The 72,089-nt window shown below is 35.9% G+C and overlaps 1 long non-coding RNA gene across 1 annotated transcript; it reads right to left on the reverse strand.

Annotated features, from left to right (window-relative positions):
• Positions 1 to 25,753: 25,753 nt before the first annotated feature.
• On the reverse strand, positions 25,754 to 35,723 carry LOC310880989. The gene is made up of 3 exons (XR_014572034.1): positions 35,596 to 35,723; positions 35,357 to 35,472; positions 25,754 to 26,942 (listed from the first exon to the last, which is right to left on the reverse strand). It is a non-coding gene; the product is annotated as an uncharacterized lncRNA (long non-coding RNA).
• Positions 35,724 to 72,089: the final 36,366 nt, after the last annotated feature.

The raw sequence follows: 72,089 nt of genomic DNA on the forward strand, positions 1-72,089 counted from the left end.
GCTCTCTTTGATGGACTCTGTTTCATGAAAACACCTTCAGATATCTATAGCAGATTAGTATCTAAGTCTGTCCTAGCTCTACCTTTCTTGGAAGTTCCCTTCTTACCCTCACTGTTGGAGCTTATTTCTCTGCTGAACTACAGGATTAAGTTAAGCTACAGACATTAAGTTAAAACAGAATTTATTTCAGATACACTCGTGTTGTATGCTGCAAGTTGTGGCAGCTCAGACATGATTAGAAAGAAATAAAAACTCACAGAGGGCTGCCATCAATAGGATCAATTGAGTCACCATCTCCCACAGCTGGTTTCTGATCCACTCATGTGGGTAACATTGGAGCAATGGAGTAAAAAGTGGAGCAGTGGAGCAGAAGTCAACTGTGTAGTGCATTATGAGCACTTCTTTCTCAGCTATTATAGGTTGAACACACTTATTCTGTTAGAATATGTAGCAATAGTTCAGCGTGATTCACAACTAAATGTATATTTCGTAGCCCTTTGTTTTCTATTTTGTACTCAGAAGTCTCGAGTAATACATTTTTTCTTGAAAAGCATATGTATCTGTAAAAGTTTGGTCTACCTTAATGAAGTCAATAGATGAAATGGGAGAGTCAGCTGTCTCAAGGGAAATAATCTCTGATAGGTGCCTCAGGATAAATGGTGAACGCAGGATCAACAAGCTCTAAATCTGAACTAGAACTGCAGAAGTGCATCGACAGAGACCATCAGCATCTGCTGGTTTTGGAAATACAGCTCTCCAAGAACGGAATTAGCAGTAAACTCAACTTTATATTTGCAGACAAAATCATTAGATAGTTCAAAGATAAAGGAAAATGCAAAGATACTTTCACTAGCTTTTGCCCTATCTATAGATTCAGAAGAGTTAGAAACTATATGCATTGTTACTACGTCTACTAAGCAGAGAAAGGGATAACTATGCTGCCCTCTAACCCGATAAAATGAAAGCAAACAATGCATTCCAATCAAAATACACATGTAATTAAGGTTGTTATTTCAAAATATGTCCCACTGTTTAAACCATGCACTGCAACTTAAACATATATGCCAGAATTTCAAAAAAGAAACACCACCAGCTAATGGTTTTAAAATATATTATACAGTGTCCATTCATAATGATGCAACAAGATTAAACAAATCTAAGCAGAAGATAGAAATTGCTTGTCCCCCCTATCACAGGGACAATGCAGAATGAAAAATAACAGGAAACTTCCTGGAAACACTATTTCTAACAACATAAACATGCAAGCGCATGAAGTCCCTTAAAGCACCCTGGATCTGGGTGAATGCAAGAGAAAAAATAGATATATTTTGTGGTACAGAGATGACTGAAAGTCACTGAATACTAACATCTTAATGCATGTTTTAGCATCTGAACCTTTCAACTGACAGAAACATATATTTTTCCTCCAGATGTTTTATTTTCGAATGGGGAAGGGATGACAACAACAGCCAAACAGATGTGGCTCAAGTTAATAAATATTATTGTTTCAACACAATCACTTCTGTGTGTATATATATATATATATATATATATATCTCCATGCTTTCTGTTACACTGCTTTATGCACTATTACAAGATACGCTTGAATAAAACAATGACCAATACAGTATACGAAGACAGAATGGGGAGTATCTTTTAAATTCGGAACTATGAATTATTACAGGACAAAAACACAGCAAGAAATTCAAAGAAAAAACCTCTAGAGAACCACTGTCATGGAGGTACTTAACCTTGCTAATTAACCACCGTAAATACAGGTACTAATGCCATTTCAAGGGTAGCAGGGACGTTCATCATTCATCAGCTCTATCGCTCCAAGTGCCTGCTTTTGTGACACACGCTAATGTAGCATAACCAAATATGACAAATCACAATACTGCATTTTAGCAAAGATGATGATGAAAAAGCATCTCCATCTAAAAGGCACTTCTAATCTGAAGGACTTTGAGACTTCAAACAGTGAACTATCACTTGACATTCTGGGAGAATGCATACATGTACAGGCACACGTGAGAAGAACCAGTTCCAGACTGCATGCTGGAATTCAAACATTTGCAGTTACACTTATCTTTAGTACCTATCCACACCCTCATATTCCATGAGCAGGTTTACTGTGGGAAATATAAACAAGACAAAGTCATCAAATACCATTGAGATTGTTAGTAACATTAATTTAGGAAAAGGGCCAGACTGTTCCTCACTGCTGGTAAACTCCCAAAGCTTGATGCCTCCTTAAGTCTTTTATTTTTATTATTATTACTTTGGTTGGTTGGCTGTTTTCTGTTTTGTCATTAAATATATTAAATATATTTAATATTAAATATTTTCAGTTTTACTGGTTACAGTGGATGAGTCCCAAGGCTAGTCTGAAGTAGGACATGGTTTGTCCTTTTCCTGTGACCTTTTCATTTCCTAAGTGTGGAGTATGTGGAGGTCCACGTATAATAAAATGGCTGATAGCAAGGAGCAGAGCCATGCGTCTTTCTGGACAAATACTGCATTTCTTTTTTGCTTTTCCAGGAACCTTTGTGCAGAAGTACCACAAAAGACTGTTTAGTAGAAGATGCTTAATAGAAAACAGTACACTCTGTCCTTATAACTTAGAGAATACTTTCATTCCTTTTCCTGTGAAAAACATTGTCATACAAAAAGTAAAATAAAAAGATAGTTTAAGAATTTTGCAGTAGAACTCTTTCTCCTACAGAAATATGAGAATCACAGGCTTAGTCAAATCTAGTGTAAAGGCATACATTTGAACCTTGTGACATATATATTGGATCTTCATGATACTCAAGTAACAGAATATATTGGATAGAACCTGTACTGCAAAAGTGATCAATGCCCCAGAAAGTCTGTTTTCCTCTCTAAGGTTCTTTTAGCACACAATGCCTCCTCCTGAAGCAACATGAAAATAGGTCTCATAGCTCACCAGCTACATCTGGCACATCAGGTCCTGAAGCAGGGGATCAGCAGTAGCATAGCACTAAGTGAAAGCCAGTCTGCACAGCCCAGCAATATTAATTTCTTTAGTGAAGCTAAATACTTGGTGTTGTAACCAGCAATCCCAGTCACTTATCAGTGACCCAAAATACATACTTGTACAGTAAAGGTTGCAGTAACTAGAGAGTAACCTTGTTCAGGTTCGCAAACAAGAACGTAGTAAATTTAAATGCAAATGGGGGTGGAGGGGACACACAAAAAAGCATTAAGCAGTGCTGTAACAGTGTTATCATGACTATAATTTAATAGCAGGCAAAGAGGACAAAATAAGCAGTTAGGCATGGTCTTAGTACTACACACATAAGTAGTTCCACAGAATCTGATAAGATTACTTCCATGAATTAAATAAAGGATAAACCCAGTGTTGGAAAATCAGAACCACAGAGCAGTATCCTGTTTGGTTTAAAATAGAAAAGCACTAGGAGGGGAGCTATCATGTTTTTCCATATGGCCTATATTTTCTTATTAAGGTTATCTCATGCAGAGGAGAAAAGATGCAACTCCAAAAATCTGAATTTTAAACGATTTTAGGGACCTCTTGTTTTCCCCAATTACCTGGTGCTCAGACAGATGATACATCCTAGGAGAATGAGAGATGACCCCAGCCAGTGTTGCTGCAGAAGCCAGATTTAAAGCCATGTATTTACAGAGAGAAACTTTAGACAACTAAAGGGAATCTGATTGCAAATGTTGACTTTAAAGTAAAGGAAATAACACAAGTATATGCAAAAGTTATTGCCAGCTGGTATACATAAATATAACTTATCTTGCAAACAAAATAAATTTTTAAAAGGAATATCAATGTTATATATAGCTAAAATAGTTGTAGAAACTTTTTCAATTGCATAGCTTAGTTAAATATTTTCCCAGAAACATTTTGAAAATGGCCAAGTCCCTAAACATCCTGGTCGTTTAAAAATAAACATAGGACTTGCTTCTAACTCAGATCTCTAACTTCCCTGTCCTTCCATCCTTCAGTTAGAGAAGCCTTCTATGCAACTACCCTGAATTGGTTTTCCTCCAGGAGCTGACTTACTCTAGAGGAGTATTCCTTACTTACAGGTGATATATATATAAATTTAGCTGTAAACCAACATTGGGTTTTCATTGTTTTTCTTCTTTGTTTGCTTTTATGTAGGCCTCTACAATACTCTGTCCTTGCTGCTGGAAAAGGTTGCAGGGAAAATTTTGGGTCACTGATACACTAGCATGAATAAAATTAGAAACATCAGGTGAAAAGCAACCTGACTGAATGTGTACAGTGAACAGAGAAGCCTTTCCTGAGGAAATTGCTCTGTCAGGAGGGGTGCTCTCCACACTGGATTCCCTAGCAGATAGCATTGATGTAGCCAAACTGTTTTAAAATATTCATGGTAACTAGCTTTTAGCATTAAGGTTTTGCTGAATAAAAATGACTCTGAAAAGGTGGCCAACTGTCAAGCAACAAAATAACACTGGCATAATGCTGTTTGGGTAAGCAGTTTCCATTTTCCCTCATACTTCACATTGTTTTTTCTTGTATTTACCCCATGAAGGCTGAAGATGGAGCAAACAGAAATTCAACAGTGATCAAGGAAGTATTGTTGGCCCGTATTCTGTTTCAGTTAAGAAGTCACAATTATAAAAAAAGGATAAAAGTAAATAAAAATCAGTATCTCCATGAATAGGTGCTTAGCATACTTCTATTTCTCCAACTCCTATGTTTTCCAAAATTCTATTTACAGTTTTATCCATTTCCACATCAAGTTTCAGTATTTTCCAGAAATATTTGAGACACCTGACCCCAACATATCCTTGAACTTTATTAACCTGCTGTTGCACCTCTCTTCCAGGTTATTGATGAAAAAACTAATAACACTGATGGTATTTCTGAATCATTTGGTGTCTACTTTCCTGGGTCTATATAGAAGTGGTTTTTTTTACAGCATGTCAGGAAAAACTCCTGGGGAAAAAAAAAGTGTGTGTATATATATATATATATATATATATTTCTGTCTTGGTAGCAATGGCATCATAAATTGGAGGTCTACATCTAGTGGGAGTGGACAGCCACAGCATATGTTTGCTTTGATCATCACTGCTTTGACCTTATTATGCTGTATCTCATTATTAACTTAAAGCACTGTATCATTTAGCACATGGTACATTGTGGTTTGCAGCAGAGAGAGTATTCAGGACTATTTTCTCTTTTTACAGCAGCATATTTGTAATATCCTGAAGGCACAGCAATGAATCATACTCTATTGCAGCAACAGCCTAACATGGACCTGTCAGCAACACGCACAATGGAACTGAATACAGACATTTTGTCTGAAGTCAGCTGCAACAGTCCAGGGAGGATTGGAGGTTTTTATACAGCAAAGCAACCTTTTGGGATGCAGGATGGACAGCATGTGGTTTTACAAGGATAATACACCCCTGATTTTTTCCTATCTAATATTCTGTCTACTGGTGATAACAGGAATTAAGGAAGAGAAAGAAAAAAACAAATGCTGAAACGCAAGGAAAAACTCCCCAAAAGAGACAACCAAAAATTCCCTACCCAGCTCTAAAAATAACACATGCAATGAATACAGGCATTTGTTCATTAACTTCCTTTTCATCCGGTGCAATCTTCTCCCTTTGATATTGTAATTTGGATTAGTTTATCATCACTAATATGTTTTTTTAAGAACAGAAGAAATAGTAAAAAGTATTCTGCTGGTTATCCCTTTATAAATACAGTAAGTCATCAAGGCATCACTGATGCTTTTCAACCATTTTGTTCTTTAACAGAAGATTCCCTACCTGCAGAAAGGTAATTCATTTCCAGGCTCTACCAGTCTTCAGTCTCCTGCTGAAATTTCCATAGAGACAATACACTGTGGTGCTAGATTTTATGATATGAGTCTCTTCCACAAGTAACTATACAGAGAGCACAAACCTATTTCACATATGTCATCAATCAATCGTCAGAGAGCAAAATCTTATGGTTACTGCTTTGCTTGTCTGGTCTGCACATATTGATCTAAGGAGGAAGTTTCTGAATATCATTACTCACTTTCTGAGCCAGTCAGACTTCCATTCAAAACAAACAGAATTTTTCCTGTGAAAAAGCATTGATTAAGAATGCAAAAGATCTACATTCCTCATGTTTGCAAGTTAGCCACACAGTAATTTTTATTTATCTTATCTGTTAGCCGGAGAAATCATTCACACATTTCTATCAGACACAGCATTGCATGATTTGAGTAAACCAACCCTGGCTTTTACAAGAGGATATTGGCAACAGAAGGTTGTTTTTGAGACATTAAACATGTTGCTATTGGTATCAATAAAGACATATCCCCAATATTCTGTTTTAGTCTTATGGGATGCTCAACCATCTGGCAAAACATCAGCTGGTATAAGCCGATGTAGCACAACTGATTCAAGAAAAAAAAAAAATCAGCAGCAGAAGATCCAAAAATGTTTTGGAACAGCACTTTTCTGTCTAGTTATAAAATTTGTTTGCCTATAATTATGAAGGCCATTGGCAGGATAGGATAATACACAGGTACATGTGGACCAGACAAAATGAAGCTGAAGGTCCTGAGGAAGCTGGTTTTGATAGGGCATGTTATTCAGGGAATTTCATGATGACTGGAGAAAGGTAAATATAATCTATCAAACTCTAATAAACTTTGTGAAAATACTATTCAGCCAAGTAAGTATGTTATCTGACAGTCTTCACAGCTTCCAATAAAAGTGGACATTATCAGGAGCAGACATTCTATTTAAATAATAATAGTGCTTAGCATTGTTCGACAGACATATGATGAGGTTAATTATAGGTTGAGCAAGCCAAGCTAAGTCTTACATCTTGCTGCTTTCATATCAATTTACTTTAAAACTATTATTGTAAGAACCCTTACAGGAGTAATAGCATAGAATCAGCAGGTCTCATTGCTTTTGTTGTATCCAAATATATCCAGATGCTGGTACTGAAGCATGAAGATGTTGCAAGTGTTCATGTTTTTGCCCTTTTACAAAGGCATAAACAAGATGAGATCATTCAGAAGAAATGTATTTACTGTACCCAGCTGAAGTGATCACTCACTACCTCGCAGATTGTGGATGTGGGTTTCACAGGCAGCATAGGATCTCCAGCACACTCTGGAAGCAGGCAGCCATCTGACTTCATTAACTGTTGCCATCCAGCAGGGCCAAGGCTGCTGGGCAATTCAAATTTCTTTCACATTATGAAATTTGTGTATTTCTTCCTAAGAGTACTGCAGACAGAACTTAAAAGGTGGGACTATCAATGGATAAACCTTAAAGGAAGCAACTTGTCACAGCCTCACAGGGGAGGCTGAAATTACCTGTAATTTGAAAGGCCTAATCCTGTAACGTAAAGGATATTTGCCTATTTCCTATTACTGGGGACACAGTCTTACCTAGAAAAAAAAACATTCTTGTACAAAAAGCAACTTATAAGATATTCTGTAGGCTTTGGCACAGACATTTTTTAAACATATATTTTTAAAATCCAGATCTTGGAAATTTAAGCTCTTATTTTAAACTTCATATAATCTTTATGTAATCTCAAATATAGGCTGTTTTAAAGTTTCTTATTATTTGAATTGTGCTACTGTCATAAGTAAGTAGGCTTTCATACAGGTAAAATGGAGATGAAAATTTAATATTTCCTTTGTTTAGCAGGAGGTTTTACTTATTCAAAAATAAATCTTTGCTTCAGAATAACCACAGAAAAAAATATATTCACAAAAAGCACTGAATAACTTAGTTCCATAAGAAACCTGAAACCATCCACAGATAACATGTACAGCTGATTTTGTCTATCATAAATCAAGATCCTTTCACAATTTAAACTATCATTTTAATAGGGAGAAAAATTACATTTTGACCTCATATGATTTCTTTTTATATTAACCACTGGTCTACTGCAGTTTCAAACCTGAAAAGTCAGATAGAGAATTGAACAGTACAGGAGTACTTACCAAACTATCTGGGCCTCTTAAATTGTTCTGTTGTGGTCTGCTCACTTGATCTCACCTAGACATTTTCTAATTTTTTTTTTTAAAGCAAATTTTTTATTTATTCCCTAAATTCTTCAAACAGAAAAAATATGAAGCTAATTTTTAAATTTAAATTAGGATCCTAGCTGCATTATCCTGACTGATCAATAAGCCTTTAGAAATCTGGATACTCCATCCTGCCTTAGTAAGTACCATATTTCACAATTGTTATTTGAATATTGTGCTACTTTGTCAAGATTACTATTGTACTATTTGCGATTTTACGAAAACATCTTCTAGTCAGTCTTTACACTACTGTGAACTTCTGAGATCAAAACAAGACCACTGAATCTGCAAAACTAGAACTAGAGTATGTTATCTAATGTCTGTGCTACGTCAGAGCAGAGAGACAGAGAAAGGAGAGGAGAACACCCTAAGCTTTCTCTGACAGGTGCTTTCTCTGCACAAAGAACATAACTGGGCTAGGCAGGGAAATAAAGGCCAGGCCCTGTTCTGTTAGAGCATTGCTCAGGCACAGGGGGCTTCCTTTTCTTCCATACTAAGGTCATCCCAGTACAGAAGAGCTGGATCATAGACCATACCAGTTAGTCAAGATGATATCCATTACTTCCTACCATAACGGAACATTTCACTTTTCACCATGAGGGTCATAACTCTCAGTTAGCACTGACTTGAGACTTCTGCTACAAGTATTTAGAATTACTGCTTGCATATAAAGCATTCTGATACATTAGCAAGGCTCCTTTGGGGTTTCCAACAACACAGAAAGCCCTCTGGTAAACAGCAACAGCTTAGCAGGGCTGCAGATGAAAGAGTTTGCACTGTTTTATTCTTACCTCAAGACTGTGCAGCTAAAGTTTGTGCCCTTATGCAAATCAACATCTTGGCACAGGAAAACAAGAGAGTTCCAAGTACAGACAACTATGCTGCAAGTGGTGCAGAGGCAAGAGAGGACACCTTTAGACTGTGGTCGGGTCCTTCCACAAGCTTCAGGAAGGCTGTCACAGCTCTACCCCTGCAATGATGCATTTGCCTCTCTGATCTCTGTTGCCTTTAGCTATGAAATGCGGAAGAGCAAGACTAACACTTCTCTTGACTGACAGTTTACTTTCAGACTCCATGATATTATCTTCTAGCTGTTTCTTGAAAGCAGTGGTAATTCCCATCGTTATTTCCTGAACTCAAAAGGAATCCTACCCTCCATCTTCTAGGATCCACATGTGAGTTAAATGAGACATTGGAGGTGAAGATGACGAGAGGATACCACCATAAATTTGATTTCTATTCTCTCACCGAGATATCAACCACTGCTATATCAGTTTCAGGGGAGTCCAACATGCAAGAAAATACAATCTGAAATTCAAATGAAAGACACTGGTACGAAAATGATTATATTTTATTGCCACTAGAATTACTAGCATTCTGTTCTGATTTAATTTTTATTTTACTTTGGGAAGCAACTCTTGCAAAATGGGAGTTGAATGTGTGTGTGAACATTTGATTTCTTGCCCTTCCAATATAAGCAAATTGCCTGCATCCCTACCTTTTTGATTTATTTATTTATTTTAAATCAAGAGCATGGCAAGCACCTTCCCAAGAGACACAGTCCTCCTTTATCAAAATGTACAGGGCATTCTTTCCAAGGTTAGTGAATGGAACGTAACCTACAACATCTGCTAATAGCTGGAAACCTACTGTGCCTCTGAATTAGATTCCTATGACAGATGGGTTGTGTCTCCCAGGAGAAAGGCTTTTACAATGGACCATCTATTGTTCCATCTATTTTTTTTTTATATTTTTTTTTAATTTACAAAGCTTATATATATATATCTTCAGATATGTCTCAGGAATTTGTTTCAGGAAAGGAAGAGAAAGATGAGACAGGCACAGAGAGGATGAAAAGCACAGAGACAAAAGAGTGCCCAACTCTTGCACAACTATTTCACTATCTATGTTCACTTTCACAACCTGGCAGGATCCAGCCCTTGTCACAAGACAGGTGCTAGCAAACTGTTCAATCCCCTGGTTTTGTGCACCTCTTTATCCTCTGGTGGGCACAGAACACTTCATCTCTCCACTCAGTTTTCCAGGTTACTTCCAATTTTCAAACCTATTTAGTCAGAAAACTAGGAAAAATTAAAGCAATTTCATTCAAATCATGCCAGAGCTCCTAGGAACCTCAGGCCAGCTGCAGCTCACAGCATAGGCAGCAGAGGATTGTTTTGCTTCGTAAATTTACCTCCATCCTGTAACAGAAAAAACAACATGAAACCCACACAATGTTCCTGAAGTTTGGTATTCAAGTACCCATTCAGATTCAGTCAAAAATGAAAATTAAGTGAGACACAGACACAGCTGGAAAAAAGTAGCTAAAATTAGAAAAGAAATCATAAGGATAGATCACAAGATGACCTACACACACAGGTTAAAAAACAGGAAAAAAAATCCCAAAAAATCATAGGAAAAAATATGATATGTAAGCTATCTTTAATTTTAACCACCAGTTACACTACTTCAAGTCTTCCTGTTTTTCTGACCTTAACCCCCAGTGTCCTGGACTTAATCATCTCTTGTAGAGAGACTCACTCACACCAAAATGTAGCAACCTGATGTTCTACTAAAGATGACATCTCCTAGGTTCATTTTAATTTCCAGCCCCCAAGTTTGTGCCAGCAGATGTGCACCTGCAACTTCTCCTAGTTCAATTATTTTGGGTCTCTATAACAAACAGAAGTTATGATATATAAATTAAATATTTGAGACTAAGGGTTCTAAAGTGGTGTGGGTTTTGTTTGTTTGTTTCAGCTGAAGTAATCATTTCCACACACAGCTGTTTGGCCTCCAAACATGTTAATTAAAACCTTTTGCAAGGATAATAAAATTTGCCATTCAATCTAACATTGGACAATTTTATAGCTGATACCAAATGCTATATGATAAACTTCCAGTTGAGTTTGAAAACATCATTGGCAGTAATGACAACTAAAGAGAGAGCTGATCTAAAAACCTCAGGTAGTAATTTTCTCCTGTACTCATTACTGAAGTAGAAATATTTTTATAAGCTAGTGTAGGATTTTTTTAATATTATTATTTTTTAATCTAATCCCTGTTTAAAAGCTGGCTTATGTGCAGTCCAGCTGAATTTTAGTAAGACCTGACGATTAAACTCTGCATGATCATGCACCTGCTATGGAAAAAAGCTGGAATGATGGAATTCATCATTAATATGCCTATCTTTCAATACACCCTGAAACAAATTAAATTCTTAGTTCATACAGTTTGTGTAGCACATAATATATATAACAGAGCTTTTTAAAACCTGATCATTATATAGCTTAAAAAGACAAACCAGTGAAATAAAAACTTTGCTTTTATAATGTGCTCTGAAGCCTCCTTACTCCTGGCTGCAGTGTATATATTTCAAAGTGCTGCACCCTGCCGATGCCCTGGAGGGAGAGCAACACTTCCCAGAGCAGCTCTCGCCGCCCTCCCTCGGCCCATGCTGAGGGCAGGTTAAGGCTCTAGCAGTGCAGACCCATTGTAACAAGGGCCTTGGGGGGAAAAGCATCTTTTTAACCTCAGCACAAGGTTAATTAAACTTCTTATAGATGTCGCCTTTCCCTATCAATGCAAAGCTAAAAGAAAGATTACAGAGGTCTATAGATTCTTTCAAATGCCTCTGCACCAAACTGATGCTACAGAAGTCTCCTAACACCTGGGCTAGTGCCTCTATTGCAGTTCCAGAAGTGGTTGTCTTCTTCTATTTTCCTTATTTAACACTCTTAGCTGTTTCATACTCAAAGTCTTCATTTCTGGATGTAGCTACTTAGTCATCTAACACAAAAGAAAATTTAGCTTTCAATGTTAAGAAAAAGAGCCTACTTTAATTTTAGTTGGTTGGCTTTTTTGTTGTTTCTTCGTTAACATTTGCAGATGATTTAACATCTAGATAAAATTGCTATCTGTTGTACCAGCAAAATAGTTCACGTGAAAACATACCCGTTAATCATTTCTGTGAATAACTGAACAACTCAATCCTTCAAAGTCACACAAGTAACTTTCCTGCAGCCCAGTTCTTAATGGAAAGAAGTAAGGAGAAATAACCTGCTGATGATTTAGAAAATGAGGTCACAAGGAGATTCATTAGGTGGAGAGAAATCCTCAAGGCCTTGATTCTGTAATTAGATGCATGATATTGGAGCCCTGTGTTTCTAGGGAATCCTACTACTTTCAGTTGACTACCATAGGATACCAACCTAATGTGGATGGTCTGTCCCCTATGAGAAAAAATGATGAACGGGGTATATTTGAACCATTACAAATTGTGAAGTTTTATATCCAGTTCAGATCAAGCCAAGAGACGAATTTCTATATTTTTCTGTCATTAATAAAAAGTCAGGAAACTGTTAATGAACAATAAAAACAAAGACAGCATCCTAACCTCATAGTCTGCACAGCTGGGAGCTCGATCCTATTCATCTGCTATAGGAGGAATCACTTCACTTTCTTCATACTCTTATTTGCCTTCCTAAATTAAACTGTCATTTGCCAAAAGAAAAACAAACCAAAACAAGACCACAACAAACCCTTTATGTTTTTTTCCTGCCTTCTGTATAATACATAATATGAACATTATCACCATTGAAAGCCCAGAGAAGTGTTTGTTCTTTCTAACAGCGGACATAGCAAGTGTTGCATCCTGTCATATGCATGAAACCCATGAAGCTAAGGATCACAAAAGAATTTATGTACACTGTAGTTACTGAAACCTGTCATTTGAATTGTAATGGGAACGGGACAAGGGCCAGCTAATGAAAATACTCATCAGTAATTTATTTATTTTTTCTTATATCTCTCTTTTGCCCACACTGCACCCGTCAGAGTTTCATCTAGAATGAAAATCTCCCTTCTAATTTTTAATTACACACCCTGGAAAGATAAAAGGTGACATTATTCCCATATTTTAAGGATGTAAGACTGAGTCAAAGAGTCTTAAGTGTTTATTTGCTTTGAAATAGTCAGTAGCTTGAGGTACTTGGTCTATCCTTATCAGAAAATTTAGCTTTTTATACTGCCTCTTGGGCAAATACTGATAGAGCTAGGCTCTATAAAGGCATCAGTGTATGTAAGCAAATCTGGTGAAGAAGTAACATGCCTACACTAAAAGGCTTTGGGTCCAAGCAAGGTACTGCAGCAGACACAACACAGTGTTAATACAACTGTTTGTATCTGGACCAGAGATGGTGTGTGTCTGGCTGGGTCTAAGCTCATCTTTGCCTGCAGGTGATGTTCTGATGAACGCTGCAGAGCTTGAATGTTTTGAAAATGGGACTTACAGGAAAGTTTGAAGATCCACATAAGGAGGACTTGTCACAAAAAAAGCTGGCCTAGGATTGCAGAGAAACACCTGCAGAGGAAGGGAAAAAATATCTCCTCCTAACCATGGCATTATTATTGTTATTATCATAGTAATGCGACTATCCTTTTTTTTTCCTTCAACAATCTCCTGCTCCATATGCTACCTACCTTCTATTTTCTGCAATTGAGATTGCAGAATTTAATATGTAAAAAACACCCTAATAAAACAAACAAAACATTACTTAACCTAAATGAGGCAAACCTCCCAGTCTTTAAAACAAACATTGTTTGACACACAACAAGCAACAAATATTAACTATCTGAAAAATGTAATTATGTTATAATTTTAAGGTGCTATAATCAATAGCAGTTTAAAAAAGACAAGAGCTGCAACAACAAAAAACAACCTGGAGCCCACCTAATATATATGTCCTGTATGGAGCAATAGGTTGTTTGCAGGTATTTTCCTCTTAGAAAAAAATACAGCATCTAGGAAACTAATATAAAATGGCAAGAACTTTGCACCTCCACTTTTCACAGAATTGGAAGAAAACCATAAAACCATCAATTTCTGGCTAAGAGAATAAGGTATTATTTTTAATTTAAAAAGGAATTATTCTGGACTTTGATAAATCAGCTTCATAAGAAGGTTTAAATTAAAATAAAGTAAAAAGGAGCCCTCAAATGGCATTTTGTTGAGAGAGAGATTGACACTCAATTTGAAGAGATTAAATTCAGATTAGTATAGGTCCATATGCTAATTATGAAGTTCAGATTAACTATAAAATCCCAAAGCATAATCAAGCTTCTTTATTTCAAAGTCATGTCCTCTAGGTTGCCTTATTCAGGTTTTATAAATTAGTTCACCTTGCTAATTCTAGTAAATGAAAAGAGCTTTGCCCCACTGCACTGAAGGTAACTAAGGGATCAGATAATACTTGTGAGTGAGAATATTAGAAGCTAGCTATTGAGCGGAGCAGAGAAGAAAAGAGCAAAATCACAGAGGAGATCTTGACCCTTCAGTTTCTCATGCATCAAGCAAGAAGGACACCCTATACATAGAGCTATCAGGCAAAACAACAAAAAAAACACATAAGCAGGGCACCCCTTGACATTTGGGCTAGGAATCCTTAGTACTTCCTAAAGTACAGGTGATAAACAGAGTTAATTTCTTCAGAGGGGCTAATTTTTACACTAAAATAATGCCACAGAAATATCAGATATAGAATAAATGTAATTAAATACATACATAAAAGAAAAGCATACCGAACTACAGTAAAACACTTCCTGAAAACACTGAAAACTAAAATTATTATTTTTTTCTTTACAGACTTCAAATGCTTGCCTTGTGCTAATTAACACGGAGTCTTTCTGGGAGTATTGCTTGTTTAAGACAGAAGAGAAACTTTCTGAGTTAATAACACAGGGGTAAAAATGACAACCAAGAGAAGCTGGGCAACATGTGCTGGGTCACTACAGTACAGTAGGTGAATATATAGTACTTACATTACTCAAGGGAATAAAACTAAAGCAGGAGTCCTTGAGAGCAGAATATTTCTACCTAACTGAGATTCTAGAGCAGAGAGTTTAAGCCGCTTATCAGCCACCAGGTAAGCTTCAATCTCTATGGAAGAATAAGGCCCTCTACCCTCTGCTCCAAATGATTACAGGTCATGCACAATCTCAGTTTCTTCCCAAGATTATAATTTACTTAGTCACAAACTGCTATACTTTGCTGCCTTTACTCCATCCATCACAGAAATTACGTATTTTAATTACCTTTTTTTTCCCCCCAGCCACTGCATAATTATTCTCAACAACAACAAAAAAACTGCAATCAACAGCAATTACACTCTGTGACAGCGCATTTCAGAAGCTGTTACTGAAAGCTATCAGATAGACCTCATATAGTTCTGCCACTTCTTGAATTAGAAAAAGATTTTTTCATCTTTCTTTGATCTCTGTCACTAGGCATATTTATAAAATTTTTATTATTATTATTATTATTTTAAATGTGTATATTTTCAGGTTTTACAGTTTATTTCCATAAAAGAGGTATTTCAAAACCCTGACAGGGTTTTGGAGCTACTACCATGAGGCATCACAGCATCAAGCATCTAGCCCATGCTTTCCTTCTCCAAGTCCACAGATCTCCTTCAGAGATTTTGTGTAGTGAAAACTCTTTCCCAGACTGAGTCTATAAATTCTTCACAGACTCTGTCTTCCCTCTGGAGTAACTCATGGCTAATTAATACCTGGTCTCTTTGTCATCTTGTCTGTTCTTCCCTCAAAAAAACCACCTGTTTTGTTAAAGAGGCTGTGTAAGAGCACAGCAAGAGCACAGGGTGGCAAACTCTGTGCCTTACTCATGGCAGTGTTTGGGAGATTCAACCCACATAGATTTGGTCTCAATGACAGTAAATTTTTTGTTGTCGTTGTTGTTTTTAAGACCAAATATTGTAGAAACTGACGGAAATTACTTTTCACACAGAAAATACAGAGTGTAGTGTAAGAAGAACAGCCAGACTCTTTCTGTCAATGCTGCTATAAATTTCATCAGTTTGCAGATGACAACACAAAGTCATCTTTTTGGTAGTTTTATTTAGAAGAGAGCTTAACTATTGTCAGTATTCCTTTACAACTGTAAAATATAAAATTTCAATTGAATTCTTGACAGGATCTTTTTCCCTGATGTCACGGCAAGATTATCAAAGACTACTTGAGATGCTGATACCACTAAAAGCCTCTGAAAGAGAGAGAGGGGAAAATCTCACAGTCTAAAGTAACATTATGATAACACATACTTTTAAATAGCATAAGTGGACTGACTATGAGGATTACATATCATTTGAGAAGGGCTGGGACAGGATTCATCCAGGCTGGCAAGGCTTCATGAAAACTATGGATTCCAGTGCAAGATAAAAATTAACTGAAATCTTCATTAAGATTATAAATGGTCTAGGACTATACCTGCAGACAAGTGAAGGCAAGGCTTGTACTTAGAGAAGGAATGTTTACTGAGTTTTACCAAGTTTATCCACTAACTTTTGCAGTACATCTAGAAAATAAAGGCAGAAGTTCAGCAACTTCAAGTCTTTGTAAAGATATTCAGTACTAACCACAACAAGAAATACCTCTTGTACCTGAGAGGAAAAGAAAATGGGGCTGTCCAAACCTAAAGCAGTTGCAATGCTAACATCAACTCAATACTGCTTTTGGATCAGCGTAATAGAAGATTAGCCTACAACAAGCTTTTCTAGCCTAAACACCTGTATAAGCAGATCTTAAAGGAAGTGAGTACTACTGTCTATTACACAGACAAACGCCTTCTATATCACACTTCTCTTCCTTTCTGCCTCTTGCCTCCTCCTCGACAGTGTAAGTCAAAGAATAAACTGACAGCCCTCAAAAATAGAATAGGAAGCTTTTGTCTGGTCTATTGCAGTGTACTGTACTTTAATCCGGGCATTTGAAGGAATGCACAACTGAGAAAGCAGTGTAGAAAAGGGACTGGAGCCAATGGGCACTGAAGATATATTGACGTAGTCACCAGCAATAATATCTGTGAAATGACAGCCTCACTCTGGCTGTCCTTGGCACTTAAGTAATATTTATTTGAGAGAAACAGCTGTTTGTACCACTGACATGCTGGGGGGGGGAGGGGGGGGGGCAAACTAATTGGGTGATCCAGTCATTAAACTGTCTAATTGTTTTTGACTTTGAAACACTCCTACAGTGAGTATAGAAAATAGTACACTGAAACCTATGCTTCAACATCAGTTTCTAGAAACGCATCTCAGTGTCCTGTATCGTATTACTGAATTGGTCTAAGCTACTCCATTTATTTTCAGAAAGATTTGCATTTTGAATAAGCATTTTCTCCAGAATTTATAGATCAAATAGCTAAAATTTCTTCATAGTCTTAATACTACATCTAAGCACAAGCTTTCATGTTCAAATAACTATTTGAGACCTGGACAAGGCTTGCTATCCAAACCAGATACCAGCTTGAGGCTATCAGCAAAAAAGGTGGTATTAAGATGAGCATACTAAAGATGTTATTAAAGCATATTAGATATTATTAGAGCATATTAAAGATGTTACAGTACCTTCTTTTTTAGCAGAAGGACTTGGCTTTTGCAAATACCATTTACAAAAGAAGTATCTACCAAGACTTAATATGTACCAACCCTACGAACAATATTCCATGTGCTGGGAAAATAACATCTAAATTGAGGAAAAGTTCACATATTCACATTAAAGCAAAATTAGCTATAACCAGAGGTTGATGAAATCATACAATCACTTTCTTTTACAGCTACTCTGAGAGTTAACAAGATTTTATTTCAGAGGAAATAGAGAAATAAATGTATATATGTTACTTTTTTACCTCCTACTGCACATTTGGGTTTGGAAAGACTGAACATTACTTATATTCAGAAGATTTTATTAGGCACTGTTAGAGAGAGCTTGAAACATTAGTAATAAAGTTTATGCCCTTTCTAGCTTCCTGTTCTCTTTTTAAAGTAGAATGATGAGAAGAAAATGTCAGTTGATGACCTATCTCATTTGAGTTAGCCTATACTGAACATTTAGGACTAATCTGAATAACTCCAGCATAACATTTCATTATTTATGTGACAGCAGAAGTCAGAGGCTGAATCAAAATCATAGCATGCTAAGCTCTGTACCGTCAACAGATAAGAACATCTCTACTCAGAGAGTTTACAGTCTAAAATTGGTCTCTAATTTTGTAAACGTCTTTGGATATTTTTAAACAAGGAAATAGTCCAACTGTTTTTAATAGGACTTCTTGGGTACATCTCTACAGCAACGAGGAAGATGGCGCTATCCCAAGTAAGTTACTGCTGTGACAAAAAGCACGTGAGCCCTCCTTACACAACTCAAGCTATTTAACAAGCTTTGCTGTCCAGAGTCCAGGCTACAGTCCACAGAGACGTTTTGTTTTTCTTAGGGTTTTTGAGCTTTCTGATCCTTGACACTCTGCAGGTGCTGTTCATGTGTATTTGTATGATCAAAAATAGTTGCAATTGTTTAGAACGCTTCAGGTGGCAGGCCATGTTTTGCCTCCTCCACTAACAGATGTGGAAGATATCAAGGTGGCAGTCGAAAAAGATTGAGTACATATGGATAAGTGCTGCCCCCTTATTCCTAGGCAATTGCACAGTTTTCCTAGATGACAGTTTATGTACTTCTTTGTGGATGTAACAGATAAATTACTGATGAGGACAGCAGGTATACAATCACGTTGTCACACACGCAGGAATGGTTGAGAACAAGTGTCATGGAGTTCAAGAGAAGAATGTTTCTATATCTCTAGCCTCTGGAAAGGGCACAACAAATTCAGTGGACGATCCATCAAATTAAGGGCAGAATGTTTGAAAAATTCAAGTAATCTTGGAAAGAACAAAGCAGAAGTAGCATAGAACATTTCTCAATAATATTCAAAGTTCTCAGAACGTCATTTTCTGATTATGTATCAGAATAAAGCTGTAGTTCAGGAAAAATCATCGATGGCAGCCTATGACTATAAGAAAACTGAATATATCTAGTTAGATTTGTACTCCGTTATTCCAGTTTTGGAATGGTTATCCTGAAGAACCAAAGATATCAGAGAAAATATATGATATACAATCAAGACTCAGCAGATGCAAATAGTACTCACTATAATTGTTTGTGCCTAATGATTAATTTTGTAACAAATATCTTCAACACATTTGCAGAAGAATCCTTTATTTCCTGTAACTTCTGACATGCAAGTATTTGTAAGCCACTGTTTGTTTGTTTTTTAATTAAAAAAATACAGCATAAACTAAGAGCAAAATTCTCTTATTTGACATATTTCTCATTTTACTCTTAAATTAGAAGTGTTGAATAATAAGTGGCAATAAATATACCACAAAGAACTAAAACCAAAGGTATTATTTTTTCCATTAAAACTACATACTTTCAGAATCTTTCATCTTCTGCTGATGAAAGAAGGGACTATGGATATAACTTAAGGCTCATCACATCCAGTTTAAAATTAATGAATTTAAGAGGTATTAAAATCAGCCTTATTTTTACATACAGTATTATAATCTTAAAAAAAAAAAAAAAGCTTTCCACTTTCACTGGATTAGAACTTTAAGAGGGTGGTTGCTGCACTTCTTGAAATAAATTGTTTTCCTTCAGTGCTTACAGATGCCTGACATGTGGTCAAGGAACCACTCCGAAAAGCTAGTTGCTGATCAGTAAGCAGAGATGTCTCCTTCAAAATCTGAGAAACTTTGATTTGTGTGCAGAGTCAGAAATATTCCAGGCATGACACTGTCAGGTACCTATGAATCATTTCTATTGCCATCAGCTTGCAATTTTTGATAGAGTTATTAACTACAATTAAAAAATCTTAGAGGCAAGCAGCAAAATTTATCTTGTTGGTCAGGATTGTGTAATTATGTAGTATAGATACATGTTCATTTCAACTTTTTTTGTTTGTTTGTACAAAGCTTTCATATCTGTAATAAAAATGGATTGTAAATGTTGAGGTAACTTTCTCATCAGAGAACTGTTCACATTTTCAAATTCAAAATAACAGAGCATATAAGCTTTTTCCTTACCCCCAAAAAATTTCAGCTGAATAGCTGCAGTTATTTGTAACATCTGCCCTTCTATTTTTAATTGTGTCCTAGTGCTCTGAAGCAGTGTCAGATTTGTAGCAAGATGTAAGAATTATGGTCAGCAGAATATATGCAAACAGCTCAGCTAATTTAAATAAATGCTATTTTATTACTAATGGAGCTACAGACAACAAAGGCAAGAGGGTCTGACACATATTTCTCATGTCAGGAGTGCATCAACTTACTGCCCTGAAGCATCTGCAGCCTCCTTTCTCTGTAATCCTCTGCAACTTTTTCCATACCAGTTCCAGGAGCTCAGTAGCTCGTGCTCAAAGTCTGCTTTGTGTAACCTCAGATCATGAAATCATGAGAAAGAGCAATGAAAAACCTCATCTGGGACTCCCATGCCACTACCTTCAATCCAACATCTCTAGAGCTGCCCCTGTCCTCAGACAAGCTGTAGGTGTAGGCAGCCAACTGCCTAGAACTTTGACTTCTTGACATGAATTGCCTCATAATGAGCCTTCTCTGGTGTTCAGTAGAGTTTCAGCTGCACGCCTTGTCACCGAGGACACTGCGTTGCTGCTACCCTTATGTCCTGGTTTACCTCACTTTGCAAAGCCCCTGTTTCTGCTCCTTAATACCTTGTCCACGACAGACATGTAAAAGATTCCCCACTTCCCTTGCCTGTAAGAAATGTCTTCCTAGTGAAGCAACAACTAAAACCCAAAGGAAAATCTGGTCTGTTTTCCTGCTGAAGAATCCTCAACTTTCAACTGACGGATCCAGAAAGGAGGGCATTTGTCTGAATAATATTTTTGGATTAAATTTGGAAGTGCACAAAATTTCATTTCACACACAACAAGCTATAATAATATAAGTAATAATATACTATAACAAGAACATTTGTTGTGACAGCAAACTGTTCTGGACTTCAGCTCAGAGGCTTGAGGCTGCTGAATTAAACAGGCTCCAGAAGGCCTCTAACAACCACTGTGCCACAAGACAGCAGGCAGCAGTTCTCTCTGCTTCATGCTGGATGCTTCACCTGTTTTCAGGCACTTCTGAACAGAGATGTACAAACAGGACAGAAGTAGTAGATAACTGGAGTTTGTGAAGGAAATAAAACCTTCTTAACTTCCAAGAAAAAAGATATTTTTTCGTAAGTACAAATGTACTTGAAGTAATATTCTGACCCTCGTTAAGATCAGCCACACAATTCTTTCAGCTTCAATAGAAACAGGACTTCAACCACAGCGAAATCTATTACAGCTCCTTCAGAACACATGCTTTAATGGAAGTCATTTTTAAAACTATATATTAAGGTCTACTCTCGGTTACATACATCATCTTCTTGATTTTATTGCTCTGACCGTGGCTCCTCAAAGGCAAAGTGAGAACATTTTAAAATGTTATTTCTTGTCAAGAAATTATAAGGTTTTAAAGCAATTTTGAGTGTTATAAGAATTATTTAAAACCCAGCACATTCTGAAGAACATTTTCACTTATGTTTCAGAAGCATTCAAATCTCCTTTTGTGTATTGATGACTGAAACAGGACAAAATTTGTCTAAATTAATGATAGCTGCTGGTGTCTAGGACGGCTCAGTATTGTATTACTTGCATTTACTGAACACAGCACATCTCTTGAAAGAACAGATACAATTTGCTTTGTGTACTGAACTGTTACACTGTATATATGCCACTTTCAAAACAGGATACGAACCTCATTGAGCTTTTAGGGAGCTCTGAGTATTCCTAGCTTCTGCTGGCACAGTGCATCGACCCACCCATTCTCACCATCCTTGGGTTCTGACTCCTCAGTAAGGGTTCTGGTTCAATACATTTCAGTTCAGCTTCTCAACAGAAAAGGCATGGTACACTTGGTCAGATACAATCATTTTACACATCAGAACTAATTGTTTGTCAGGTTATGTGAAAATCATTTCTCTGAATCTATTAAGACATTAGACAGTTTCTTTGAATATGGAAACTCACTTCCAAAATAGAATTTGAAATTAAATGTTATCATTGCACATATGCAAGGGTAGAAGGAAGAAGTTATTTTTTTCCCCTGCTGAGCTGGATGCTTGTGATAAAATTTCAAAAAGGTGATGGCAGAGGACAGAATTAGCAAAGATCTTGTATTATCCCAAGTGGAGTCAATTTAATTAGGAACATATTCAGGCCTCAAAATAGTTAATAGAAAAAACTCTTCACCCAAATATTAACCTGAGATTTCATGAGTCTACCATCTTCCTTTTTAAAAGAGAGAAAATAACTGAACTCTTGCAATCTTGTTGAAATCTAAACTTCATTAAAATGCTGCAGTACAAAATTGATTTGACCCACTGTGTAGCCAAGATACTAAAAAGCAATGCATATAATCACAATGTTCTTCAGAAGACTACATTAGGGTGTTTATTTTTTTCCCCTCTTTGAAGTTGTGAACAAAACTGTTTGAAGAACTATTACTACAAAAACTGGCTGTGTACTTGATATTTCAAAAGCAAATTACATAACAGCAGTCACTCAAAATCTACAGAGCATCAAGACTTGTTAAAAATTATAAGTATGACTAATTTAAAAATGGTATGACTTTTCTTTTAGAAGACAACATACCTAGAATAAAATAACTAAAATATGTAATTAAAGACAAGTTATAAAACATTTTTTGAAGTGACCATGTGTCTTTTGAGCACAAGGCAATCAGAATAAATGATAGGAAAAAGTTTGCCTTATCACTGGGAACATTCTATTGCTACAATATACATGAAACGATTTGTAAGATTGTTAGACAAAACCTTTTAAGACCTGAAGCAAATTTCAGAAAAATTCAGTGGAAGAGTCATATGTAAGAATGCTTTTTCAGGCTAAAGCAGTCTCCTGAGACCTTGTTAAGGCTGAAAAACTAACCCAGGTATTTGCATGAAGTTAGTAACTGCATCCTGTCATATATTTAAGTAATCACACCAATAAGACTTATTGCAGAAATTTGAGATTGCAAAATACAAATTCAACAGAAAAAGCATCTGGCTGATAGCATGGCTTTGGTGAACATGTTTATGTTTGTGCAGCAATTTAAGACTTTTTTTTCCATTGGAATTCATTGGTGATTTGGTAAATCTCAAGTCTAAGAGTATTCAGGTTCTCATCCTAGAAAGCTGTTGAAGCACATTATGTTTTCTTTTCAGAACAGCAGTGGATGAAGCTCAATGAATGGAAAAGAACATTAATTATACAATTCACCTTCATTCAGAGTTCTCCCTGGCTGGAGAAATTGCAGCCAGACATGCTTGAACTTCAAAGAATTTTCACTTTTGCTCTATAGCAGGCTCTGGGACTTTTCAGCTGCACTGGGCCTAGTCCAAGACTTACTGTATCTAAAGTCAATGACAGACTCTTTGAATAGATGGAAGGATTTCAGAATCTTCAATATTCCCCTTCCCCCTAAAAAGTATTTATCTGCTGAACAGCACAAAAATCCCTTCTGAAAAATTCTTACTACTTGTGCTAGGACATATATACCTAACTAGCAATGCAAGTAGCTTTTACAGTTTGTTTGCTTTTCTCCAGAAATGTGACTGCATCTTAAGATGTTTAAATGTGTTTTTTTTTGGGTTTTTTTTTGTTTTTTTTTTTAAATCTGCTGTTTGTGACAGAGCCAATCTATTCCCTTTTCACTATCCATAGTCTGTTTTCTTTACTATAAAATACCTTGCATCAATTTAAAGCTTCTCATGACAAACAAGAATTTACTACAGTGTCTCCTGAAGGACGTTCTCAGATACCAATGACAAAAGAATGGCAGAGCAAAAAGTAACTTTCTTCCAGCTCACAGATAAGTTCTTTATTAAAATAGTTACCCCCTAGCACTACTCATCTCTTCCACTTGTACAGCTCCATCTGCACTCTTGAAGCATCATCTACCCTGATTTACTGCTCAGAGGGAAAGAAACCACATGCACATTTCTAAAGCTAAAATAGCAGTTTTTTTCCCCACCCATAAAGCTTCAGGGTGTGGTGGTGGTGGTGTTCAGTGCTTCATATTGCCTCCCTTTTCCAAATATCTTTACAAACACATACAGAAGGAGAAATGGCATAAAATATCCCCTTTTCACACCATTCTGATCATAAAGAACACATGTAGGGAGAAACATGGTTCAATATACCTGTCTTAGTTGCAAGTATTTCTGAACTAAAAGAATTATTTTACCGGCAGATCCAACAGGCATGAGAGCTTGATTGTATTGTTATGAAAGAAAGAGATAATTGCAAAATACATTATGTTGCATGCCTCAAACACATATTTGAGCACCATATGTATATATTTTCTCAGAAACCCAGCGCTTCCAGAAACTAAGTTCATATTTAAACAGTGAGGTTTGAGTCAAGGTTCTCAGAATCTTCTCATTATCCAGTTACTACACTCTTTAACTTAGGGATGCACTTTGAAAGGAAAATAGGAACCAACAGGGACTTGGGGAACCTTCATCCTTGGAGGTATTCAGAACTGTGGCAGCCTGATCTAACTTTGAAATTTTGACCTGCCTTGGACAGAGAGTAGACCTCCAGAGATTCCCCTTGTATTAAAGTACTTGTTCTGGTTTTGGCAGTTAAACCACAACAGTATTCTGCAGTTCTCTGATACCATGAATGTTATGATATATACTGAGAAATACATCCGTAGTTTGTAAGTACTAACACATTCTGGACTAAATAACCATCTTTTGAATTTGGTGTTAGGTTGAGTAATCGCTCCCAGCCTAGGAATTCAGTGTTGTCCAGCTCCTTTCAATAATTAGCTGGTATCAAGATAGTACTGGAAAATAAGCAATACCAGGTAGTGTAAGCTCTCTCAAGAAACCCTTTAAGAACATTTTTCCTTTATCCCAACCTGAGAAACAGTACAACCAGCCTGGGCTTGTAATGCTGCAGGCAAACTCCTTCTAGTTTATGCTGGATAGATCACTCTCCTAGGCTCTGCAGCCAAGTGGGATTACATGGAAATATTGAAGTCCCCCTTGCCCCTCTTATTCTGGGTGTCTTTTGGTAGTTCCTGTAATTTGTACACATTCCCCTATGCCCCACAACTATAAGTTCAGGTGAAGAACCTCCTTTTGGATTGTTTTATTCTCCTGAGTTATGATTAGAAAAATTCAGAATGGATGGTGTAACAATATTGTGTTCTCACCTTACACCTTAGTGATTTGCATAGCAGATTAACTGCTTCAGCACATTCAGGACTTTTCTGTATTTTCATGTGCTTTGTTCCAGACCACATTCTGTCACATTTTGTACTGCAGACCTTTAACTCACTTTTTCTGAGTTAATGGTTTTAATTGACATGGCTTCAGTCAAGCAATATGTATTATCAGACATAAAACTACATTTTTTCCTTGTTTAATTTCTTGCAACCACTGTTTTCAGACAAAAATGATAAATTTTGCTTTGCGCAGTTCAACAGTGATTCACCTGACAGCACTTTTCACTGGGCCATTTTTCTGCTCAGTATTTTTCTGAGTTTGTTTTACTCTTGGCAGTATGTGTTGTTCAAAAATTACTCAGAACCAAAGAGCTCAGAGGCCTCTTCTGTCAATCTGGTCTTATGCAACACAGCAACCAATTCCAAAAGGCTTATGTACAAAAAGAAAGTTTTTCTTTATTATTTTTTCTTCTTCTTTTAAAAGAACTGTGAGATGTATCACTCGTGTTCATCTTTGTTTGTGGTTACTGTTGGGTCAATTGTCCTAACCCTAATCAGTAGAACAAGTCATTCAGTGTGAAGAAAGCCAAACAGCACTTTTTGGGGGTGGTTAAAATGTTAGTCTCCTCAGTCACGCGTTATCAACTTACCTGAAGCAGTGGTAACAAATAATTGAAAGGACAACAGTTTTGCTCATAAATGCTCAACTGTTCTCAATATTTTTTTTTAAGAAAAACTCAAACCCACACAGGAACAGAAACTGCTGTCAGAATAAGCTGCATCAAATATGTTTTGAAAGGGACCCCAGTTTTTTTGTACTTGTTAAAGTAGCTGTTTGCGCTGCTTTTTATTAGCAAAATGAGTCTTATCTCAAAGATTCACCTTCAGAATAGAGGGGAGTATTTTTAGTCCTAATTCTCAGTCAGTGGCTGTCATTCTCCTGCTTTTATTGTATTGAGAACACATTCAATTTCTTTTTCCATTCTTTTGTCTCACTCCTTGAGAAACACTGACAAGTTGTGTGGGAAGCTAAGCAAGGAAAAAAAAAAAAACAAACTAACAAAACCCAACCACAACACAACACAAGCCAACAAACCAACAAAAAGAAATATGGACAACCCCCCCCACATCCCTGTCCTTTGCTCTTCTCTCTCCTCCTTCCTCCATCTCCCCTCAATCCACAAGATATACAGCCTATATGTCTAGTCTTGCTTAAAATCCTGGTGGCAATGGAAGTAGTCTCCCTTGTTGAAATTCCCTCAGGGAGATGTTAGTCAAGCAAAGCAGTTAAATACAATGTGATCCCATGACTTAATTCAGGCAGAGCCCCTTCGATTGCTTAGCTGAAAGGAATAGAGTTCTGCATGCAAAGAGCAGCCAAATAAGAGCTCCAGTTCATGTAGTAAGGTATCATCTCAGGTTCTGTGGATCGGCAACGGTCAGGGACTCATCAATGGCTAGGACAGAAGTTTGTTTCTATTATTCTTCTGGAGCCTTGGGGAATGGAAAAAAATTCTTTACAAGTGCACTTCTACTAGCTTCGGAGAAGCAACAAAAGCAAGGATAAATCTGACTTATCATCATCAGTTACAATGGGGATTGTGCCATTCTTTTTTGCAGCACTTGAAGTACAGCCTACAACATGCTTTCCATCACCTGAAGAAGCAGATGACGACTCTCTTGACAAAGCACAGTTTCATTTCTCTCCATTAGCCCTGTTCTGAGATGAAAGTGATCAGTCAGAGTAACGGACCATAACCAGAAAGTAAGTAGTTCTAAACACAGAAAACAGACTGACAAGCTAATAAACAAAGTAAATCTATATCCTAAGCCTCTCTCAACCAGGGAGGTATTAAAAAAACAAAAACAACAGCAACAAAAACAACACAACAAACAAACTCTTTGCTTGTCTTGCTATTGAAAGATATGAAATTTTAAAGAGTTTGGTCTACAACAGAAATAGGTATTAGCAACAACATAACTAAAGCAGCAAATCTTTCACAAGGAAGCAGAGGTGAGTAGATTTTAGACCTCTTGCAAGATTCATGCTAGTCACCAGCCCTTTATTGATTGCAATTTTGAGCTCCCATAAGCACAGTGATGGATACATGGGTATTGCATTTGCACAAAAAAAATCCCAAAGCACACACATGAAAAAACAAATCAAACCAAAAAGCCCAACAGCATTTACCAACAGCTACCACACTGTGGCATCCTACGATAACACAGAATTGGGCTCTGTGTATTCAAAAGAAATTAATGCTCAGAAACACAGAAACACTCCTGATAATCTACTGCAAGATAAATGGGTAAACGTTTACCTTCTAACAGCAATAAATCTAAAATGGTACCTAGATACTGGCTAAATTATTGTCTTTTAATTAAGGTAGGACATGTAATCCATAACATTTGTAGTTATCTATGAAGCATGCCAAAGTTCTGAATAAAAAATTCTGGGGGTATTGACAATGAAAAAGATTGTTAGCTAGAAGAAAATGGAAAATATGAATGTTCATGTAAAATTCATTTTGGTTGTGCTAAATGATTCCAATTTTTATGTGGTATAACCGTGTTCATGCTATTGTCCACACTTTTACTCTAAATTAAGAAACAGTATTTTGTTTTGTCTTTGGGAAAGGAGAGCTCATTTCATAACACCTCTTCTGTACACTAACATCAGGATAGATACTTTGTAGTGGATGTTGAACAGTGCTAGAATAAATTGAAAGTCTGAAATTATGCAGAGCTACATTAATAACAGAATATTTCATCATGATTAATGATATTATAATGTATACTCAAGGAGTGAAAAATAATTTGTCTCACATAATGAGTTGCCACCTTGTCATTTCAGGAGACTCAATTTTGCTGTGACCTTCCAATAAACGTGATTCAGCCACAGATTCATTAGCTACATCTATTTTGTATGACCTAGAAAAATACAATGGAAATCTGATTCTGAAGTCTGTCACAAGTCTGTTACAAAACCTTTTTCAATTTCTGGACTGACAGCAATAGTGGAATAAGTATGTATTGGAAGAGGTCACTACTTAAACCTGTAAGAACCACCGAGTTTAGTCTTATGGCGTTTCATTCAGGTGCACCAGACTCACAAGTTGGTCCTGGTACCTGTTTGCCTATTCTGAGCCAGCATGTTTTACAAAATGAATAATTGTACTGGTGTACATTTCTATTTTTAATGGAATATTCCTACTTTATCGGAACTACTTTGATCTGGGACGCTTTCTGAGGAGTTTGACTGTGTCAATCTCCTTCCACTTTGACGGATGCAGCAGGTCTAGAAAAACCACAAACTAAGGCTTTTGTTACAGCTAAAGGCTTGCACACTGGGTAATTTCTTCAAGTGGGGGTTAGTGTTATCTCAAGTGCTATAGATAGTTATCTTAGACCTATGAATTCTTTATCTCAGCTGGAAGAAAATTACCTTCTGTAAAGTTGCTCATCTCAGCTTTCATACTTAATGCAATGTGGATTAAGACAATGAGAGGTGACTACACTTTAGGAGAAGCACAGCTACATCTGACACCAAGTGCTTACAGATGTGACATGACACATTGTATATAACCTGGGAAATAACAGTCTGGCAAGCTGGTTAGCCTGAAAAATACAAGCCTCTTTCCCCGAGGTCTGCTTGACATCACATCATGAATAGCTATTAAATTGCTTTTAGGTTTATTCAGTGCACTCGGCAGGTATAACAACAGAAAGAAAAAGCCTTTTCCAACACATAAAAAATTATATGGCAAATTACACATGATGGTCTTTCTCTCAATGTGTGAATGACTCTGAAACTTACTATTTGATGAAGTACAAGGACACAGAACTACCACAGCCAACTTTGAACCTAAGCTTGGGTTCAAAATAGTACAGCAGTAATATCCATACTAATAAAATATACATGCTTTGTGTTTAATTCACTATCTTCCATACAGTTGCACTGATTTATATCTTAGTCTCCAGCACATGAGAAGTCCCTCAGAGACCCTGATTTCAAGTTATTGACTTGATAAGTTAGAGGCAGAAACAAAACACAACAAACAAAAAAAATCCACCCACATTCAGCAAACCAGAAACAAAACCAATGAACTTTGAGTGTGTAAGATTGACTTTTTTGGACATTTTTCTGTAACATTGAAAAAGCTTCCCTGAGCACTGGAAAAAGTCAACACAACTATAAGCCTACAGCATACGCTACTACATTCATTTTAGTTTGATCTTTCCAACAGGGGTAACCACAGCTATGAAGATGGAGTAGCATGGGAGGCAATCTCACACTAATCATCAGAACAAGTGGTCTCAAATGTTTGCTCTATTTCCCTAAAAGTTATATATCCTTGAATTTAAAGACACTGGGACGGAATAAAAAGGGAAAAAATGCAAGCAAACGAAAACAAACAAACAAAAACCACATAACCACCCCCACCCCCCCAAAAAAAAAATCTTTAGAAAAACACAATATTTCCTCAGAGGTATAAACAAATTTTAAAGGAACTTTCAATCGTCAGTTCACATGCCACATTCTCTTACTCATACTTGGTGAAAAGTTTCTTCAAATGATCTTGCTGATTAAAAACAACAACAAAAAGTGAAATACCACTAAGAATAGATTTGAGTGGCAGGAGATCTCTCTCTGAATTTAAACATTTTGTCCTAACCACTTTGGGCCTTTTGTTTTTGCCAATTAAGAAAATAAATAAATAAAAGGCAACTTAAGCAATCAGATAGTTATTGTTCCAGTTGTTATCCTGACATCTGATTACTGGAACACAGCATTGAAAGTTATAACAATGTTAGAAGTAATGCATAACCATGCAAATAATATGAATGCTCCAAAGCTATCATAAAAAATAGGACTGGTAATCATGAATGCTCAGGTTAACAAAGCAGTCTTAAGTCAAATCTTCTTCCTGATCATGTAGTTAGTCTTGTGTTACATATTTAAGACATTTCCATGTAAGGATTTTTTTTTTTTAAACGTAATCTGTAAGTGCAAATTCTAGTGCATGTATAAAACCTTATGTATAGGCAAAGAAAAAGAGACTTTTCTCCTCTGTGCTCTCCCTCTATGCCAGTGCATTAAAAAAAAAAAAAAAAAAGCATAACCACGGAAAATGAGATTACACGATTACACTAGCTCTTTCAATGTTAAGAAATTCAGGGGTAAAAAAAAAAAAAACAGGTTCAAAATATGATTTCTCTATCAGAAGGATGGATCTGAAAACAATCAAAAATACATTAGGAAGGGTGACATGTTCAGTAAATTGAAGAGAAGACAATTCCTGTAAATCATCATGATGTGGTAGATTAAATTTAAAGCTTCTAAGGATATGGACAATGGACTGCTCTAGCTGGGTTCTTATAGACTGACATCAGTTAGGACTGTATATTTGTTTTTTCCTCTGGCTCTTAGCATATGTCATGTCTTTCTGATAAGTTGTTTTTTCCAGTTGAGGGAAGGGAAATAATCAGATTGCTGATATCAAGAAGAAATATTCTACCATGTTCAGAACTATACTTCTAAAATACTTCAAGTAGCTAAAAAAAATTCTGTTTCATTGACTTCAAATCACTGCAAGCAAATAAAGTTGACCAAATTAGTGAAATCCTAAAGCTCAGATTTCACAGAAATAAACACTGTGGAAAAGGAAGCACATTTGTACTACCTTAAAAAAATAACCTTGCAGTGCTTATTGTCAGAGAAATTTAACTGTATGTAAAGGATTCACTTTGTGAATGAAGTGAAACAACCCCCTGGACAGGTTCTAAGAAGCAGACATCCTCTTTGACTTAAAGTAGACTACGTCACTGGCAGCAGGTATGGAGCACAGGTGCCCCAGCTGACATTGTGTTTCATTTTAGGGAGTGGGAGTTTGGTAAAGCAGAGCCACAGCCTAAATGCTCATATTGTTTTGAATTAAAATCATTCAGTAAGTCAATGGTTACTTTTTTTTTTTTGTAAGAATCTGATCACCATTAAGGAATAAAATGTTCCAATCTGATGAAATTTTCTTATCACAGTCAAAGTAGCACTCACAACAGCAATAGTGTCTTATTTGCAAATATCTCTGCTCAAGCATAGCACTTCTTTTAGGCAGATATGAAAAAAAGACGTACTGATGACACAGGCACTGACTTTCTAAACCATTCATGAACAGGCATACTTTTACCTGAGTGAGATAGAGAATTTAATAGCTTTTCCTCTGTAAATTCCTCTATCCAGGCAATTCAAAATTGCCAAGAGCAGTGGCAGAGGAAATGCCCTAAACAACCTCAGATTATTTATAATCTAGCAGAGAAGACAGGACTATCACTGGGGATGTTTTTTAGGATCCAGAGTATCTAGGGTAAGAGATACTGCAAAGCTGACAAGTTTTGCAGAGGCTTTAAACCTCTACTCAGGCTTTCCCATACCAAGAATTTTGCCCCGCTACCCCTGAATCTTGTTGTGGACATATCCCAGTACCTCCACACTCATCCTCATTTACAACCTATGAGGTAAGAGACGCCAGAGATTACAGAAATGCCACTAACCATACAAGTCCAGGTAGAGTTTTTATTTTACTCAAAAATTTGAAAAGTATGTACATATGTATTAATATATATGTATTAATACTACTACTATTAATACCACCTTTTTCAGTTGATCTAGCAGTCTTTTCTTACTATCCTCAGTGAGATTATGGCTTCATTTGAACTAATTCTGGGTCTGGTGTTCCAGTCCAGTCTGTATATTGCTATGGCCTTGCTCGTGCTATAATGAAAAATGGAATATGAACAAAGAACCCCATTTAATCAACGGCTCAATGAATCCAGTGGTATAGACTAAACTCTATCTGGATCTGAGTTAGAGTTACAAGAAGAAGGGGGTATAACATGGCACTCAGGACTATCAGCCTGTAGAGCACACATACCATTTACTAGTAAAAGCAAGACCAGCAGCCTCAGCATGGTACAAGATGGTAAAGAGACAGAAACCTTAGCATCACACAAGGAAAAATGTATATAATGAGGGTTGAAAAGACATCCAGACCCTTGGTAAGTCATATCATCCTGCAAAGGCAGAAGCCTTTGGAGATTGAGAACACTATGGATTATTTCACTTCCTAGTTCTCTAAGGAAAATCTAAATGATTTAAAATATATATAAAAAATAAATCCTGAAGTGATGTCTGTCTTCATCCACCACCTCCAGTGATCCAAGTGTTACTGGTTGGGCAGCAATATTGAATACAACTGGGATATTTATTCTTAGTCTGTCTGTTGCTAGGCGGATTTAATTTAGCAGTTCAAGATAAATAAACAAAAGCCAAGATAACAGCTCTTCTGAAGCAGCATATTCTTTCTATTTTCTGGAACTGAATAGAACATTTCTGGACAGTGTTATCAGGAATAAAAGGACTGGGTTTAGATCTCACAAGTCAATGAACATCTGCCTCTGCCTCCAGCTGCCTCTTTCTCTGATTCACAACTCTCAGGCCTCAAAGCAAAAGATGTTGTTGCAAGACATTGCCTGCATCACGTAAAGCAAAATAATCTAACTTCCATTACACTAAACCAGCATATAATGACAGAAACATTAAGAGGTGTCCCTGCATAACCCGAAAACAAATTATTCTGTACCATCTAGCCTAATTTGCAAAGTCACCAAAAACTATATTCAGACAAAGATTTGTTTTCATACAGCACAAAGTCTCAGATTGCTATTTTTTTTAGGCAATGCTATACTAATAAAGCGTTCTGGTAGTTATAATCCCATCAATGTTCACTTCAGTGATAAATTATCCCACCTATTAGCTTTCCATCTATTAGTTATAATGTACAGCCTAATTTTATGCAAATCTACAAATCAAATCTGCAAATCAAAGCTAATGGAGAATGATCACTTACTTTTAGGTGTGATCTGAGAGCTTGTGTTTTTTTTGTTTGTTTTTAAATAAAAATATCCTTATGTAAGACGTTAGATAGGACTGATAAATCTATAGAAAGGCTAGTTTATAAATACTTTCAGAAAGAGGTCTTGCAGAGCACCATTGTTTACACACTATCATCCCGACTCCTCTCCTTTCTGCAACCAAAAGCTCACAATGTCTTGGTCTCACATTTCCCTGTTTGTGATCACATAGAAGGGAAAGACTGGGGAGCAAAAAAAACCCAAACTTCAGTGTCTTCTGGCCTCACTAGCGTAGGAAAAGTGGCACGGCTACTTTTTAATGATATTCTAGGAAGGGAGAAGCTTATGTTTCCCTTCCAGTTTTTGGTAAGATGGTCTGTTACTGATTAATAAACTGTTATTATTTATGTTAACTGAATATATCTGTTCATAATACAACACTTCTGCCTACAAACAACCTTTATCTTGTTGGTGGAGACTAGATAAAAATCATGGAGTTCATTATATAATTTCAACAAAGCAAAAAAAAAGGCAGATAATTATTACAGCATACTCATGAACTCAATTTGATATGACAATCTCAGATCCTATGGTTGAAAACAAACAAACAAAAAACCTAACTATTTATAAATGTTACAGAAAGCATTTATTGTTTTTTCTTCCCACACCATAGTGGTGTAGGTTTATTTTTACATGATAACTGCTTCATAACTCAAAATAACTCTTCTATAGTCACTGAAATTAAAGAAACATAAAGTTGGCGCTTTTGTTGTTTTAAGAACAGGTTGTTTTGAATTACTGCCATCAGAGGACAGATTTTAGAAAAAAAATAGGTAGTACAAGACAACAGTAAATTATTCAGTTCCTCTAATTAATCAAGACAATATACTGAAAAAAGAAAGTAGATATTTAAGTCAAAGAGAACTTTCAAAGAAACTTTTCACTTAAATGCCAATTCTGATCAAACACCAGGATAAATAAATAAGTAAATAAAATCAAGACATCTTTGATCCAAAGTGTCCTTGAGCTAAAGGTACATCCTAAAGGAAAAGTCAGAGTGGGTTTCTCAAACCCATTGGCTTACTTTATAGTTGTATCTTAAAGACTTTAAGATTAAAGAGTAAATCTTCCAACAGATTTTTATGTGAGGTTTCTTCAGAGGCATTTTATTCGCTGCAAGTTGACCAGATTCTTCAAAGTGTCTTGGTGGTTTCTGATTTCAAGCAAATAAGAAAGGACTGAAAAAGGTTAGTGCGATCAAGTGAAGTGAGGAAGAGAGTAGTGATGACAAGCTTACCAGTGATCAAGCATAAACATTCCTGATAGCATCAGGGGAAACAAAAGTAACCCCACAACCCACATTCCTGGGCTTCAGTTGACTTACTGCCAAAAAATGGAACAGTACTTATAAACGTTCTACAGATGAAAAAGACAATAGGCCAGTGGTGGTTACTGCTTCTTTTCACAAATAGGAAAGTGAAGCCATGAGGACAAAACTTGTCTGAGATAATCTTTTACACATGGGAATATCTTCCCCATGTCAGCTTTATGTACGAACCAAACTCGAGTTTCGGTCCAGTCACACATTGGCTACTTAATCTATTCTTTCCTACCTACATCTAGACCAAAAAATCAATCTTCTTTCAACTGGAAAATGGTGTATCATCACTAGCTCTTTTCATCAACATACTACCAGATGGACGCTGATGATGAGCATCACCAGGAAAACAGAGAAATTAAGAACCCTGCTGTTGCAATGAAGCCTGAAGTGAAGAGTATAATTTCCAACATCCAAATCACTAATACATTCCAGTCACAGCATGGGAAACAAAAAAATACATACACATTTCAATCTGTGTATACATCCATACTACATTAACAGTGTATTTGATCCCAAGGAGAAGCTACTGCAGAAAACTAGTTTTGTTGGCTGAAAGAGGGCCAGCACATTATTTTGAGGTTTAAGGTACATGATTCATTTTATTACTAAGACATTAAGAACAAAGAAGCAAAATGAGATATAGTTTCCGAAGCACATGGAATAGAGACTTATCTTTCCCATTAGACGCAAAGAAAGATCTAGCTAAAAGAGTCTCTTCCCTCTATTTTATGTTTTTCCAGTTGATTATGTTAGTTCTCTCAGGCTTTTCCTAGTAGTAAAAGGTGGAACAACTACCACACAAAACTGAAGTTAGCAGTCCCTGGGGAATAAAAACTACTCACCTGGAAAAAGGAGAAAATAGGAAGTCACACATTCTAGATGCTCTTTAGAATTGGTTCTTTCTGATACCACAGGGTGATTTAATTTGAGCTGAAGGGCCCACTCAGCAGTTAGTCAGCTATAGAATCAAATACATGAAGTTGATATAAAAGCTATTTTATGTCCTACCCCCAAATTGGATCCTGCACTGAGTACCACTTGGCTAGATCCCATAAAGAACATCAATTGTAACATCACTTACAATTTTCTTTCATTCTGCATAGACTTTAGACAGTAACCTGGAAGATATGTGGATAGAATACAAACATCAGATGACAGCAAGAAAGAAACACAACAGGAGATGAATTAAATAGAGAAGCAAATTCTCAGTTGGTGTAAATCAGTGTTGACAGCTGAAGTAAGATGACCCAAGACTGTTTTACACCACCTGAAGACCTAGCCTACTGATTAGAAAAGTGCTAAAAAACTGACCTCTGCAAAATACTCCATCTTGTGAAGTTCAGAAGAATGGAGGTGTCCTGGTCTGGGTTAAAACTGTGTCAAAATTCCCCTACTAAACAGAAAACGCCCTTATCTATGGAGATGAGAGTCTAGCTTAGATACAGATTTTCAGAAAAAGAGTTTCAACCTAGATAATTCTGTGCTTCAAAACAGCCGTAGGTAACCTTGAAACACCTGGTTTGAGACACATGCTGAAGGCTGCTGGAAGTCTATGAACTACTTAAAATGTCTTTTGGCTAGGCTTTCGCATGTTTCAGATACCAGTCACTCCAATCAGTAAAATGAGTAGGTGGAGCTTCTTATAGTTTCTGCAGTAATTAAGAAACATAATCATGATATACTTTCTAGGTTGCTGTTATAGCCCACATGCAGAAGACGAAACATTTTAGCAAATCAGACCAGCTTCTCTGTTTAAGAGACATGACTGTTTTCTTTCTACATTGTGTATACTGTACTAAATTTTTGCTTCCACTTTTATTCTAGTTTTTCCTCATTATGGCCAGATAAGAGGTTGATCCTTCATTTGTTTGTTTGTTTATTTTGCAGGAAGATACCATTATTTCAGCTGAACACAGAATTACTAGGCTCAGTAGATAATAATGTAAGCTGAACCATAGTTTGAGTTATGCCAGAAAAACAAATTTCATTATTTGATGTACTGTAAATTCAATGCATCTTCATAGCATCTAGCATGCTTTCACCTAGTAAGAAGAAGCTGAAACTTTCTTGGCCTATTGATTCCCAATATTTATTTAGATTCACATTATGAGGATTATATAACACGCGAAGATCATTCCTGTTAAAAAGGCATCCGACTAAAATGTTGCTATAACACCATTGTTTTCTCACGCATCACGTTAATAAAAGCCCTCCTAAGTCTACTTTCAGTGCAGCAAATTCTGAACCCTTAGCTCACTGTTAGTTGAGGAACAAGTCTCACTAACTCCACTCCATCCACGATAAATGTCTATTTTATTTAACTGTTCCTAATCTTTACCTCTGACATTGGGCAACCTTTCAGTTGTTCCTTGATTGCTTCCTCTATTAACCCCTTTCATGCTGTGTAAAACTTAGAAACTTATAAAGAAATTCAATGTTATAGCAATACTTACATTTTAAAACATTTTAAAATAAATTAAAAAATTAATGAGTTAGTACAAAATTTGGATTATATTGCATCATCTCAGGAAAGTTACAGTAAATGTTATTAAAAGTCATTGCTTGTAGAGAATACAAGCTTTTTATTTAGTCCATGTATCATATGATTTAATAGAATTAAATTATATAACCAAGATTTGGGCTAGTATTATTTAATTACTTTAATATAAAAATATAAATGAAAAGCCAAAAAGATTAGGAGACATTTCTACATGAAAGTCATTGATTTGCCCACTGAAAACAGGAAGTCTTTCTGCAGTGCTCCTAAACAAGAATAATACCAAAGTTTTCACGCAAAACATTAATAGACAGATTTCAACAAGTCAAAGTTAAGTAAACAGTACAGAATTTTCTCATATGCTAGTTGCTAATCTTGTATAGGCCAATACAAATCACTCAGATCACTCAAATTGTGGCACTGGAGGGAGTTGGGAGGGGGAATATTGTTTTAATATATTTTAGCAGAAAGTCAAGAAGTCAAGAGCCAAATCTTTGTAAATTCAGCCCTTCAAACCAAAGAATAAACTTCTGGAAAATATCTTTCCAATTTTATATTAAAAAAAAAAGAGTCTACCTTGTGATGAAAACTCAATTATATGCAAAAAGACAGGATAAAGCTTTGTGGCCAAGGTATAACCTTCTGAAGATATGGTTTAGTAATCATACATCCTTAACTGTGTTAGTGTTAGCTTGTACATCTACGGATGTCCATTGCTACTTAATTTTAAAAGGTTTCTAATCTTGTAATGAAACTGTTTTTTTGACCAGCCACAAAACAGAATCTGATTTGAGCATTATAATGTAATTAATCATGGATTTTAGTGTCTCTTTTGAAATAGTTTATTTAGATCTGAGAAATACATTGCATGTCTATGATTGCATTATACAAAAAGAAACTAAACTACATAATTGAAAATGAACCATGTGTATTATTAATCATAAAATGAAACTACCTCGAGTTTAGAGCTTGGATCCAACTAGATTGCACTTTGGCTCCTCTCTGGTAATTTGCAACTATGCAAAGAGAGACTGAAACTGCTACTTGACTTCATTACTGTTAGCCATGTCAACAGTGCTAGGAAAGTGGCTGGGAAAGTTGGATCCACAACATTCAAGGCCCAAAATGGATTTACATTTTGTGGACAGATGACAACATTGCAATGCATCCTGTTCCTTTATCAGCCTTTGTAACCTGCTAAAGTATTGGAAAAAAAAAAAAAAAGAGAGAGACAAACTGCATGACTTTGGGAAATGTGCAGTATACAGTATAGAATATAATTGTTTGGATTTCCGTCTGCAGATTTTACATTTAAACTGCATAACAGATAGCACCATAAATTTAGCAGGGCTAATTCCCCCCTCCCTCCCCTCCCCCCAGCTTTCTTTTTTAACAAAAAACAAAACATGTCTAGATTTACACATATCACACACAAATACACACACACTTTCTTTGTTCTGGTTGCACACAAACACCATGTTTTTGCATCTTTTTTATTCCATTTGCTCCCATAGAGATAGCAGTTGACATAATTGATAAAATAGCATGACTGAAAAATCTTATTTTCTGTACTGAAAATTTCTGACAAAAAAATGGATCAGCACAGCTATTTGAAACAACTTCTATATCCAGATCTACTTCTTGAAATGATCAGATTTCTTTTTTCCCCTTTCAAATTCTTGCTCTTTCCCAATACAAAATTTTCAGGAGACACAGCCTCATAATTTCCATATCTTGGTTCACCTTTGTGGAAATCATAGCTATTCTGGGGTTATTCTTACACTTTCCTTTTTAGGTTTCTAAAGATCATAGTATGTTATAATATTATAATATGTTATAAATATTTTATGTTTTAAACCTACAGAAAATCCTAATATCTACCAGCACTGACAATTACTTCATTGGTCTCTGCAGCTCATAGGAAACTGTCTATATTCCTCTGCTTGGTTTGTAAAATCATTAGGCTAGTTAAGTATATGATTAACAGAGTCTAGCTACTCTGTGTTGATGAGAAATGACTACTTAAGCCCATTATATTTTGAGTTACAGCTGTAAAAATTAGGCTTTTGTGTCTGTGTAAAAGTCAGTTTTCCTGGAATAGCAGAGTTGGCAGAATTAAAAATCCTTCTCGCACCTAACCTCCAAGGCTAGTTGGCAAGCTGGATGGGAAAAAGAGGAATCTCCAGTTTGTTATGGGAGATCTATAGACTGACAAAAGCAATTTTTAGCTCACTATCACCCTTTTGTGCCCTTCAGTGAGAAATAATCATATTAAGGCTCACACAGAGAGGGTAATAAAAATTATCTTCATATTTTTAATTAACTTAAGGTCAAAAGAATGTAAATACACTACATCTTCATTCTATAATCAGCTATACATTGGCAATAGCACTCTTAATGACTTGAGGAGGGTGTTAGCTCATCTGAAGGACCTTTTGGCAGAGGTTCAGCAACAGTTTCAAGAGGAGAACTAATCTGTTGTAAGGTTGAGGAAGGCATCAAAGGGGAAAGACTGTCATTTATTCTTGATGGCACCTTCTTATATTATACTCATACCAACTCCAAAGCCTTCTGTTATATCATACCAGGTATCCCCGAGGTAAACAGGAACTTTCAGGCACATGAACATTTTAACAACCATTTCCTATACTATGGACATCCACATCTTTCATGCTTTAGCCACATCCTCAGTAGTATCTGTAAGGAGTCCCATGATGGAAAAAAGAAGAGCTTCTAGATGAAAATAGTATTGCTGTGGTATTACATTCTTCTAGAAATTAACCAGTATATTATATCCTCCAAAACTGGATCCTTAGCTCTAACAGACAAGGAACATTATTTTTCCTAATGCTCCCCACCCCTTCATCCCTGCCCATACTGAAGTATATTGAGCTGACTTTGGGAATTCTACTATTTAAAACATTAGTTGTGATTAGGTAAAAGATATCTTCTGGGTATGTTTGTAAAGAAAGGAAGGCATGCTCTGGAATATTCCAATCTAAAACACAGTTGTTTTAGATATTCGCAGCACCAAAAATTAGCATTTATGCTAGGAAAGGCATATGCTACTGTAAAAATAATGATGTATAAGTGCCTGCAGCAGTCCAAATTAGCTGAGCTTTGCAAAAGAAGTTTGAATAGTCATCACTGAGTATATTCTAATGAAGAAATGAAGCAGATGGTGTGCTGTTTGTACTTCCTGAATTAGTGGTTACAGAAGTCAGAAAGGTATCAACTGTGTGCCAGAAAAAAAAAATAAAAATCTCTTATTACGTACCGCTGAGTAGGCGTATACAAGACTTGAAAAGGTTGAGATGAAGATGACTGTTAGCCTTTTGTCACAAATATTCCCTTTATTCTGTCTTCTGCTGCATCTTTCTGCGCAACACTGCCTCCAGTAAGACAAAACCGATATTCCTCACCTACTGTTCATATATTTAGAAAAGCTGATGATCTCTACAGAATTCCAAGAGACAGCAGGTAGGTTTTGTTTAACCTACAATATCTAAGCAGCTTTTAAAGGGACAACTTCCTTCCATATGGGCATATCTAGTTTTTCTGTTATCTCCTAAATCTCGTTTTGGATACAGCTACAGCTGCTCTCCCTTAGACTTCCAGTTGCCAAGTTGATGTGGTATCTTTGTGTAGTGCAGAGCCTTAAACAGAAAAAGGGGAAGTCTTTCAGCTGTACATGTGTGAAATGGGGATGAGAAAGTTTGATAGAGGCTGAAGGGAGAGCAAAAGGAGAAAGAAGCTAGCCTTAGCTACCTAGTTGACAAGAATCATTCTCAACACTTCACAAGGTCTGGAAATAAAGATGAACTTAAAACTTGAAGGGTTTTGCAATGACAGTGCAGACAGTTAAACTCTTAGCAGAAAATAGGAAATAAAATAAGAAGTCAAATGCTATTGCACAAGCTGAAGGGAGATTGGGGCATTAGCACCAATTTTTACTGAGCTCAGAACATTCCCCAAGTGTTCATTTCAAGCTACCTCTTTGCTTTCTCTCAATTTAGTCCCTCTATTTTTGTGTTAATTTCTATGTCAAGGAAACAACAATCAAAACACACACACACATAGCCTTCTCCAATATTTAAAGATGGAGTAAAAAGGAAAAGAACAAATTTGTAGCTTTCAAGACAGCAATTATAATATGAAAGTATTTTAGAGTGGTATTCTGAAGAGGGCATTAAGTAGGCAGTCAGTAATAGGAAGTACCTCATAGCTTCCTTCATTCACACACACTGAGTAGATATTAGACATTTTAAAAGGTGCCTCTTTCTGAGTTAAATTCTATGCTGTGACTGTGGTCAAGTGAGTCAGACATCCCAAAGAAAAGCTAAAATGTAGCATTATAACAGCAAAACCCTGCACATGCAGAAATACGTTAGCAGCTTGCATATTGCTTCATATATCATTAAAGATATCAGTGTAGCTCCTAGGATGAGCTTCTGAAGTTTGATTTTTCTTTAATGTCCCAACAAACAGATTATCTAATAAAACTAGAATAAATTAATTACAATAACTCCTACCCAAGCTATCACTGGTAATGAGCTAAACACCAATAACATTCTTTGTCTAGAGAGATGCTTTCTTTGCTTTTAACCAAATGCACACAATTTCATTAGCACAATGGTTTATTCCTGTTCTAACATACTTTTGTTAAAAGCTATTATCTGCCCATCAATATTGTCAGTGAACTGGAAGAGAAATTGTATTGAGGAAGGAGGCAAAGTGGATAGAAGGTTGTTGCTTTTAGGGCAAAGAATGGGAAAGAAACAGCGGACAAATAGCTGCTAATTTTGACATTTTGATAATCATCTTGATCTGGAGGCCAGGTTCATCCTTGAGGGCAGGTAGACTGAGGCCTCTGGAATGTAAATATTTGTGCCCTTACACGAAGTTTGTCTCTGGGAACTGTGAGCTATACAATACAGTATACGAATACTAGTAAGATTCCACCAGTGGGATCTCATTAACACTTGGTCTGACACTTGAGAAACAAAAGGATGCATTCACATTACTGTCAGTTGTCTCTGTACTGTTGGAGAGTTTAAACAACAATGAATTTGTTAAATGGATTTTTTTTCTGCATTTAATTGCTTCAGTTGAGTTCTGTATGGCTATATGAATCGTACCACACTAACATCAAAACTGCTCTAGTTAACCTTTTCATGAAAAGCTAAGATACTAAAATAGGACACCATTGTACATCTTGACAATAGTGAATGGAAAAAAGTTTTTTTTGTTGTTTTTGTTTTGTTCTTTTGTTGTTATTGTTGTTGTTTTCCCCTCATAAGATATCATAGAAATTCTGAATGCATAGCAAACTCACAACAAAGTGCATTTATACTTACACCAAATATCTGGGTATTTCTTGTCTATTGCAAGAACATAAAAGAGTTGGTAAATACATTTTGTTGAAGTGACATGGCATAAGTTCCAAAGAGTTACATGGCAATTTTGAAATGGCAATTCACAAACAAAAATGCTGAAATATTTTCCTTAAGATGAAATAGAAAATGGTTTGTGATTTTTCATATGTATATACTTGTTTTTATATTTGACTTTACAAACTAAAAATAAGTTGTAGTAAAACCACTGCAAACTGTTCTGCTTAGTCTAATGAGTTAGTACACTGTAGAAAAGGATGGAAGCACATAGAGCATCTTTTATGCTTTATATTAAAAAGGGCAAGTGAATTGGAATATGGGGAAATAATGTTGCTACATTAAGAATTAAGTTGCTATAAATAAAAAAAAATATATTTTTAGAAAATATATATTAGGAAAATGGAAGCAATGGGCACTCAAATATCATTTGCTTGATGTAGAGTAGTGTAGAAATTAATAAATTAGAGCCTCAGGGTGACCCCCTGCTTCACTAATGCAAGAAAATAAATCAAGAAGTAAACTAAATGGCTTGAATAATAAAATGTGTTAGTATGAGTGCTCTGAGCCACAGTTCTACCAGAATTGCCTAGTCAAAGAATTCAGCCTCTAAAATAATTAGAATCCACATGTCTTGTCATTGATTTTTTTCCTCTGAATCCACTTACTGAGATTCACAAAAGATCCGAGTAAAATACACAATATGTGAGCATGCCTTCAGCCAGAGCAGTTTCTCTCTGATGATATATGTCTAGGATACTGAATAAGTTCACTCCATAACATGCCTGTCCTGATTTCCCATTATTCACACTATTTTATAGTACCTTCCTTCTAAGCTGCTTTTCCAGCTTTCTTTCCAGGGAACTGAAGAGTAACAACAGGTATAGTACATACATGGCCATAGAGACTGCCAAAGGCATTGAATTAAACTGGCTCAGAAAAATCACTTGACATGCCTGCAAAACAAATACCATTCAATATCAGGATGACACTAAGAGCTCCTGAAGTTGTCATAAAAAGCTTAGAATGGACAGTTGAGTGTGGAAATAGGTACAGAGAGAGTCTTAATACTCAATACAAAGTCTGCATTTTACACATTGAATAGAAGTGCTTCATGAGGAGCTGTTGATATAGTAGAAGACTCCTTTGGAAAGGACCTCAAGAGGGTCCCCTAAAGCATGTCCATGCCTTTCCTAACAGACTTCTAACACCATTTGAAATTACAGTCTGTTAATGCAAGTGAATTACAGTCTCTCTAGGCAAACATTTCCTAATGCTCAATTGCATCAGTGTTGCAAATGTTTTCCCAGTCTAAATTAGAATTCTCTTGTTAAATTTAAGCTTTTTCACCAGCACAAAATCCCAGCTCTCATTTGATGTATTAGATACTTATTAGGACTCTCCCATACAACATGTTCTTGTCCCATTCCATCTGCCTCCCCTTTTCATTCATCTTCTGCTTAAAACCTTACAAATTTGTACATCCTCCAAATATACAGATTACCAAATCGTCTTAGCTTACACCTGTAACAAGCTGCAGTTTGCTAAATCAAAATAAATAAATAAATAAATAAAATAAAGATGTACATGCTGCAACTCTCATGAATGTCTGGACAGCACAGAGTTCTTTGACCTGGAATCATTTTTAAAACCTCTTTCCTAGTGTTTTGTGTGTGTGTGTACACATGCATGCAGAGAGTGAAGTAGTGCAATATTATGAACACGCATTATGTATATATATCTCTTTAGTAGAGCCAAATTCTGCTAAAAACTGAGTATCTTCTATGTGTCACCTACTAGCTTCTGTAGGCCAGCTGAATGGTTACAGCCATATTCTATATATCAGGGATCAAATGTACTACTTCTCTAAACTGAAATAGCCGAACCAGAATGGTTACTTTTTCCCACACAGACAGCATTATAAAGGGAAGTGTGTACATCTGTCACTGCTTTAGTTTCTGCATGAGAAAGAACAGAATAGTTATTTCATGTAGAGTATGATGCATTTTGCCTGCTCAAGCGAAGCTTCAGAATTTCTCTTCTAATCGTCTGCAGTTATAACTAAAACCAGTAACAAATGTATGTAAAATTTCAGTGCATAATGAATCATATAAGAGACTTTGAAAATGTAAATAAGAAATGGTGAAAACACCGCTATTCATGGCCTTCTGCCATGAATCTTCCTGGATGTACAGCCACATCTTTTAAAGAGGAAATTAAAAAAACAAACAAACAAAAAAAAAAACAGTTTTAAGCACATGCTCCACAATATTTTATTGTAGAATATTTGCAGCCACACCGTGCCTTACTTGTGATCCAGCCACAGAAGGAGAGTCATTAAAGTAGCTGAAAACACCCTACGAAAATACACAAATCAGTAAAATGCTTTTCAAGGACTTAAATAGCTACAAGGCAGTTTTGCTTTAATTTCAAATTAAAACCAATTTAAGCTAATCTCATTCCAAAAAGGAAAGTGAATAACTTCCTATGAGCATAGATATTATACATTCTACTGCACAATTCTGGTCAACCAGCAAACCTATATGCATAAGTTCCTTGTTTCACCCTAGGATGTTTTCCTTATTTGCTTTATATTGCTCGCGTAAGCCTGAAGTATTTTAAACTAGAATTAGTCATATGTAATTTGGATGTAGTCAGTATTGTCTTTCACTTCTGTGCTGTGTTTTTGACTCAGAATCATCCTTTACACCTGCCATACATTCCAGAACTTAAACCTGAAGTACCTGCTGGCTAGAGAGTAGATAATTAAGAGGAGTGACGTCAGACTGCCTGGTATGTTCCGGTTATCCTAGATTTGTAACCTATGCAAATATAAAGTGCCTACTGAAGTCACTTGTACATTGAAATCCAGTTGGGAAGGAATCCAAGAATGATAATCCCCAGCTCAGCTAAATTGTGTTTTATTTCTTTGCTTCTTCGGTATTCCCCGAGCTTTATGTGAGTTTACTGTAACTGTTGGTGGGCGAATATATGTCAGTGGCTGAAGATACAACTCTTTCATGCCACTGTGCTGAATATTGATGAAAAAATACTCCTGTTCATCTTCAGGTACTCAATAACAAACAACCAAAAACAAAACAAAACAAAACAAAACAAAAAACCATTTGGGTATCAAACACTTTACCTGGATTTAAGATATCAGGTTTCCCCAGTTACTATTTTATTTTTTTCTCCTCATTGTCTCTTAAGTGTCTATTCATGATAACCTACCCAGCAATTCCCTGGACATAACTGGAACTACATGAAAAGTTGGTTGGCATGAAGCTGGAGTGGGGAAGAAGCTTAATGACTTTGCAGCTAATCTGATGTCAAGGTGTCATGGCTTTATTTTTGGTAGTAAATGAAGAAATGTCAGATTCTTCAGAGAACTCCTTCATTTGTCCTGGCTCATGAGTTTTTGCTTTCAGATTTGGAGGGTTTTGGCATTTGGCAGGGGATTAGAAAGTTCCTAGAGTGAAACTCTTAAATAGCACATCTCTGTTTTTTTCTGCAAGAGCAAGTGTTTGTCAACAGGTTACCAGCACAGAGAAAGTATAAGTATAGGAATTAAATTCCTAAAATCTTCCTAGCAAGCACATCCATGGTGTCTATTATCACACATTTGTATGGCTTTAAAAATTAAAAAATAACACCCTCCCCCCCCCCCCCCCCCCCCATTTTTTAGCAGAACATACCAAATCTCTGGTATTTTAGATGACAGTTAAGGGAGATGAGGTAAAAAAAAAAAAAAAAAAAAAAAAAAAAAAAACAGAAAATAACGTCATAATGGAAAAGAAAATACATGAATTCAAATGGCTTGCTATGCACATAACATGAGGTCTCTTCAAATCAGTAGGAATCCCATTTGATCAGAATCTTTTGATTGCAATATAAAATTGTAGATTTTTTGAAACAGACTGAAGCAACGTGAGGGTATTGTGGTATTTGTGTTAGAATATAAAACATGCTAAGAGAATGGTAGTATGTCTGGATTCACATAAGAACAGGGTCTGTCCTGGAAAACTGTATCAGCAAATGTTATAGTTTTCCTAAGTACCACCTGACAGTCCTTTCCTCTACTAAAAATGAACTTTAAGAAAATGTCAGTCAGATTTAAAATATCCACTCACAATTCTGTTCCCAACAACAGGTAAAAATAGATTATTCATTTCTCCCTACTTCTACTCTGCCTATTACCTGACTCTCATAGTCTTGAGAACAGGACAAACAATATATTTTCTTCCATTCTTGAACCTGAAATGCTTTTTCCTCCCTTCCTCATCTATGAGGATTATGAAACATGGCAGTACAAAACTGACAGAAAATTGACATCCCAGTGATGATTTAAAATGAATTTGACTTTCACTTAATGTGTTCTTTTTACACATTGGACAGTAGAAACAACTAAAACGGAAAATGAAATAAAAGGCAAAGGCCCATAATTGTTTCAATTTATTTTTCGCTTTGCTAAGGAAAAATTGACTTTTCTGGCTACACAGATATCTAAGTGCTCTACATTGAGTAGGTAAAACTAGTCAAGACTCTAACTTCTAACTTCTATCTAACTTAGCTAACTTCTCAACCAAGATAGGTAAGGTACATAAGTAACAGCATTCCCTGTCATAAACATACAGAACCATATCAAGGAAGCACTGGTATTTGGGATCCCATAACCACTCTTTTCACATCTTGGCATTCAAAAGTATGAATTTGAGCTCCTCTGAATTTCTGAAGCCATTCTCTGCACTCACTCCTCCTAAGAAAAACAAAAATTCTGGCACAATTCTAGATCAGACACCATAAAATACCTCCCTAAAAAACTTAATCACCACAAAAATCTACGTATCTCTCCATCAACACTGTTGTGAGAAGCATCTTTATTCAAGCTTGCTCTATGAATTTCAAGCTTGCTCCACAAATCTCATTTTTGAGATGCCTGCTTTCTTAAAAAAAAGTACTATATTTTTTTTCCCTCTTAGAAATGTGTGCATTTGTGCCACTCCCAGCCACATCAGGAACAGGGAGCTCAGCTAGAGGATAAAGAGCAAAAAGAGAAAAACAAGCAATCAAAAAAACGTAGGCTCCAGTAAGAGATTTTAATTTCCCTTTAAGAGGCATCAGGAATTTTAAGCTTGGACTGAAAGCTAATGCAACCACCCAAACAGGAGTCTCATTACCACAAGAATCCTTACATAAATAGTGTTTTGACTATGTAATTTTCTGTAAGGATATAAACTTGATAAATCCATTTGTCCTACAGGTACATTCCAATAGAAGGTCAGGGGAGTGTTTAACAACAGGACATTTAGATAAAATGCTTTCACATCCAAAGCTGGCATAAATCAGCATTGTTCCAGTCACCTTAATGAAGCTAAAAAAATTACTTTATCTGGTATTCCCCCTCCCCTCCCCCTTCATTTTGATATAGTAATACTAGATTTCAATATGCAACTCATCAAAAATTGATTAAAGTTTCTGTTCAATGACTTCTTTTCATAATTTAGATAAGCAGTGTTTTGAAATCCTCTCTGAACCATTCATACAAGCTGAACCCTTGGAAAACCCTTCGACATTTGTAAACCAAAGGTTAATTTGATTATTTTTGTTCATGTGAGTTATTAATATCTTAATATTTTAAAATGTGGCCATTTCACAATAAACACATTAAAAGCTTTACAACTCAAAATAGTTTAGTTAATTTCATTTAATAATGGAAATGAGGCTTTTGGTTCCCAGCAAGTCACAGGCATACTTTTACTCACAAAATACATTAGAAGGATTAGAACATTAAATGTTCCTGAGAACAATTCATTTATAATTTTAGTCAGGAACATTTGTAGTGATCATTTGAAAGAGAATAAGATCAACAGAAAAGAAAAACACTTTTATTCAATTCCAAATAATCAATTTCCTACAATTAAGGTTTTACACTGACATAACACTTGCCTTCTGGATCTCTTCTGAGTCAATTATATTATCTGCTTTTGACAGAAATGAGATTTGACTTAGATATTGAAATTTTATCAACGGAAAGTGCTTAGTGAAAACAAAACACAACTAAGGCTGCTTAAAGCATGTAAGTAGTTTTGCTCTGATTTCTGTGTCTTTATGCTTCTTTCTTTTCTCAGTACAAATTTGTTAGGTTTTCCAATATGCTGTTGTAGCTGTGGCCATTTCCCTCTTCTTCCTCTTTATTTCCAAGCTCAAGGAATATATTCCTTACAAGTGTTATCTGAAGGTTCTCCTAATCTTAGGCTCCTTAGTCCTTACTCAGTTGCAAGTCAATCATGTGGATTGTTCTTCCACTTCTCTGTGGAAGGGGACAATGCTTTTTTCTGTATTTGTTCCAGGTTCTTCAAAAAAAAAAAAAACTACCATGAAACAACAACAACAAAACTACCAGCAACAACAAAAAACACTTCTTTTTATTAATATTGTTTCTTAACAGTAATTTCATACATGAAAAACTGTCAAGTCATGTACTGAAAGTGAAGAACAACCAACCTCAGAACTAGATCAATGTGCAAAAATGTGCCAACTTAAAATCAAGAGAAAGTAATTTTAAGAGGCAGGTAGGAGGAGCTATAAATATAATTTCTTCAGCATTTGCTCTCTATTGGCATCATACAAGTTTCCTAAACCCATACAACTTCAGACACAAAAGTGCATTTCATTCAGAAGCAGTTGTAACAGAACAAACAATTGAAAATGTAATCTGGAAAATACTTCAGCAGTATTGACAGAAAAACTATCTGAATAGTGGGCCAGATAGCTCTCAGGCAGCTAAATAGTATTAATTGTTTGAAAAATGCCAAAGCAGATTCTCTAGGAGTATACATTCTGAAAATGATCTCTAGACTGTCTCCAGCAATGATGCTCTGTGATTAATAACCAAGAAACATTAGGAACGCCATTTAATAGGAACCATTCTTTACAGAGCAGCAATTACAACAGCTGTGATCGAAAAAATATTAGGAGAAATAACTCTTTTGTGCTAGTATTTGCTTCCTATGTTTTAAGTAATTGTCTTGTGTCATTTTTATTTTTTTTGCCTATTGTGTGCTTCCATAATTCAGTCTGCTTCATAGCATTCTCCAAATATTTCTACTAAGCTATGAAATCCTACATTTCAAATATTCTCATTCCTTTTCTTTTATGAAAAGAAGCATTCATACCCTGTCCTAAACTGCATGTTTATCACAAGGCTAAACAGTATATTTAAGGTATAGGTGGTTTTTTAGTTGTTTTTGTTTTTAAGATGTAAGGTAAAGTCACAGATAAATTCCTTTCTCTTACCTTCTCTACATTTGAATTGAATAAAATGGAATTATTTTTAAATGAGAACAGTTTGGGGCCCACTGACACATAAAAGAAATCTCTTTAATGAGAGAAAGAAGATAATTTTTTTTAAAATAGTTTCACAAAATATCATAGCATACCATCTACAAATATTTTTGTAGATTGCTTCTGTATTCCATTTGTCTTTGATTATGCCTAAATTATTGAAAATGAAGACTAAATTTGGCACACAAAGAGCTACATCAAATTTCGTCATACAAAAATATCTTCAAGGAACATAATGAACACATAAATGCTGTGTATTTATATAAAGCATGATGGATTAGCTGTTTCTCAAAAGCTGTATTCTTAAATTTTACGGTCATTTTTTCACGAACTGGATTTCTACCATAATTGTACAATCTGAACAGAAGCTTCAAAGTGAGAAATAATATCTAAGTACAAATAATGTTCCCTTTCTGGAAATATTTCATGACACACATTTAAGACTTTACAAACCATGCATTCACAAGAAGTTTATTTCTGCATGCATGTTAAACTTAACTGAAGAAATAGCTCCTGTGCATCATGCTATGAGACTGCCAAAGTTAGGTTAGAAAACATCTGTAGTGTAATACAACTTCAAAAAGGCTATAAGATTGTTTAAAAAATCATGACTTGTGCTACCTAAGTAATCAATCATTGTGTGATGCGTTAAACAGGACATGTGAAAACATACCAAATAATATCTACTAATTCATTTATATTTTATTCACCAGAAAAGAGAACTTTGGAGACTGAGGACCATAATCATACACACATATTACTGTCTTCTTTAACCTGCAAGAAAGTAAGAATGAGTTAAGAAAAAAAATAATAATTAAAAAAAAAAAAACACAAAAAAATCATTCTGAATTTGCTGCTATGACTGCAATAAATGTATCCACATTATTTCTTATTTAATTACTTTGATCATGCTTAGGGTCTTTGAACCCTCCATCAGTACAGGCAGAGCTTGTGTTGCCAACAGAGGGTATCCTTATTTATTACATCACTTTACTCATCATTCTTTCTTAATAGGAATTTTGCAAGCATAGTGACTCAAAAATGGTCCAGGATAACTCTCTTACTGTTCAAAGCCCCATTCAATCCATTCAAGGCCAGGTTGGATGGGGCTTTAAGCAACCTGGTCTAATGGAAGGTGTCCCTGTCCATGGCAGGGGGGGTTGGAATTAGATAATCTTTGATGTCCCTTCCAACCTAAATGATTCTATGATTCTATGACTCTAACTTCCCCCTTCAAAATAGGAGTGGAATTTTTCTAGTGAAAACTGACAGGCTTTTAAATTTAACTGAATTTTGAACCATTTCCATTTATTTTGCCCCTGACTGTATTATCCATCTTAGCAGACTGCTAAGGCTGTTAGACATATATAAAAAGCTAAGCTTTTCTTATCAGTTAAATATGCAAAACAGGGATTGTAAATTTTGCGTATTATATTAGAAAAGGTAAAAAACTCCTTGCTAAAATTCATGCTCACTCTATATGAAGTAAAAAGACATTCCTAAAATTTTCCTTGCAACAAAACTATATTCAAATTTCATTACGTTGACCATGTTGCATGTATTCAGGAACAAAAATCAGAACTTCAGAGAACCCAGTGGATAAACGGGGCAGAATGAGACTGGTGGGTATCTTTGAAATGACGGGCAATAACTACAGCTATAATAAGACAGGATGGCTGAGAGAAAGCAACAGAAGAGATTATAGGAAGTTGCCTTGTCAATCCAGGCAGAGATCATTTATGATCCAAGCACTTTCTCTGCCTGTTGAGATAAAACAGTTCTAGCATTATAATCATAGGATTGATGCACAGTTCAAATGACAGGAGCTTAGGTACTGATGGCTATATCAATTTGATTTTGTATATATGGCTCTGCGGATAAGCCTGGAGTTGCCCCATTCAGTTGCCCAGAACTATAGTATGATTCATAATACAGGTTCCAGTTATAAAGTTGATGTGACCATAACAAGAAGTCTTGAGTCTCACTGGACTAAGGCTGAGGATATTACAGAGCCAGATTTTCATCAAGTAAAGTTGCAGCTGCTTTGCTTTGACATCTGCAATAAAATGGAAGTGAGGAACTCTGCTTTTGTCACATTTTTTTCCTATGCAATAGTTTAAGATTCTGTTTTAGGTAGGTTTCTGTTAATAGTAGTAGAATTAAATGGTTACATTAATTACAATTATTGAACTATTTGATTGTCATAGATATTACTTTAAAACAAAATGTCACTCTGTGGATTGTGAGAAAGACATATTTAAGATATTTGGTTAATTAAGGGGCTTCCTGAAACTGTGCCCATGAATAGGGACAGAATTAAATTCCTCCATCAGCTCCAGTGCTAAGGAGATAATGGGAAGCCTCATATTATTTTATGTTTATCACCAGGACAATTTTAAGAAGTAAAGTCTTTAGTTGCTGTGTTTACATGGACAGTTTCATGTATGCTGAAACTAAAAATTACATTAAGTAAAAGCTGACTTATAATCTTGAATATTTTCTTTTAGCCCTGCAGCTCCTGAGTTCCCAGCACTCAAGAACTGATACCAAAAATAATGGACCTACAGAGCAGCCAATGCTCAAGTTCTGGGAGGGAGTATCAAAAGCCAAACACTGTTTATGTAAATCAGTCAAGAAAATAAAATACTGTATTTTCTCAGAGGCTGTAGATTAAATTCTTGCAGATACCACTCCTACTTCTTTTCATCAACCTTCAGTCCCAGGAACCTAGGACCAGTACAGACAGTATAGTCCTTTGAAAACAACATCCCACGTTCAAGCCAGCATCAAAGCATAAAATGAGTGAAAATGCTTGCAAATAGCTTCATACCAAAAGAAGCTCTGTTCTGCAACAATGTTGCAAACTTCTTTCTTAAAGGTTTAATATTTAAAAATATTTGGATATATTTGCACATTTGATGTAATCTCCTTTTAAGGAAGATCTTCTTCAAGGAAGATGTAGCAATTGTTCCTAGAGATAACAAGGGAGATGAAGACTGTTAACACTTCTTTATCACTTTGTCAGTTGCTAAGTTTAGTACTTAATAGGATATCCGAGTTGACAAAATTTCTGTTACTTCATCTGAGTTTTCAGAGGCGCATGCCTGAAATGGATGTGCATATGAAATAAAATGTCCCCCACGAGATGCTTTAAGAAGGTATATGATTTTCATTGAGGAAGTTTAAGAGTTAAAATCAGAAAGCCAAATTAAACTCCAAAATGCAGATGTGCATGAAAGAGTAGAAACTGGACCATAACAAGAATTTTATCATTTTAATCTATTGCCAATATTACAGCTGGACTATTGTTCATCTGGAATATATGTTCCTCATGGAATATATGTAAATACATGCACCTGTTTTCCTTGCCTAAATGAATCCTGAAAATCACCACTTCAGGCTTCAATACCTATATATAGATTTGCTGTAGGGATGATAAACTGTGATGAAGCTCCATCTTAAAGGCATTACGTTGAGTGGTATTAATGGTTATTCCTCAGATTGTGCGTCATTGACCTTCACGGAGCCATTGACAGAAGTCTGCGCAGTCTGCATATGCAGACTGTCATCTGTGGGGTTTTAAAACATAGAAACAAAGGCCTGCGCAGGCACATGTGCAAGCAGACATGGCTTTTAAAAAAGCTCCCAAAATGTTAACCTTAATAGGAGTGTAAACCCATTTAAAACAGCAATACTCCATACTGTTCAGATGGACCTCCGTACAAAAATAAGCATGAAGAGTATTTACAGTCCAAGGAAACAACAATTTTATTCCATTAGAAGGCATAGTTGTAGCCTAGAAGTGAAAGAGGAAAGAACCCAGGGCTTAGAAGGAAAACTCCATCTTTACATTAAACACACTGAAGCTTTTAACGTATTAGGCCTGGAAAACTTAAACAAGTTATATCCTTTCTTGTGCTAGTGAACTGCTGCAGCCATCAGATCAGCAAAATGCAAGGCCTCTCCAGTATTTACATGAGTACATATTGCTGCATTATCAGAGTTCCAATGGAAAAAAAAAAAAATGAGGAAAGCATTTATTTAACCACAGGGCACCCCCAAGCAGATACTAATATAAAGATAGGGAAATAAGGCATAGAAAAATTTATATTATCCAGAAGGGATTATGAAGGAAACCTGTGCAGGAAAAAGGAATCAAACTGTTTCTAGCAGGTTAACTCTGGGCTAACCTGTTAACACTGGAATATCCTTTTTTTCTACAGCAAAACATTATCCCTCTCCTACAGCTACGAGAGTTTCTAACAAGTCCTGCTTTCACTATTCCTGGAGCTAACATGGGAAAAAGGGGAAGGGGAAGGGGAAGGGGAAGGGGAAGGGGAAGGGGAGGGGAGGGGAGGGGAGGGGAGGGGAGGGGAGGGGAGGGGAGGGGAGGGGAGGGGAGGGAAGGGGAGGGAAGGGAAGGGAAGGGAAGGGAAGGGAAGGGAAGGGAAGGGAAGGGAAGGGAAGGGAAGGGAAGGGAAGGGAAGGGAAGGGAAGGGAAGGGAAGGGAAGGGAAGGGAAGGGAAGGGAAGGGAAGGGAAGGGAAGGGAAGGGAAGGGAAGGGAAGGGAAGGGAAGGGAAGGGAAGGGAAGGGAAGGGAAGGGAAGGGAAGGGAAGGGAAGGGAAGGGAAGATATATGTACTCCTAGAATTTCTGTTAACATTAGGGTGAATATGGAGAAGCCCAAAGACTGAAGGATTCTGGAGTCACAATCATAAATCTGCTGTGTTGTCTTGATTTTATTGATTTTTTTTGGCTGTGAAATCCTGGATTTGATGTTCTGTGTTTTGGTACAATATAAATACAGTTCCAGGTTATGAAACAAAATGGTTATATTGCTGAAACATATAACCATACACACACACTCAAATATACCTAAAAAAAAAAATCAGCTTTCAAAAACATTTTTTGGCTGAAGATTTTTTTTTGCAGTAAGTCACAAAGCCTGGAAAATAAAGCATTATAATGAAAAGTCTGTGAGACCCTGAAGTGTAGCAGCAGGAATACTGCTCCTATAATATTTAAAAAAAATAAAAATCAAAATCAAACAGCCACTTTAAAAGCAGAGTAATAGCCAAACAGCATAAAATGACATCAAACCCAAAACACAGCAGCATTTTAATAGAAGAAAGCAAATTCATCATTCTGGCAGTCAGTAATTTTATAAAGGCTCCTGTTCTCATTATGCCTCTTAGTGTTTTAACTACAGAAGAAAAATAGAAACAATCTTAGGCTATTCCCGGCAGACTCAAGTAGGTTTAAGGGTGACTGACCAGATGGAAGAGACTCACTTTTAAAGCACTATGCTTTTCCTTCCATTCCCTCTGGCACTGAAAAGAGAGAAAAGCACTTCTGAAAATTTCAGGCTATGCTTGTGGAAGCAGTAATATATGTTTAGCTAAAATTATTTTAAATAGGATTCTGTGACTCCTGATTTACTATATTAAAAACAATTGGAACGTGTTTCATGTAGCACAATAGCCAGCTGGGGAAAGAGCAATTTTTTAAGAACTTAACTTCAGGTTAGTACAGGGAAAACTCTGCACATGAGAAAGGAAATATTTTCTGTAGAGGAACACAAGAGGCCATAGGTCAGGAAAGGTTTATATGTTACAAGTGTAATAGATATTTAAAGTTATAGTCAGGAAAAAAATGTATTTCTGGAGTGGTCATGATATGAAATGTTTGTTCTTTTGGCTTATAGTTTCAATCCTATCTCATCTACATGAAAACTGCCTCAACAAATTTTGTCTTCTGAATGTCCAATGCAGAGAGGTTGTTCTTAGTCTCAGCACATTCAGAACCACTAATGATGTGTGTTATAGGGTGTGACACAGATTTGTTCATCAAAAATCTCCGTCAGTTTTAACAGGTCAATAGGACTCATCTGACTCCTCCCACTCCATCCCTGCTATAAAATATCTTTGACAAGATTAATGGGGATCCAGTTTGGATTGCACTGACATTAGTCTAAATCCAATAACAACAGTAGGATAAGCATAATACTTTTATCCAACCCAAGTTCATCATGCAAAGTGCACATTTTTCAATCATTTTGACTTGGAATGGTCAACAAACAAAAAACTATTGGGTCAACAAACAAAAAACTCTATTTGCTTCTAGCAGTAAAATGACAAGAAATAGAACAGTAATCTTTTCTTGTGATAGTAAAGTAAGAAAAGATTTTTTTTTATTTTTTTTTTTGGACTGTGGATACCAACATGAGAAAACTCAAGTCTACAGTTAATGTATTTGTGACTTTTGTAGTAACTGTCACTCAGAGTCAGCATTGTTGGATGTTCTGTATTTGGCTGTTATATAAAACCAGTGGATTTCAAATGTTTACTAAAAAAGCATCTTCTCAGTAAGATGCAAGTGTTGGGTTTAGTCACCAGTCTGAAGATCAAAAACAGTTATAAGATTCTGTGTGTAATTTCTGGTGAAAAGGCATTCAACAGCCCACCCTGAGCTATTGTGTGGTGCTTCTGAGGTGAGTCAAACTCATAATGCTTTCAAAACAGAGAGTGACTTTTGAAGTAGGCAATAAAAGGAAGCGAAAGGGGCTCCTATCTACTCAGTAACTTAAGCATAAGCATAAAATGAATAATTTGATAGTCAAAACAAACAAACCAAAAGTCCAAGTGCTTTGCTGCATAAGTGATCCAGTGGCAACACTCCAGCCCCCTCTGGTGTCTCACACCTTGTGAGACTGTCTCTTGTAAGCGCAAATACAAGACGTCACCTTTCATATAGCCAAAACAAGCTCATATCTATTTTTTCCTATTGCAATGAGTTTCATTGCAAATTCAGAGAAAGGCTTGGATGCTTCAAATAAACTGAGAAAAAGAGCCCCTTTGTCATTTTATCCCAAACAATACAAGTTAGATTGTGCAGGTCCATTGATTTCATCACTCAGGTTCTCTCCTGATCTGATTATCACTGAAAGTTCAAAAGATGAGCAATTCAAATCTACAGATGAACATGAGATATAAGTGAAGAACAAGTTTTGGAGTGTGATTGTTAGGGACCTAATATATTTCTGATTATTCCACTGATCTACATGTAAATTTCAGCAAGTCCAAAATAAATTGCAATAAATGCTAAGAAATGGAGTCTTGGAAATCAGCAAAGATGTGATTATTCAATATATAGTAAATTGCCTAGTTTGTTAAAAATGCAATTAATAGTGTTATTGTAATTGAAACATGCAGATATTACAACATATTTGAACCCATGGCTTGTTCTCTTTTTGTGCTCGTATTACATTAGTTTACAGAAGCTGAGCTAGGGAAATCCATGGGGAAACATTTTCTTTCAAACATGCTGCCTGCTATCAAGAGCTGGGCTCTAATAGATTTCTGATATGACCACTTGCCTGGCAGGCATCTTGGTCTTTTTCTTATATATCAAACTGAATAGAAGTTCCTTTGATTTACAAGTCTTTAAGGGATAAAAATCAAACTTACACCTTTAGAGTGAAAAAAAAAATAATAAGTTGAATGAAGGCTTTTTTAGGAAGAAATAAAACTGAACAAGAAACAGAAAATGGGAATGAAGATCCTGGAGAAGAAAGCACTGGAACGTCCAAACCTGGGACGTGTTTGACAGAGTCTGAATAAGTGTGCAGATAAGGAGGAGGAAAACAGCCAGAAGCCAGCTTCAACTTCCCTTTTACAAATCCATTTTAGTCTTGTGCTTATGGTAGTTTTCCTACAGACAAGACCAGTGGTTTTGCATAGTTCACTGACTGTTGTGTTCTGGACTACTCTGCCCTTAAATACCTTTAGAGTTTTAATAGGACTTTTCTTATTTTCAGTTGACTATTCTGGTTATATAATGCAGAGACTACCAGAGTGCCTTCTTATTCCTTCCCTTATAGCTGTGGGAGTATATATGCATTTTACTAGAGAAATGCCCAGCATGAACAACAATGAAATTAATCAGATTTTCTTATTTTCTTTTTATTGTACTGTGTCTTAGCAGTAATGCTTCTGGGACATGTTCATCTATTGCATGGACTATATCACCTATTTATACTTATTTTGAACAAGAGCCTCTAAAATAGCTGTGCATTAGTATTTCTGCCCATGTTGTTCAGTCTGCATGTCGCATAAGGAGGGGCAAATATCAGGGTAGTTGAGGCCTTAGAGATATAAAAGGATTCTAAAAATCAAGTTACAATTTGTAGTCCTTCCTACACTTCTCTTCTTATCAAAAGTACATAAAAAGAAAGTCAACAAACTATATGTGTTGATGAATTTATTTGAACTTATTTGACTTTCATGAGTACCGATTGTATTGAAGCTTCTCATAGGTTTTAAGAAAGCAGTATTTCATCTTTTACATGTAAACTGCAGTTGGTCTAATCCAGCTAATTAGGATGAAAGCCAGATTATGTTGAACTCAGCAGTTCTATATAAAATATTGAAATGTTGAATCCAGTATTTTATTCCTAGTTATAATTTAAAAAATTCTTACACCAATTATTAGAACTTCCACTGATAATGCTCATCATCTTAAAACACTTAGCTTGGGCATTTTACATTCAGGTCTTACAAAACTCAGGCAATAGCTGCCAGGTCATGTTCACCTCTAGGCAATTTAGGTATGTGGGCAAGACAAAATTTTACTTCTCTAAAGATGAAAGGAGACAGACCAAGAAATTAGTCTAGTAGCCATAAGAGGAAGCCAAGGGAACTGCAACAGAACCAGGGGGAGATCCTTGAAAATGTGGCTGGTAATTGCTGCAGACACTCAATAGTCCTAGTAATTACAGCTGCTGTGGCCCCACACAGACTTACTTGTCCATAAGCAATGCTATGGTAGCAGACAGCTGGTTCTCCAAAGTTCTGAGGTATGCAAAATAGTTGGTAATTTGGCAATTTGGCTGACCCCTCAGCAAAGCAATGTCCACAATGCCAAAAACAATATCACACAATTTGGATCCAGCACATCTAAAATAGAGAGGTCAAGTGGCTTGTCCAAGGCAGGTAGACAGTCAGTATGAATTCTGGTTGTGTTTCTCTGGGAATTCTGCTCCTTGGTTTGCACTCCCAAGAAATCACATTTTGTTGTTGACATACCAGTTGAGCAAAAGGTTTAAACACATGCTTCATGAAAAGAAATTTAACCTGATACTCAAAAATTTGAGCTCTGACAGACTTTCCTAAGATAGGCCCATACAAATACCTATTTATTTTCCAGAATAGTGCTTACAAAAGGCTACCATTTCATCTGTGCCACCAGTCAGTTATTCTAGTTTTGCAGTCAGAGCTGCAGTTTCAGTGAAGACATCCATCCTGAGCAGTAATTAGATGCATGATTTGAAAGTAATAGTCTAACCATACCTATCTTGTTCTTCATAACCTAGTATCTTTTATGACAAGAGGATTTCTTGTCAAGGTCATCTTCACAGTTGCTGAAGACCATGCAGTGGGTGCTTTTATACAGCAATGGCAGCACAGCCACAGTAAAATGAACTATGTCAATGAAAGCTGCAGTGATTCTCCTTGCATGGGCTACTGACAGCATTAGCCCTGAGGATTTGTCAGGACTATGTTCCAAGTTTATTGAAGACAGCCATTAGAGTACTGCAAATTGTCATCCATACGATTTCAAACTACAGTTGCTCAGCTATGTAAGTTTTAAGCTCTCTGTTTGCATATTGATTATAGCTTGGCCTTAATAGCTTGTCATCTAACCCCCCATATTGGGCTATCCCCATTTTTGATTAATTTTATCATTAAAGCACTATTAACAATTTCATTGTAAAGTCTACATCTCACTAGTTAACTCTTAACATTCAATGATAGGTTAGAAATTGGCTAGTCCTCTTGGGAAACAAGTAAAAATTTCAGCACGAAATAGAATTACTGTGCCATATCTTTATAAGAAAATCTAGCCAACCTGCATTGCCATTACCTTATAAGGAATATTAGGTCATTTTTAAAATTTTAATTTGAAGATGTCCTTATGTCATCAGTTATTCTAGTGCATTTTTACAGAAATATCTGGAGATGTATAAGAGATATCCAACATTCTTTCCATTAATATTAGCAAAAAATTCTAAAAAATTAGTAAAAAAATTGAAAACTCTAGAATGAATTGATAATGTAAATGCCTAGCTTCATCAGCTGAACAAAAGATAAAGTGTATAAGTTATAGAGATTTTATACCCTTCTCATACCTAATGCCAACATTTTTTGGTATTATTATTCAGGCTTTTTTATAAACAGAGATCAATATAAATGTATACTTTGGACCTGAGCACTTTATCTGTAATTCTGTAAAGCCAAAGAACTACAAGAAGACTTGCTGACTTAGAAATGGTGTGGTTTGGTTATCCTACAGACTTTTTTTTTTTTAATCAGAATCTTCACTGACTTGCAAATTACATCCAATTTATGCCCCAAACTAATCAATGAATAGTTAAATGTTCAGATTCACTGATACTGATAATTTAGTTTATATTTATATCCCGCTTACAGCATGGAGAGAAAGCCTTTAGCAGATAGCACAAAGCCTAGAACTTTTCAAAAAGTAGGTCCCATCACACATTAAAGTGGACAGTACAATATAGGTCTCATAGGACATTAACAAGATTTGGTTACTCAGGCTTTCCTATGGAGATAAGTAGTTGTATATCTCATGTATTGCAGGATCAAACCTAATGATTTGTAATATAGGGACACTGACATGCTAAGTTGACTTTCTTCATTGAATGCCCCACAAAGCAACTGAGATTGACCTTTCTTGTTATTGGTTTTTTGATTGTGCTTTTTAGTATTTAATGGTGGGAATGTGTTATGTAACATCAATTTTAAATGTTAACCTTGACTTAGATTTATTTTTTTTTAGCTACAAAGCAAGCCTAAATGCTACTATGATACTTTTGTGAGTTGAATGAATTTGCAAATATATTTGAAATACTTTTTACATTCATAACACCTGAAGAAGAATCTATTTTATAAACTTTGAAAATTATGTATTTCCAAGCTTTTTATGAGCCAACTTCTTCTGAATGCAAAATTCCCAACTGCTATTTCTGGTCATCTGATTTATAAGATCATATTTAAATGTTATTTACCCTTTGCAGGCTTCATAAAACAAACAAACAAACTAACTAAATAAGAATCCCAAGCATTTAGTGATGTAATGTTGCTTTTGTAACCCATTTGTTTGGTATCCAGAAGAAAAATGTCTCTCTTGGTAAAATAAATGGCCTGCAAATATCTGTAAATTAGACCAAGATATATACCAAGATGACATTTATCAGTAAGGCTTTATCCTGCAAAAGAATGAGCATACTGGCCTCAGGCCAGGTAAACAAGTAATAGGCTATTCACTGTACAAAGTTTAATCCATGCATAAATTCTTTAGTATACTAGAGAATAGTACTCAGCATCTAGGAGACAGACTTGATAAAAAACGTGTTCAAAAATGCATAGTGGGCTTAAAATTTTGTTCTGAGGTGGGCATAAAAGCAGCATTGGGACCTCTTAACTCATCATCTTTCATATAGGAAACAAATGACAGACAAAATGTCAGTACAATAGAATGAAGTATCACAGAAATGCTCAAGTTGTACCGCTAGCACACACACTATCTCACCTGAATTCAGTGCTCTCAGTCAATTTTATTATGAACTTTTCTGGATAGCGTAGATACAGTTGAGACTCAAAAAAAGGGAACTTGGAGCTGGTGGAGCTCAAGATAGAGCGTCATCAAGCGTGAGAATAATTAAATGACTAATGAACTATTATAAACTATATGGGCTTCATCAATAAAGACTATATTTCTTTTAAAGGGTGTTTTTCCAGTTCAGCACATTGGCCTAAATAAATGAAACAAAATGCACAGCTTGCAGTAGGTTCAATTGTAATAATAATTTTATATCTCTCTCCAATTATTCATCTATGAATACTGGCTGCTTTATGGAGAGTAAATTCAAAGGCTAGAGAAAACATTTTGCTACTAGGAGTAAATATAGAATAAATACATTGAGTTTATAGGACTTTTCTCATTGAAAAAAAAATGAAGAGAAAGAGGAATTTGACCCAAGGTATCTTGACTAAATAGATATTAGAGTGCTTGAGGTAGAAAAGATGCACTAGATGAACTGACAGCCAGTACATTCAAGTTCCAGTGCTGAAGGCCTAGCCAAATGATACATTCAAGTCTCAGAGGCTCATTAACTTGCAATAGCATTTTTACAGCTTACAAGAAAAAAGCCTCTCTCTATTCATTGGTGGGGGGTTGGCTGAGAAAGAAAGACTGTTTAAGGCAAGATCCAGCCAGTCCAGATCTGCACCTACTGCCATATATAAGCAGGGGGGCCCCAGATATACAAGTCCTGGACATTCTCCAATAAACATTCTCCTGATCAGTCAAGTCTCATTATTTATTTTCTAAAAAAAAATCAGATGTTTCTGTTCTTTACAAAACAGTCATAACAAGAGGTGGGAGTGCTGTATACATAAGGAACAGGCTGTGATGGCTGCACACTCTGTATTACTACTCTGCCCTCTTCTGGGACTGCCAGCATAGTGCTTAGCCAGCCCACAGTAGGTGATGGCATGGACCCAGCAAATCGTACAGTAGAAATGTATGATTTGACACCTGAAAGACTGAAAGATTTGCTGTGAAAAACTGAGTTTCCTTACTATTTACTTTTTCATTCTAACTAATACACTACGAGGAATACTAAGAAAAAAAAAAAAAAGTTTTTGCTAAAAACAACCAGTCTGAACAAAACAAAAACCATGGCAACACTTCTTTATTTTTTCTGTTATATTGCCTGAATATTTTCATTCAAACTTTGAACTTTTTTAAAATGGAAAATAGCAGATACTCTATTTTATTTTAAAATTCAAAATAATATGTTGATTTTTGAGTAGGTTTTTGACTGGCTTATCATGCTTTTTACTTACTTTTCATTGCAAAGAGGCATTTCTAGGCAATTTCAGAATAATCAATGACTGCTGGCCATCATCATCATATTTAACATTACAAAGAAAATAGAAATTAGCATTTTAAAGTGGCAATGTTTAAAAATGAAATCTGAAGTACATTTTTGTAATCTATACTAATCTGCTGTTCCCAAAGATTTTTAAAGCTTCCATACTGTATTGGGAAAAAATACCTCATGCCCCAAACCAGGTCAGAGTTGTCTGAAGGCATAAAAAACAAACAAGGTGCCCTAATTTGAAACTGTGACCTTACCAGCACTGGTGAAAACTTTCAACCAATTGAGAAAAAAGGTCAGAAGTTCATATATGTACAATTTATTTTTAAAAAGAAAACACTCTTTTTGTGCTAACTCCTTTCTGGTGGCCCACTCAATCTTTAGATCTACTCTTTGTTAAAGTTAGAAGCGTTCTATTAATAATGCTTGACTGTGTAGCTGTCACTTTACAGCACCAACATCCATCAGACAAAGCGTACACATCTATTTTAATTACAGGCATACGAGTATAAAAGTTACAAAAAGTAAGACATTTAAGAGTCAACATGCTATTTTCATTAACAAGATCTCTATAAACTGTATGCTCTCCAGGTAAGGTAGATCTCTTGTCTTTGTGAAATTCGATCTAAATTTTTTATAAAGTAGAGTCCAAGAATTTAGACAAAAAGTCATCAAGAATTCATCAAGTCACAGAACAGCTACACTTCCTGAGTAGTTCATTTGCTGTTTAGTTAATGTGGTGACCTGTTGTACTGAGGATAAGTTATTAAGTAATGAAATAGGATGATTGGATTAAGCTAATTGCTTGCTTTGAAATGACATTTTACAAAGTTTCTTTGGCCTTGCTATAATGAATTATATAATCTAAGTCATGCCTTTTTTTTTTTTTCATTTCACAACTTCCAAAGTCATATTTTACCTGATAGATGGGATTGCTAAAATTGTGATTAAAAAAAAAAAAAACAGGTCACATAATACACTGCTGCTGTGAAGCACACTCTACACCAGCAGTCATGTGCTAATCAGTCCAGCCTGAAATGCACAGGCAGAAGATATATTAATAAGTATAATTATAATTATAGGTCTGAACAGATCGTTTACCAAAACAAATATATTATGCAGGGGTATACATGATCTAAGATAATATAAATTTTATATTGAGAATAATCACACTGAAAATAAGGCTGCTGTATGAAGAAAGTCTGGGTTTTGGCTGTTTTGTTGTTGTTTGTTTGTTTGTTTTTCTGTCAAATTACAATGGGAGAACCACATTTCCAAAAAACAGAAAGTCTTTACTACAGTATTGCTTCTTGAGATTTTTTGTGAACAGGCTAAAAGTTCCCATGGGTCCCCATCTGCTCTTCTTACTCTGTGTGCGTGAGGTGAGCAGTTAATGGCATGCTCTGGGTAGGACAGTACAAGGCTGATAGCTGTTTCAAGTTTAATCCCACAGCAGACACAAGCCAAATGAGCCAATGTTTCTTTGGTACATCTCTACCGGCATTGTATGTCCCATAACTTTAATCTGCCCTGACAAATCTGCCAGTGTTTCTGACAGGTTTTCAGACAAAAACCTGTTTTCAGATAGGATCCATAATCCATCTATCATCAGTTCAATCATTGCAGCCTCTGGTGCAAAAGACAGCATGGGGTTAAGGTCAAGAGAGGCAGAAAGTGTCAATGGGGTAGAAAGAAAGGGAGAAGAACAGATTATACACAGCAAAGAAAGAAAAATGAATAAAAGAAATGGAAGGACTTGCAAGAAGACAAATTTTTGGCAGAAGCGGCAGAAGCCTGTCATTGCTGTGCTGCCTCCAAATGTCCCAATCCCACAAAGATACTTGCCATGGTAAGGGCAACATGTTTGTACAGCACTTTTTTGGTAGTTTCTGTTCTTGGTCTCATTTTAAGGTTGACTGAAATGAAAGGAGCCCCAGGAAAAGTGAACAACACTTTTTCCCTGAAACAGTTAGGCATGGCTCAACAGCCCACAACTGCCTTTAGTGAAGATACTATTCTTACCCCATTTCCCATGGTGAGGCTTAGGGGAAGGCAAGCGTCAGGGCATTGCTCCATCTGCTGTTCCTCTGCAGACCTACCCCCACATCTCAGGAACTCTCAGGCTCTCTTCTGAGAGATGTTCACTGTGTGATACAGACACAGCTTATAGCTTGGCTTGTCCTGCAGCCTCATGTCATGGACTTTCCTCTGCCTTTTGTAGGTATAAGCCTCTCTTCCACAGAAATTGAGATACCAAGTCAGGAAAAAATTTTTTTAGACAAGACTGAAATGCTGGCACTTGTGGGAGTAAAACCACGTAAGTTACAGCCCAGCTTCTTAGAGTCTGTCTTTCCCTTGGGCCACCTGCAGCTTAAGCTGAATTTAACAACTTCTGATATTTTAAATGCTAAGATTAGGCATAAAAAATTTAGTAACATCCAGTATTCATTCTCATGCACCTGTATATATATTTCTTCCACGGAGTGGCAGAAGAAATTATTGTTAAGACCTTTATGTTTTAACCAAGCTCAGATTATCTCTCTTACATTGACCAAAGTTATCTGAAATTACACTCACAATCAGAATTTATTTTTGAAGGGACTTTTCACATTTTTTTTTCATTGTCCTAGGGTAAAATCTGATCCTGTGTACACCCAAAAGGCAGTTAAGAGATATAGCTTTTGGGTAGAAATCTTGGGCTGTTTTCCTCTAAACAAGAAAGTTGGTTTTGTCTGCTTTAGTTTCTAATTCTTTCGTGAAAGAGAACTTAGTTCTTGTAAAATTGAGAAAAAAGGTTCTTGTTTCCTTTAGTCTTAACCACAAATTACATGTCAGCTCAAGCATTCATCTTTTTCTATACTGTGTATTTGCATCTCCCCTTGCACACATTTTGTATCTGATATATATGCTACAGAAGAAGTCTTACATGAAAGTTACTGCTCTGTTTCTCTTGTAAATTGCTTGGTTATATGCTAGCTAATATGAAAGCAATTTATCAAAATTGTCAGGTGGACTTTCTTGTTATATCTAAACATGAATCAATCTTCAATGAAATTCTGAGCTAACAGAACTAAATATATAAACTCAGTGATATCAAAAATAATTACAAAATAGGATCCTGCAGAGCTAGGTTAGAAATGTGAGAAATGTATAGCAATGAAGCTTGACACAGCTGTAACTCTGAAGATGCTTAGATGTTAATGTGAAAGAGTGAATTCCACCTGAAAGGAACAGGGGTTTCCTTTGTAAATATTATACTTAGAGTCTAAGTGAAATCTTGAACTGGGGATAAGTAGCTAGCAGGATTTTTCTTGCTGCTTCTAATTTTTACAGTATAGTACCACCTAGAGGTTCTCTTGTTCTCTGTGCCGTTTATGTGAGAAGTGTAAAACAAAATCTTGGGAGCTTTTTACCATGTGCATAGAGAAGACAGATGCAGGGTGAGAAAGAAGACAGAACCAAAAGGTGGGGAGGATGGGCTTCACTCAGAAAAGAAAAGCCAGTGAAAAAGAGAAGTTTTCTCAGTCATAGTTCTCCACTACAAGAGTTATAGCCACTCAAATTCGTGCAAAGATGATTTTAGATCTAAACCAGATTTTTTCTTGAGTCCTTTTGGATATTCCATGTCATGCTATGTCATAAGAAAAAAGGTTGTGCAGCTATTTCCTACCCCAACTGCATCACAGGGTAGGCACAGATTTTTCCCTCTCACAGAGATATATAATCCCTCACTCTCATCCTCTCAAACATTTTCAACCAGTACTAAAAGGAATAATCACTTCTGAGACATGATTTTACTTTAATTATGCCAGATGAAGTTTTCCTATCTGAATCACTAAATGAAATAATTAACATCATCCACACAGAATATTCATTCAAAAGATAAGCATGCATCTTTTTGTCTGAGTCTAATTCTTTTTGCTCATGCTCAAAGCCACCACATTAAAACAACAGCAACAAAACCAACAAAAAACAGTTTAATTCTTGCCACCAAAATATTGTCTGTAATATTTAGCACATATAATTCGGTCTGATCACTTATGCTTTTTGCAGCTGTGAATCTCTCCTGTGTAACTTTATGTTTCAAATAATCACAACCTCACCATTTTCAAACCTGATACTAATGACTTATTAAAAATATAAATTAATATGTAACAGTACATTGGCACTGTACCTAATGGCATTGGTTAAGTCATATTTTCACCTGTGTGTGGTAGGACGCATTTTGATATTGCATTCCTGGACCCAGGAGTCATTTGTGTTTCCATTACTAGCAGACCTCCAAGGTACATGCTCTAGGATGATAAGATTTTCTATATATCTCCTCTCACAGGTCTTTGTGAAAGGGTGGCCAGCCTAATCTTAAAATGTGTTTGTTTGTTAGTTTGTTTTTCTCCCCTAACTTACTTTTATCTCATAGATTTATTATTTTATGTTGGATTTTACAGTGGTTTAATTTTTCACAAATATATCCAACTTTTACTCCACATATTACCAGGTATGAATAACATAAACGTTCACTGCTGAAAGTGATGCTTTAGGCAGCTCCTACTCATGTGTCAATATGAAAACAAGAGGCTGATGGCGACGCTTGATCTTCAGAAAGCAAATCATGTTATTGTCTGTTATTGTTTTGGAGAAGGATCTTTCAGACGTAAGTGAGACAATAACAAGAAGTAGAAAAGATGGAGTAAAAAAAAGGGAGATAAATTATATAGTGACAAAAGAGAAGCAAAGAAGTATTTCTTTTGATCATTTGTCATTTTTTACTAGAGCTAGAAAATAACATGTTCAGGTATGCAAATTATCGGTACACCATGACCACAAGATTTGCCCTAGCAAATGATCACAATACTAAATTCATATCTTCAGATACAAATCAAAACCTTTATATCCAGTCTAATGATTTAGACTTCAACATTTAGATTTACAACACTTGAAAAAGAAAGAGAGAAAAATGTGTTATGGAAAAGAAATATGCTTAGGGGCAGAGAGACTCTTTTGTGCCCACTTACTGTGGCCTCCCAGGGGAGCTACACCTTTGAAACACTCCAGCATGAGGTTCACTTTTCATTTAATACTGACCAGCTAGAGCAGAAAGCACTGAATAACAGAGCCTCTATTTCAGCAACGATTCCTTGAGAAGCCTGGATATCCTGACATAAAATAGTCTCTTTTCCATAGGGATTCATTAGGACCCATGTTATCTGTAGGGAGGACTCAGTCTTTTTGCATTCAGAAGCCCTGGTGCCACACTGACATCAAGTGGCTTTAGTTATGGCACTATAATTTAGTTTATCATTTCTGAAGTCTCCTGGAAGTTCCAAAAAAAAGGTAAATAGGAGCAGGGTGTTTTTTTTTTTTTTTTTTTTTTTTTTTAGCAGTCACTACAGATAATCCAAGAGGACAGAGCCCCAAAAGACTGTTGCCCTCATTATAGGGAAGTAGGGGTAGCGTTTCCTGCCTCCTCACTTGCAAGGTTTCTGCCCATACCCTTTATCTTCTCTCTGCATGTAATGGGAGATAGTTTTATTCATGTTAACAGAAGTAGTGAAGTGTATTCTTCCAGAGAGAAACCGATCCCAATGGAATTAAGCATAATCCTCTTACCTACTTAATAGAGTACAGACTAAGTGAAACACTGAATAATCTTTCCTGTGATTATATATTTCATTGATAGGTGCATGTTGAATATATTAAAGATAATTTTCCTGTTTCTAATGTGATATGAAATGCCTCCCATGAATTTTAAACAAGATATGCGTCTTTTAAATGGTCTTTTAACACTCATGTACCAGATTTTTACTTATTGATTATTGATAAACTGGCAACAGATTGTCAGGAACATAAAAAAGATATATTAGTTCACTTGTGTTTTCTCAATGTTCTGTAAACTCCCCCTTATTTCAGCATCTGCATTTATCTTTTGCTAACAATAGGGTCTCTCTAACATGTTGTGGGCAGGAAATCATGTGCATATAGTAACTTCCATGAACACAAAACTGCAGAAATAGAGTGTAGACAGAGTTCTTATGATTTTGGATTGCTTCAAGCATGGGATTTTCAAAAACAGTAATTAACTCTCCTCCTTTATAATCAAGTAGCAAATTTTTGGAGTGATCCTTTACAGTCTCACCTGGGACTTGACACTGATTTTCTTCTATCTGAGTAGCCCTTATACTATGACAGAAACACTTAATATTTGCAGGTATTTCAGATACTTATTCTGGGTCTTCATCCTCCAGACTGTCAAGTGCTCTTAAAGGGGAACTGATCTCTCCCTTAACCAGAGCAGTTTCCATGATTTAAAAGTATCTATTTGAAACTGACACTGGCATAAGCATGCAAAACACACAGTTGGTTTTCGTAGTTTAGTTAGGATTAAAATGGAGATGATAGAAATAAGTCATGAGTATTCAGATTGGTAAGTAGTAGCTGTTGTTATACCCCACTGTGATCTGAAGCTCTCATGAATACGTTATAATCTCTTTCTACATAATAATGTAGAAACAAGAAAGACACAAACAATTCTTTGATGTTATTATATCAAACTTTAAGCTCATAGGAAACAAGATACTTTCTTTGGGTCTACACAGAACACTGCATATGGATAGAGTAACATTTCCTTTAATTTTGAAGAAACATAAATTGTGCCACAACCTATAGCACAGTTACAGCCAGTGCTAGGATGAATAACTTATTTGGGATAATTTAAAGAAATAATCTAGTTGTGAGGTGTTCCAACGGTCTTCTCTGCTTTTAACTATGAGGGTTTTGTTAGTTAGTTAGTTTGTTTGTTTCTGAAGAGCTGGTCATATCATATAAATAGCTGAAAAAAAACAAACCCCTACAGTTGGAAAATCTAAGCACATTCTCTGGAGATAAGTATGCTTATGTGGGCTATTTTATCCATTCTGTTGCCACAACTACATAACTTTCTGTATGAGCCCTCTTAAACTAAGGGTGGCAAGATGGTTTTCTATCTTTAGCTGAGTGTTTAACTTAGGCACTCATACACTATCACCAGCTCTGCCTACCCCATACAGTCAAAGTTAGGACCACAGGGAAGAGGCCTTAATAACAGAGTAACATATTTTTTATGGTGATGATTCTTTACATCAGCATAACTTGTGAAGCTAGCATATAAAGTCATGCCAATGTCCTCTCTCTATATATAAAACATACTGTCTCTAAAGAAAGCATAGATAACTTGAATGTTTTCCACTTTCTACATATATTTTTATTATTATTAGAAATTTTAACAATATTAAAATGGTTAAGAAAAGTCATAGCTAAAAGTCTTCTCTTTCTAAAAACATTAACTCAAGGTTAAGAAAACCATCTGAGAGAGACGGAGGATTTGTCACCGCATTTTAGTGTTTATACACATAGCTGTGATTTCAAGGATATATTACATTTGTTAGGTACTAACAGTATTTTTTGAGAATGAATACTTTGAAAGATGAAAGCAAAAAGAAGAAAGAAAATGAAAACAGACATAAATTTTTCTTAATACTGGTTCAAAATACTAAGTCTACTCCTGGGTAATTACAATAAATTGCCATAAATATGCCAGCTAATATTATTTCATGATAATCACATCATGAACACCAGGCAATTTTGAAATTATATTTAAATGAAGATTGGAAAAAAAAAATCACTCCAATCAAGAACAACAAAAAATGCCTTTTAAGAGGAACTATCCCCCTCCAATTACCTAAAATTGATGGCTTCTTAGGAATAGCTAGTTCCTATTAGCTCAGTATTTTTAAAATTGTAAATATATTTGAGCTCATTATTATTATTATGATTACCATGAAAAGAGTTTGGGGCCAATGAAACTCTCACCACCACCCTCCATCTATTTCAGGATATTAGCTAAGAGAATCAGATAAATATTGAACAGCATCCAACATCCAGTTCTTAAATTTCAGTATTCTGAATATCGAATAAAACGCTAGACAAGTGAAATGTAATAATGTCAGCTGATAAGAAATGCACTAATAAATTCCACAAATTTGGCTTTTTATGTTATTAGGAAGTGAGATTTTATATCTCTATAAATGCGGTTTTTATATATTTTATATAATATACTCACTTCATACATAGAAATGTGTGTATGTGTGTACACATGTCCTATGTACATGTACATATACAGGCATATGTATATATATTTAAGCACTTATTTTTATTTTCATAAGAAAAATCTTGTATGAGAATCAGAGAGAGAAAGCAAGTACCTTGAGATAAAGCCCTCTTTGAAGGCAACAGATATAATTGCACAATTTCCTAACCAGATGTCCAACCAAGGAACTGAAACACTGAAAGGTGAATACCCCAAAGAGTAGGTTTAATTGAGTCAGAATCATTTTGAGAAGTTAAAACAATGTTTGTGAAATGTTGTCTGAATATTAATATTGCCCAGACCAGAACAGTTTTTCTTTGCACAGCAGGTCTCCTTCCACAAGAACATTTATAAAAGCTTTTTGAAGATTTAAGTGGAACTGTCTGGTATATTCCCATGGGGATGGTTGATTTTCATGTTCCCTCAATCCAGACAATATCATTTCTGTGGTGAAGAGCTAATGAGTAAATTTATCTTGGATACAGAAGGACCCAAGCAACCCATTTTCTACTGCCTTCACCTCTTTCTCCCCATGAGTAGTTTGATCGGGCCATAGGTGGTTGACCAAAGGTGCTCAAATCAGGAAAAGGATTTGAATTTGTATCTCTCATGTTCTACACAGTTGCTTGAATAGCAAAACTCCTTGGCAGGAGAGCCAAGAGCCTTGTCTCTTTGACAAAAGTATTATACCTTTGATCCACGAAGAATCCTCAGTGAAAACATTGTTTAAACCAGTATATTTCCCCCAAAACTTCCTGCTTTCACAAAATTAAATTTATTGCTGAAATCAAAATAACTTAAGAAATCCTAACCAGCTATACCAACTTATTTGTTGTGATAATAATTTGTTATTAGAAAAAACATATCCTGGAAATACAGGAAAAAAATGTGTCTATTCTGCAAAATATCACTAGTAGTCCTTCAATAACATGAGGTCTTTGCTGCTGTAGTAAAGTCATAAAGTAAGGAGCATCACCTGATGATGAAGTGATCAGTAGTCAATAAGCAGAGAGGTGGCTTCCTGAGCTTTCCTGGCAGCAGTCTGCTTCTGAGCCTGTTATGAGATATTCTGGATTTAACTTGCCAAATATCAACACAGGAAATCTCTTCTTGCTAATTAGACAATTATCCCATCCTGGATTCTGGATTCAGAAGGACATATCATCATAGCTGCAGCTGGCTACTGCATACAGGCAGACTGACAAAGGTAATGTCACCACATTTTAGCACATCTCCTATGGGACTAAAACTGCCT

This window comes from Anser anser (assembly GCF_964211835.1).
Source record: "Anser anser genome assembly, chromosome: 13".
Taxonomy (NCBI): Eukaryota; Metazoa; Chordata; class Aves; order Anseriformes; family Anatidae; genus Anser; species Anser anser.